Source organism: Molothrus aeneus, chromosome 12, assembly GCF_037042795.1.
Source record: "Molothrus aeneus isolate 106 chromosome 12, BPBGC_Maene_1.0, whole genome shotgun sequence".
Taxonomy (NCBI): Eukaryota; Metazoa; Chordata; class Aves; order Passeriformes; family Icteridae; genus Molothrus; species Molothrus aeneus.
This window is the reverse complement of record NC_089657.1, coordinates 4,551,210-4,623,298: the sequence shown is the minus strand read 5'-3', so window position 1 is coordinate 4,623,298 and position 72,089 is coordinate 4,551,210. Positions and strand designations below refer to the sequence as shown.

The following is a 72,089-nucleotide window of genomic DNA, read 5'->3' as shown; positions in this document are numbered from 1 at the left end:
CTTTTAATAAGATGAAGAATTTAACAGTATGCTGTTATCTGGAGATGATATATTTTATATACAGGAGACATATTTAATTAGCTCTCAAATAGGCAAAGGGGCTCGTGCAGAGCCATGGATCTACCTCCACTGCTTCCCTTCTGTAATTAGAGACAGCAAATGCAAAGCACACATTAACTTTTCTGGTGGCTGAGCTGCCTTGTGTGGACCTTCATACACACTGCTGCTCAAATATAAATTAGCTCCTGCAAAGTATGCTCAGTGGATAAATAAAAAGGAGAGAAAGGACTCCTTGAAGCTTCTCTGTTAGGTACCCACAGCAGGGGAGGAGCCAGGAGCTCCATGACCTGCAAGCTGATCAGGTCCTGCAGGGAGGAGGACAACCCAAAGAGGTGAGTGAGATGCTTCTGCTCCAAGGCCCTGCCTGCACTCAGAGCCATCTCTATAGCCAAACCCTTTCTCACAATCCTCTGGTGGGAATGCAGGGAGCTGGGCTGTCCCATCCTTGTGAAACCCCTCATTTCCTCCTGTTCAGCCTGTTCCAGAGGAATGATGTTCAGACACCCATCAGAAGTGAGGCGGTGATCTCCCTCCTGCCTGGGGGATGCTCTGGAGCCAACAATGTGGGTGAAGGCAGTGACACTGTGAGCTGGAGCTCCCACTGATGGTCCTGTGCAGCTCATTCCAAACACCACTCCAGCTGATCCCATTTCTCCCCCAGCCCTCCTCTCTTCCTCTCCATGTACTGCACAACCAGGACATTTCAGACATGCTGAGCAGTAGCCAAGGGCATCTTTGAAACCCAGTGAGCTTTTCTGCTCATCACATACAGCCCACGCCAAGGCTTTGCTCCAGACCATGGCCCACCTGTGCACCAAAATGAAATCCACATGAGTCAGAAGATTGCAGGGGTGAGTGTGGTGCTAAATGACCCCACACTGCTTCTCCTCCCTTATCTTTTCTGCCCAGGAGATGGTAGATACCCTTCCCAGACAAGGTGATGTTTCTTTGAGCCCGCTCAGCCCCGTGCACAGCCCAGAGCTTGAGGTGCTCTGTTCCACCATGGGTGGGGTCACATCTGGCAGCTGATGGCTGAGGGACTGCTTCACTTGAACCCCATAGTGTGTCAGCCAAGGTAAGCACTGCTTTGCTGTGATTTTTGTCTCTGGCTGTGACCTTGGTCTCTGAGGACAGCTTAAATAGTCTGTGAGGGACTTTTTTAATGCCAAAACACTTTGTATGGATTGGTGATAGCCAGCAAGTCTGTTTCAGAGGAGACACATTTATTAATGCACCACCATGTTATATCTGTATAGAGAAAAGTCAGAAAAAATACTTTAGTCCTCTCATAATGATGATATATATGAGGCTAAATAGACAAATATGTTTTATAAATATAGTCTTCCAGGCTATTAAGACTTTTCTCCTGGCTGAAAAGATACAAGAAATCACCATAAACTAACTAAATTTAAATGGCTTCTGTTAAAAAAAAAGCTCACTATTAATAAATTGTTGAATAACAGGCATTTAAAGAAAGGCATAACTCTGATATTAAATAGATAAATGTAAAATAATCTGTGTGCATTTAAATGTGAAGATCACATTAGGAGTAGAAAATTACAAAAATTTAAATACTGTAGGAGGTTGTTATGTAGGTAGTCTATAAAAAACAGGCAATTTGGAATTCCTCTAAAGAACATAAACCCTAGATAGAGCTGCTAGTTCCTTTGATAAAGACAGGTCTCAAGCTGAAGGTTTGATGTATAAAACCCCCAAAAGGTGTCTGAGCTATCTTTTTCTAAGGGATTATATAAGATAAAAGCTTGCACTGTAAGTCCCTATTTTAAGAAAGAGAGTTGCTAGGAAGTTGCTAATACGAAAAGGCTAATTGTGCATGCAATCAAAGTACTGCTCCATTCACAAAATAAAGTGCTAACGTTTTAATAAGGGCTGAAAATTGTCTGCTCAGGAGCTGCTGCAGGGCTGATGTCACTCGGGGGCTGCTCCTCATCCCCCTGGCACCGGGGCTGTTCCTGTCCAGTTCCAGCACCAGGATGTGCCATGGACACCATGGAAGTGCTGCTGTCACAGCAGTACTGGAAGAATAAGAGGTAAATCCAGCTTTTGTACAGTTCAGTCTTCCCAATCTGTTCACATCTCAATTATCTACTATTTTATTCAGTTCATCATGTTTTCTTCCCCTTCCAGCTTCCAGAGTTCCAATCTTCCTGCATCAATTAGCTTGTTTGCCCTGAGATATTTTCTTTTTTGGATGTTGGGACATGGCTGTCCAAGACACAACATAGTTGCTCAGCACTTTTCTTTCTGTCAGAGAACTGAGGTTTTTATCCCTCAATTAATGTTTCATATCTTAAAATGGGCTGCACTCCCATCTGGTTGTGCCTCCCTCATTCTGTGGATTAGGAGTGCAGATCTGGATTGCTAATTTAACTGGTGCCATTAGTTGAATTTCTACAGCTTGTTGAACTTTGTGTAGGCCTCAGAGGCTGAACCCAAAGCTGGTGTGAAATGTCTTTCCTCCATTGGATTTGCTGATTCATGTAAGTTAGATCCAGGAGTGTTTTGTGGTGAGGCCCTGGCAGAGTTTGCCCAGAGAAGCTGTGGCCGCCCCGTCCCTGAGAGTGTCCCAGGCCAGGCTGGACTGGACTTGGAGCAACCTGGGATAGTGAAAGCTGTCCCTGCCCATCATAGGGGAGTGGAATGAGATGATCATTAGGGTCTCTTCCGACCCAAAACATTCTGTGATTCTATAGTTTTAATACAGGATGTAGTTAAAAAAGAGCTGAGCCCAATTGGGACAGCAGGAACCCTACACCCAGCACCACCACATTGGCCTCATGGTGGGCAGACCACTCTCCTTTCATCTCCTCTTCCTGGACTGATGAACACATCTGGGTCAGACCATGAGTTCTAACTCAGAGCATTTTAAGGGCTCATTTTGATTATTGAGGTCTTTTATTCCTGGCAATGCAACAGGTTATGGCTGTGTATAAGAACTTGTATTAGAACTAGGGAACAGATTCTCAGCTGCTGTAAATTGTGTCACTTCATTAATGTGGCTACTCTGGTGCTATCAGTGTAGCTGGGTTGATGTACAACAGCTGAAAATCAGGCCCCAGAGCTTCCTTTTATTAAAACATTCTTGATCTGTTAAATAAAGTTGTGAATAAGATGCTGGTGACAGAAGGGGATAGCCTGCTTTGTAGTACCTTGTTCACTAACATTATAAGTGATATGGAAATTCAGTTGATGTTTTGCCTTTAAAATATTAGCTAAATCATTCTGTCAACACATATTTTTTAATACATATCCTCCCTGTCAGATTTTACACTTAATCTTGGATTCTGTAGACAGCTCAACAGCATCGCTTTCTTCAGCGACTCCTGCACCAAGGTCTCCTTTCCTGTTATATTCAGCTTGCATCTGTTTAAACACAAGATACGAGATAAATGATAGTGCCAGGCTTAAACATACATCATCAGGACTCTGATGTGAGGCTCTGGAAGTGGCAGGCCAGATGGTGTAACACAAAACTCAGACATCACAGTTTGTCATGCCGTGCTCCAGTCCACTGCACTAAAAATGGACTTTGCTGTGCACTTAGTCAATCATCTCTCTGGTGACCAGAAAGCAGGGGTCAAAACAAGAGGTGGCATCAAACAAAGGTTGTGGTCATGCTCTGCAGCTGTTCAGCCCTCCAAATCTGGCCATCGTCCTTGCTAGCTGCAGAGATGGAATTAATAGTGGGAGGAAATATTCCAGATAATATCAGTCGATCTGAACAACCACTCTAACTTTTTTATTGTTGACATAAAAGAAAACATGTTTATTAATTCTGCAGAACAGAGTCAAGAATATTAGAACACGTTTGGAATAATGCTGCATTAGGGAACTGTTTTTTTGGAGAACACAAGAGATCAACACATAAATAAGTTCCTCTGATGTTTGCTGTAAGGGAACCATGTAAATGCCATTCAAAGAAAAAAAAAAGCTACTAACTTGCTAAATTTATGTGAAAAGCATTAATCAGAGAATAAGAGAGGAGAGGCAGAGCCAAAAGACACTAATTTGAATGAAAGTTGTTGGCATTAATTTTGATTTATGATATACAACCACATTTGAAATGTGGCCACACATTACAGTTTTTACATGCTGACCTCAAGACTATATTTAGAAGCCAATCTTGCTGCTGAGCAGGACTCAAGGTGGTATACAAGGAATTTCTAGGAACAAGTGTATTTCATGATCATTAATAACCGAACCACTTGTATTTGGAGGTTAATTCATCACTATGTTACTTCAGTTTTTCGTGTGTGCAATTTCAGTGACATTTGAGAGTTCAATACTTTTCAGATAACTTGAAAACCTCCAGTACAGGTGCTTTGCCCCGGTTGTGAATCAGTGCAAATCCTGGAATAATATGGCAGTGAACTGAGCTTGTGGTGCTAAAGGGGAGGACACAGCAAAGGAGCCACAACTTGCATCAACAGAGCAAACACCTTCCAACCCCACTGAATTTGAAATGCTGCTCCTAGTTATTAGAAGAAAATTTGTTATATTACACAGGGAAGATTTGTTTGGTAAACTCTCTTAGCTGGGGAAAAACACTGCATGGGAATTTGCTTTAATTTAGCAAGGTAAGTTACTCCTTGCACTGCTACACTTTGCAGCAGAAGAGGAAGTTTCCTTGCTCATAAAATGCTCATCTCTGTAAGATTTTGCTTTATGAAGCAACAACCTCAATATGTGTTTGAGGAGTGGAAAAGATTCAAATAAAACAAAGCCACATTTTAAAATATTTGCTTCAATCTACTATTCTTTCTAAATTTTCAAACTGCCCTGAGCACAGATAGGGCTGAGCAAGAGGTCAATGTACCTTTACAGCTTGTTTAGCAACATTTATCTATGCACTGTGAAATCCAGTTTAACCTGAAATAGGACTACATTTATAAAACTTAAATGCTTTTCCGGGTTCCTGCTATCCCCACAGAGGTTATACTTGCTTATCTGTGGATGTCCTTTGAGGCAGGTAAAGGTGGCACTGGAAGAGCAAAGATCTGTCCCATTTGGAAAAAAGGAAACCCAGATACAGAGTTATCCTTAAATATGAGTAGAATTGGTTTTAATTCTTCACTTTACAAGGAACAGACCATTATTTGTTGCCTAGAAAGAAATTTTGGAAGTGCCTGTTGCTGATGCAGTTAACGTTTTGGAAGAGGCCAGAAAAAGTAGAATCAGCCTGTTTTGAAAGTGTAGAGTTAAGCTGAATTGTATTTATGGGAGCAAACCACCAAGAGCCCATTGGTATTTTATAGAGATTTGATTTGATAGGTTATTGATTTTGGCTTCGGGGGATATAGCCCCCATTGAGAAAGTATCAAACTCACACTGAGTAAAATTGTCAAAAGCCTTAAAACCAGTAGTGAGGGACTGGCTGGCTCTCACTGCAGCACTTCAAATGGAGTGGGGAAGATATGCCTTATTGCCTCCAGACCTCTGGAAGCAGTTATGTGTATTAAATACTGGAATAACTCGATATTTTAAAAGCTTATACGCTCATCCAAGTAAAATGGGTTTAGAAGACTGCTGGGAGTTTCATTATTTTATGGCTAAATCGATACCCAGATTTATGCCTTTTGGACATAGAAACTTGAATTTAATTGAGAAAATGGATCTAATGAGGATAGACATTTTTCATGCAGGTGCCCTTGTTTAAAAACACACATGCACACAGCTCTGTACCACATGAAAAAAAAAAACAACTTAGTTTTAAGAGCTGAATAGACCCACCAGAGAGAGTGACACACCCTGAAAACTAGGGAAACAGGCAAAGAAACAGTAATACTTCTGAACTCCTGAGAATCCAAAGAATTTGTTGTTGTTCCTGAATAAAAAATTCATTAGTTAACACAGAAAAGAAAATTATTTTCCAACATACCAGAAAAATTAATGGCCAAATGGCAGTAACCTGGCCATCAAAATCTGCACTACTACTGATTCAAAAGCAGCATCACTATTTCCTATTTGCCCACTCTCTGGCAAAAGTGTGATATTTATGGCACACTTTTCCTAATACAAGCTATTATCTATAGAGATGAAAATCAGAAGGAAGCTATATTCAATATATTTAGCTAAATTCTGCTCCCTGTATGGAATCAATTTTTAAAAAAAGCCCCAGACAAGAATGTATGCGTGTGCTTAATTTTATTCCCGTCTCCAAGACCAACTTTAGACCACATGCTTTGCCAAATCGAAATCAAAATGCAGAGTAACCCCACTGACTTCAGTGAAATAACTTGTGATTCAGTCCCATATATTTGTCTCAGTATGTGTTTCATTGGCTATAATAAGCAGAAACTATTTATGACACAAATTTCCTGGACTTAAACAGGCACAATTAGCACTCTGAAGGGCAGAAGAAAATGCATAGGAAAAGCTAAAAAGTAAAGAAATGGAGATGGAGAAATCATTAACATTTCATTTCCTCTATACATGTGCTCACACACACACATACACACAAATGACTCTCCTCTGGGAATGTACACATCCTGAAAATCTAAATTACACACTGAGAATAGGTTTGTGTTGCAATGTACTGCAAGAAATTTTCAAGTTTGTAGTTGGCAAGAAATTAGCATTTACTATATAGAGAGACAACATGATGGAGTATATTTTGCTCTTTATGCTAAACTTCCATTGATTGCCATGGGAATATTCTATGTGTGGAAAGGCAGTAGGAGCTGTGCCTTTAACAGTAAACAACAGTGATAGTCAGAGATGTTTCTGTCTGCACTGAAATGAAGTGCTAATAAAAAAAATCTGTGTTCTTATTGTTTAAAACCCACAGTCGATAGATTTTTATTTTCCCTACTGACTTTAAGAGTAAACTTCTATAAACAAAATGTGACGTGCCTATCTTATTAAATGTAATTTAAATGAGCACTTGGTAAAAAACCCAAAGAAGCCTTCAGTGGAAAGACTCGAGAATGGGGCTTGGGAAGTATCAGGTGACACTACTTTTCCTATGTAATTTCAGGTATGCTCCTTGAGTTTTCTTTTCCTTGCAGAAATATTGGGGAGCCAGGTTCACGTGAGGTGCTTGGGACAGTGAGGGGACAAAGCTTAGAGGTGGGGCTCGGCACAGTGCCCACTGAGCTCTGTAGCTGTGGGTCCCCATGCTTTGGTGACCCATACCCAAAGCAGATTTGACCTGCAGAAACATGGGAGTGGTGCCTCCTCCCTTCCCTTAACTCCCCTGCATGCAACCAATGTCTGTTTTCCTTCCAACCAGCTGGGAATTTTAATGGCCATTAAGGGGATGGATGCTTAGGCTTCAAGGGTGATGCAGTCCATGGTGTACCCTCCACCCAGCTGAGTGGACTTTCCTTGGCAGCCAGACTTATCCCTGTGGTTACTGGCAGATTTGGGTACAAGTATGAGCCCACACAGAGCACAAGACCACAGCCTGCAGCAGCAAACCCCAGGGAGAGGTGCCAATGTGACTTGGTGGCCATCGGGACCACACTCCACAGTCCAGGCTGGCCTGAGCACCCACAAATGTGCAGCTGCAGCTACCTCTGTAAATAGCTCCCAATAAAAAAAATAAATTTCCAGAGTGAATAACTGCAGGCTGTGTGCTTTGTACCTATTACTGCTTGCTGCCCTGAGAGAAATTCCCCAGCAAGTCTTTCCTGTTTTATTCAGGTGAGCAGGTTTCTATTGGAGTTAATGGCACGGCTGTCGTGTACACTGAGCTGGATTTGCACAGGGTTTTGCCCCAAGTAATTTTACAGGTAAGTGCATCCCATGATGGGCTGATCAGATGTCTTGCACAACTGTACAGCTTTGTCCCATGACTTCTGTGTGAAGCCTGGCTGTTGCTAACTAATTCTGCAAGTGCAGTGTGCTCAGGAGGAATTAGCTGGTTTTAAAAATAGATTACTTCCTGTCACATCCCAGTATTTTTACTGAGTGTTTTTCGCACTAATTTTCTGTGTCTCACTGATACTGACATTTCTGAAGTTTTTGGTTTTTTTTTTTTTATAAACAGCATACTATTAGAGGAAAAAAAAAAACAACTCTGGAAAAAAAAATCTGTAAGGATAGTGCCAAGGAGCTGTGAAGTACTGGAAGAATGAATGATTTTCTGCATCGATGCAGGTTCAAAATGGATCTAATTTTTCTGAAGTTTGTGTGAATCTGGAACACTTGGTGAAAGAAATCTTTGTTATGGTTATTAAAATCTTCCAGATTGGTAGCGCAAGGTCCAGTTCAGCATCTCTATACCAGGGACAATTCTGGGGCAGAACAGCATTGCCCAGTGAAGGCTGACCTCTACACAAGGGATACAGAACCAGCCCAAATTCTAAACTTCTGCCATAACCTCACCCTAATGAACCCACTCACAGCAGTATTGGGGTGTAAACTAAACACTGGAAGACAAAGGATAAATTTTAGCCTGTTAGTGTCAGATTGTAATGGGATATTTGGAATGACTGTGACAGTCCCATCCCCTCTCCCCTACAAAGAACACCCAGGCAAGGGCTATTCGTCTGGCCTCTCCTTAGAGAAGGAGGAGACTTTCAGCTTCATGATTAAATCTATCTAAACTGCTTAAAAAAGAGTCTGCACTTTCATGCTAGATCAATTTGCATTAGGTTTTTGCCAAGCAATTTTTTTTCAGGCATGTTTTTTTGCTTTATTCTGTACATGAATAGCGTCCAGGTAAAATATTTTTAATTCATTTCAGGCTGGATTATTGGAAAAAAAGTGATTTTTTTCCTTGTTGTTACTTGATTTAATTAGTGCTCTGTTTTTAAAGTAGCAAGCCAAGCTTTGCCAAGTCTGGATCTCTGACTCATGCTAACAGGGTTTTATAGCCCCACCTGCATCTAAAGCAGCAAAAAAGCCCCAAAGCTTTATTTTTAACTCCATATACATACCTTGTCCATTCCATTAAAACACACAAATGTCAGCACCCTCTGCCTGCCCAGCGCTGGTCTGAGGGAGGAGTTGGAGCCCACCAAAACCCACATTCCAGGGGATCTGTGGGATATCACTGCTGCAGGCAGGGATGGGGCAGGCAGGGAGCATCACTGATGTGCTGTGTTTGCTATGGACACTGTGTGAGTGAGCCTGAGGAGAGAGCTTCTGTTTTTTTTCTGATTAGTTCTGTATTTTCTTCTTCTCTTACAGGAACTTGCACCCCTCCAGAAGCAGAGGACCATGTGGGTGGAGCTGGGGCTGCCTGCAGTGGTGATCCAAAATCTCATTTACTTGCCCAACATCCATGTGAGAGCTGTGAATGAGAGAAGGTGCACCTGCAATTCCTTTTCCCTCCCTCTTCTTTTCCCTTTCCCAACCCAAATGCTCCTTTTCACTCCTGAACCGTGTCCAGATGCTGACTGAGGCTGTTGGGGTGTGGATGAAGTCCTTTTCCCACCTCACTGCCCCTAAGGCAGGTCTCCCTCCTTCACCAGGAATCTGGGTGACTAAACCTTGAATCCCATTGGAAAAATCTTGTATTTAACATTGCTGAGGCTTTTTGCAGGATGGGGCCTATTTTGATGATTTTCTTCAGCTTGAGAAGGTTTGTGGTAAAAAAAGCTTTTTAAAAATATGGAACCTGTCCATGTTTTGACTGGTAAATTTTTCATTTTGCTTTGAAATGGTCTTTACTTTTTTCTTAGGGTTAAAACCAGTAAAAATGCTTAAGGTAAGAAAAAAAGAAGAAAATGTTTCAAAATGACCAAAATTAGTGATTTGTTTAACTCTGCTTTTTTTTCCCCAGTGATCAGCTCAGAAATAATTTTTTTTAACAATCCCTTCTTTCTTCATCCTGAACAGGGAGAGAAAAAAAAAACCACTGTGAGGTCAAACCTCTGACAAGGTGGCAGACCCCCAACTTCCCTGGCTGTGCCCAGAGCCACCCCCCTGTGAAGGTGCTGGGGTCTGCTCCTCCAGAGGGCCCCAGACCCCTGTGCTGGAGGGCAGGGGATGGGGAAGGATGCTCCAGGAGGTGGCTGATTCCTTTCTCTTGCCTCTCTCAGGGCCGGGATACCCTGACACAAGGTTTGTCTGCTCACCCTGTGCTCTGCCTCATCCCTTTGGCCTGCAAGGGCCCCAATCCTGCTCTTCCCAACGCCGCTGGCAACCTCCCCACTGGCTTTGGCAGAAACAGGCCTTTTGCTGTTGATTTTTTTTCCCTGTCAATCAGTTACTTTGACATCTAAATGTCAAATGACACCACATGGCATTTTTTTCTTTTTTTTTTTCTTTTTTCTTTTTTTTTCCTTTTTTTTTTTTTTTTCTTTTTGTGCTTGTAATTTAATTGCAAGTGCAAAATGGTGGGATCAGTGCGAAGGGTTTCGAGAGAATGTATCATTAGCAAATTCAATTAGCTGGCACTTGTGCCTGCTGGCATGGAGGGCTCTGAGAGTGCCAGGGAGGCTGGTGCTGCACAGAGGGGACCACGGCAGCTCTCCCAGCCTTCCTGGCTCACCTTTTCTCCCTACCCCCCAGGGACAGGAGAGCATCCCCTCCTAAACAGCTCAGGAGAAGAGGCTGCACAGTCAAAGTCTCCCTCTGCAATGATAATAGCACAAGAGCCTGTCCTGCTTCCAGGAATTGTCTTACTGCACCAGCATTTCTTCAGTTGCAGCATCTTTCCTGGAAATAGTGTTACATGACATGCCCTCGCTGCCTGTCTCTGTGTGAATGAGAATACAGCAAAGCTCATGTTTTCCATTGTTGAGATATGAGCATAAATCTTTCACTAATGCACTGCTGTCTTTTATTGTAACAGTCACTGCAGCAGAGAAAGGTATGTCAAATTTCTCCTTGTTGGTACAGTCAGTTGTTGGCATTGCCCTGACATGTTGTTTCTTTCCTTAAAATGGCTTTGTAAAGGGACTAAAATGAGTTGCTCAGCCTCTGGCAGCACCTTTGCGTGTTTTGACAAATCTGAGCCTTCAATGTTGTAGGTATGAAGGTTCAAAACAGTGGGGAAACAGAGTTGGAATTATAGGTTTTGACAAAAGTCAGGCCCAAGTCAGAAGTGATTGTTCCTGGATCTCTTTATCAGGGCAAATCCTGTGCTGATACCTGCACGAGGTGAGGGATGAGGGCAGGACCTGGGAAGGGACAACCCTGTGGTTGTGGGATGGCTGAGACCATCCATCCCATGCCTTCAGGATGCTTGTCCATCCTCCATCCCCTGCTGATGTGGAGAACCACATCCTCCCTGGCAGTCACCAGCAGGAACCCTCCCTGCAGCCTGAGGATGCCAGTTTGCAGGAGCTGAGGGTAATAGCTAGCTCAAAATCAGCTGTTCTCTGCAAAGGACAGATCTGGGCTCACCCAAGAGGGTCTGAGGACCCCCCCAAAAGGCTGCAAAGCATTTGGCACATATGTGAGGGAGCAGAAAGTGTTTGGCAAAGCTCCTTGGCATTTTGTAGTTTTTTTCCTCCACGCTGCACAAGATATTTTACAGCCTTTGTGAGTCTGTAGAGAGGCTGGTTTCTGGCATGGGGTGTGCTGGAGGCTGCAGGCTGTGCTGGAGCCTCAAGAGTGCAGCTGGTCTTTAAAATCAGCTTTATAGGAAGGAAATTTTCTGGTCCCGCTGGACGGAGGTACGGTCTTGTGACACTTAGGGGAAATAGAGCAGGTTTAGTTTGGTCAAATGGGGAGTATTTCCAGGGAAACATAAGTTTTTTTACAGTGTCCCAAAGCTGAGGCAAGTCCAAAGTTTTCAGTCCAATTGTCTTGTTTCCCAGGCTAATTTTATAAGGAGGCCCTAAAATGTGAATGAGGAGTGATCTTGTTCGGCCTGAAAAATAAAATTAGCGCCAGTATGAAAAGGGCTGAATCCCAGACAACCTCAAATGTCTTTTTTTTTTTTTAACAGAAGGATGCAAAGGCTCAGCTCAAAATGTAACTGTACTCCTTTTGGAATAAAGTATTTCAGACTTGCCTATGGTTGCAAACCCTTTTTTATTGCAATAACAGAGAATACTCATGCTCTTTCTCTTCTTTCTCTTGTAGGACTTTCTATTCTATCCTGGGACATTTTCCCTCAAACCTGGTATTTGTCTCAGGTAGGAAACTTCATCCCTCCCAAGTCAGCCTGTCCTTCCTTTTCTTTCCATTTTGTGCTTGGCACCATTAGAGTTCTCAGGCAAATTTCAACAAAAATCTGTATCCCACTAGCTAGGAGCAAGCCTGGACTGTACCACCTCCCTCCTCATGACTGCTGGTCATGTTTCTTCTCTTCCTTGCCAGCAACTTTGGAGTTCATCTTGAATCTCTGCTCTTCTTGTTTGTGCCTTAAATGTATTTTGATCCCCCCTCTCTCTTTCCCACTCCAGCCCCACATGCCAGCTCTCCCTCTGGCTGCAGCCATTCCAGATACGTCACCCCTGGGGTTCCAGAGGGGTTGTTAAAGAGCAGTGATGACAAAACCTGGCTAACCTGGGTCATGATGGCTGGTGGCAGTGGCTGCCAGCAGCAGCTGCTGTAGGTAAACCAGAACCCTGATATTTATACCATTTAAGTTGCCTCACTCCCCCGAGTGAATCTCCACAGAGTTGCTCTCCTAGGTGTGACTGTTTAGGGTGCAGTCCTCCCTGTAAGTTAGACATACTCCCATAAAACAAATTTCAGCAACTTCATTCAACTTCTATATATAAAGTTTCCCTCAAACCTTTTTCAAACTAAGTCCTGTCTCCTCCCTAGGAAGCATCTGCTCCCCATTGCCAAATTCTTCCACGTTCCTGTCCCTTTGGTCGTGTTTTCTTTAAATCCTTTTAAAAAATGTGCATTTTGGCTGTGCGGTCATGCCAAGGAGTGTGAGAGTTTGCACATTTCAAGCAGGGATTGGCCCATCTCGAATTGGTGCATCCAGAGAACCTGTCACAAGTTCCTTGAAGTACTTCTGCCTTCTGTTGCGCTGGCACGGAGCTGACGGGCGCTCATTTTGCATGTCTCGGCTCCGCGCTTGGCTGGGGAGGATATTTGCAAGGCTGGATATTTCTGGTTCTACTCCACGGAAGCCTTAAATGGAGTATTTGCTGTGCCCTGCCTCACGAAAAGGAGCCTCATGGAAAAAAAAAAACTTTGAAGGCTCCTCTTCAAAACCCTGATGTCAGACCCGCCTGGGTGGTGGTTTGTCTCTCTCCTGGTTGCTGAAGGAGTTTCGGAATTTTTTGGCTGTCGCCACGCTCCTTTAGCTCCCCTGCAGCTCTGCTGGCTTTGCCTTACCTATGGCTTTTGTAGGGCTTTTAATGCCATTTCCTCTTATCCCGCTCAAGCCACTTTCTCCATATGGGTTCAAAGATCTGGAAGTAGCTCACAAGGTGGTTTGGGCTATTTTCCACTGTGCAGGGCTGCGCTGGTGCTGTTCCCTATGCTTTGAACCACCCCATAGGACTGACTGCTGAAAGTGCTTATGGTCTGAAATCCCAGACAGGTCCTTTTCCATGAAACAATGTCTTTGGAACCTTAAGAGGTACATTTCTGCTCGTCCCCTTGGGACTTTTCCATCAGGCAGTGGCAGCAGGAGCCTGTGCTGAGCAATCAGCAAACACCAGCAGCTGTAGATCCTCATCGTGCAGCAGGAGCCACATCCCTTGAGGTTACCAAACTAGCAGTGATAGCATAGGGGTGCAGGTCTATCACCTGTCTCATCTGTCAGTGGTAACTTAATAACCTGGCACCTGGAATCCTCTCACTTACATGAGTAAGAGGCAGGAATGATTGATTTAAAACCTCCTTTCTCCAAGTAGATGCCGATTTTGTGCTGCCAGATAATATTACTGGTGCCTTCTGACCTTAAGAGAGAGTAATCTAAGTTAAATATCAGGCATTTGGATCTTGGCAAAGTTCAGATTGCCAAAATGAAGAAATACAAATAGCTAGGAAGGCGACGCTGCGCCTTCCCTGGATGGCTGAACAAGTGCCATTAGCGCTTGAGTGTATTCCCAACTAGATATAAAAGGAATCGGGAGTGTTAAGGAAAAACAGAGTAAAGTGAATGCCTCTTACAGCTGTCGCAATGGGAAAGTTGCAACATTTGCTTGTAGGAAAAGATGCAGAAGCACACAGAGTACCTGTTAGCGCGAGCGGAGCCAGACTTGGGCAGCATTTCAAGTGTTACAGACACAATCCTGAAGGCTATATGCAGAGCAGCATGACTTTTCCATGATGCTGGTTAAGAAGACGTGCCATTGCAAATTTTTTTTTTTTTTTTTTTTTTTTTTAAGGCTGCCTAAGTTTTCTTGGGCCTTTATAGAGCAGATGTAGCTTAGGAGTGTTGAGTGCTCTGGGGGACTGAGCTGAGGGAATGGCATCCTTGGCTGTGTTATACACACGGCTTGTCCCTTGGCTCCCCTCACTGCAGATCAGGTTTCTAGCTGAGAAATAAAGTTCTCTGAGGGGAAAAAAAATCCGTCCTTGGTCCCTTTGTTCTGCTTTCCCATGGCAGACTGTGCTGACTTGTATTGTTCCCTCTTTTGTCTGTAAAGTTATGAGCTCTCTGGCTCAGATGTAGTTACTCCTATAAACAGGGGTTGTGACAGAGCTATTATGGGCAAAACCAGAGCAGTTTATTCCACCAGAGATTCTGAAGGTTGGGGAAAAATATTTGTTCAGATAGATTTTAGAAAATTAAAGATCTCATGCAGGAGGATTGTCAAAGAGAGCTTTTTCTGGAACAAAAAAGGAAGGTTTTTCTTCTAGTTATTATTTAATATTTTCATGAAATTGAACAGAAGGTTGACCTGAGTCTTCAGGACTTTCCAGGCTGCCAGGAAAGGGCCTGGGTTATTCCTCTTTCTGTGGGGTGGCAAAGCCCTGTGGAACTCTCCAGGGAAATGAGCATTTCCCAACACCCATGGTGCTGCTTTAGTAAATGATCCCTCTGTCATGAACAACCCTTTCACTGGAAAATTTATCCTCAGGCTCAGCCGGGATGATTATACAGCTTCTGAGGGTATTAACAAATAGTGTTGGTTCTGGCTTTGTCTTAAGAAGGTTTCTATCACAATTAATCTTTGCCTACTCTCCATCCTTTCTTGTTTCTTGGAACATAGAGACCTTGCTATAAATATCTGTGATTTTAAATATGGATTTCTATGTGCACATATAGACCCAAGTGCACAAATGGATATTTTATCATATCATACCATGCTGTGTCATATCATTTAATACAATATTGTGTGTCTGCAGTGAGAAGACACATTTTTCTGTCCTGGTTAGTCAAAGTGAAGCATCAAAGGTTAATTTCTTTCTGTCTGAAATTTGCACGAAGCAAGTTAGACACGACTTTACTGTGCCACAATAAACTTTGCATAGTATACCTTGTATAAAGGTAAAATACATTTTCCATGACTTAAACCTTTGTGGATCCGTGCTATGCTAAGGGCAATTAGATTTAACATCCCTGGAAGCTCCAAAGGCATTTTAAAGGACTCGCTCTTTTGTTCCAACTCTAGCACTCAAAAAGACTGAGACATTTTTGGAATAGGTTTTGATGGACTTATATGAAAATTTATATGACTAAGAATTGGATTTGTTCCTCTGGAATATTATGGATTATTTTTATGTGGGAATTACATAAGTGTGCAGAGCTGCATGCAGTTGGCTTAATGTAGCTAAAAATATATATTCTGATTTCCATTTGGAAAGGTAGCTGGATTTTTCCACCTTCCCCTCTCAGTGATGACTTTATGGTGTATACGGGTTATAGATTACAGGAAAAATTGAAATGCATAGTAAAATCAAGGGGTTTAAAATGGATTAATATTTGATTATATCTTTGAGAAGATGAATACTGATGTGTGTCCTTCTCCACTCCTGATTTTGAACTGTGGTGAAATCCCTTGCAAATAAAACTTATATCAGAGAGACCACCTGGATGTAAACAAGGACAGGAGTGGGCAGCACATGAGGAATCAGAAATCTTTGAGGCCTGGGGCAAAGGCTCATCCTGCTTTCATCCCATGGCTCATTTGCCTCTGGTGCAGCAGAAATCACAAGGATTAGCCTGACAAGAAAAAACTTCACAGAGCAATCAGAGAGCACAAGTGAGGAACAACTGCTCTCAGTTACATTACTCAAAGATACTCCATCTCTTCCTGCCTCTTCATCCTTTACCTCTCTCTTTCTCTCTCTCCATATACATATATAGGAGAATTTATTTTGACACAGTAGCATCCAAAAAATGCTTCTTGGAGAAAGATTTTTTCCATCTGTATTTTTGATGAAAAGCCTCAAGAAGTGGAGGCTGAACTCTCCTGTTACAAAAGAGAACACATTAGAAAACCTGATCCTTTTATTTTAAACTCCTGGTTGTCCCACTTAACATCAAAATTTGGTACATTTTGCTTCACCTTCCACGTGGAGCAACACCAGGTTACAATACCCCAAAAGATTTTAGGAAGTGGAATTGTGGTTCTGTGGGCAGCTTTGCTGTTCCATTGGAAGGGTTTGTGTGATGACTGTACCAGGTGATACTCTCTGAAGGGAAGAATGATGCAAATACACTGCAAGAGAGATGAACAAAGGGTGTTCTTCTAAATTATCTGTACATTTGTGACTCACCTAGAACAAATACAGTATAAAATTGCCTAGCTGACAGGATGCTTCCATCAGGTTTTTAAATGTTGTGTGAGCTGGAACATGTTTTATGGCATAAAACCCAAATTCTGCTTTTGTTTTGCTTCTTCTGTATGTTTTCTAAAATGGACATGTCACTTTGGCTGTATAATCTTATCACATTTAGATTTGATTTAAATCCTGTCTTTTCTCAGCTGTGCTTGCTAATGGAATCATTCATGCTTTTTATACAGTTGATCTAATAATATTTTCCTCACTGCTCTCTGGCATTATTTTTTACTTTGTAGGAAGCATGGCAAAACTGGCAATATAAATCGAGTCTGCATTTCAATGACACTGATGGTGATTTTTTCATGCATTTGGATAAGGTGGGGATTTTTTTCTCTCTTTGTACCATGGTCATTCCAATATACTGTGGTGTGGGCATGTGAATGACTGATTGATTTGCAGGATTCTCTAATAAGGAAGAAGACTTTTCCAATATTACTTTGCTGCTTAAGCTGCTCTGTTCATGCAGGCCATCAATAGAATGTCCATGAGATATCTTCATTCTTCTCTCTTTATTTTATAAGCAATGTACTCCAGTGACCTATGAACTTCTCTGTTGGAAGTCCCTGATCCCTCTTCAATACCACTAAAATGGTGTCTCCTACTGGAAAGCACTAGGAGATGGTAAGTCAATGACTTTCAGCATTTCCTATAAGAAGATTGTTCAGATTTCAAATGAGGATTGGTGAACAAACACTTCTCATTTAGCGACAATATTTTTTTTTTCTGGATACACTTAGAGAACAAATTATGGACTGTAGCAATGACTGTCTCCTCTACATTTTATACCTGCACAACCCCCACGGTGACTTTAGTGATGGTGGGGGAAGAAGCACAAGTGTGGCCCTTCAGAGTGAGTTTTCTTCTTATTTCACAGAGGGTCCAAGATGCCAAGTGCTGCCTCAGGAGAGCAAAGGCCTTTACAGAGGCAGCAGATGCAGTTCAGCATTGCTCATTCTGTTGTGCTTCAACTCTGACCACGGAAGTGCGAGCTCTTGGGACAGAAAGTGCTCTGTTTACACTCAGACCTTGGCATTTTTCCTAAGGGTACCAATTATAATGGTGTTTTCTGTGATATGGGCACACATCCATTATGAATTGGCTTGCACCCACCAACTCATTTTGTACAGGCCATGGAACATCCATCAGATGGCAACGAATCCCATTCGTGTGCAATGTTAAGGAAATCTAGATCATTACCAGCAGAATAATGAATTCCCTAGAATTGTTCCATTGTGCAATTATATGAAGTATGCTAAGAGAAAGGGCACTTTCTCAATAAAGTACTTCTTTTTATTTTCCTAAACCACAGAAATGATAGATTATTAATCATGATTAATGCTCAGTTACAGTGAATTATAGCGGAGCAGTGCCTGGAAATCCCAGTCTGCTTGGTAAACTCATTTTCTTGCATAATAGGAAACTTACCTTGCATTTAAGAGAACCCAAACAGATTAAATGGAACCACCCATTTCATATAATTAAAAGAAAAATTTAATAGATACATACATTCTTAGTCTGAGACTCTTGAACTTTCTTTGGTACTGTACAAGCAAAATTGGAGAAATACAATTGCAAACATCTTAATTGTTCCCATATTTTGCTTTCTTCCTGAGAACCAAAGTCTTCTAGAGCTCAGCTGTAGCACTCAGCCTGAATCCCTAAGCAGCACTGGAATTAAGGCAGAGTTGTGAATTTTCTGGACATTTGGAAGATGTTTGTTGTTCTAGTTGATGATTTTTTGAGAGAATATGAATGATCAAAGTACTTCAGGAAGCTGAGGAAAGTCAAATGAGATAATGGAATATATTTCATCCCTATATTTGGGGATGTACATGGGATAATTTTTGCCAGCCCTTCATATAGGGGACTCATTGTACATGGAGAGTAAGGCACCAGAACGACGTTATGAAAGTGCTCATGGTCAGTCAGAGAACTTAATATCCTTTGAGATAACTGAACTTTAGATTTTTGGACGCCCCCAGAGGCTTTTCCAATATTATCAAACATCAATTCCCCTACAGTTTACATCCTAATCTGTACTGTGTTCTGACAACAGAGTGAAAGGAGGTGAAAAGACATTTTTGTCTCAAGGATGAGACTGCTGGGTCATTTCCAAGAGGAGATCCTTAGAGAGCATCCCATGGTCCTTTCCTGTGGAAGGTAGCAGTGCAGCTCTCCGTTATTCTCTCTGTCTCTCTCTTCCCCCAGGCAATCTGTCAGTGCATTTCTGGTGCTGGGGAGAGGCGTCGTGTCGGAGCGCTGTTCCCGATTGCAAAATGGGAACTTCTATTTGTTGTTCTCAGGAGCTGGTTCCACGCGCTGACATCTCCCCGGGAGCACAGCTGAGTCCAACATGTTCCCAGCAGCCATCCACCCAAACGCCTCCTACTCCAGCACCCAGACCTTCCTTCCCAGTAAATAAAAAACACAGAGCCAGCCTCGAATTGTTCCAAGTGCTTCGGCTTCACTGGAATGTCTGCCCATGTTCAGATCTGATAAATGGGTGTTTTTCTGCACCAGAAGTCAGTTTAGTGTGGGAATAGGATGGCTTTTCAAAGAGTTTCTGGAATAGTTAATGGGAAAGTCTGACTGACTTTCTCTGGTGTCAATATGTTTAAGTGTTCCTACGTGTCATGAAAGTAAAATATTGCAATTACCAGCTTTAAGACAGAAAACAAAGTTATCATAAGCTGCTGATTCTATTGTGTTGTATGAAAAAACATGTTTTTTCAAGGTTTCATTGCTCAAAAAGGTCTCAAGAAATCTTCTTCCTTAAAGCAGGAAACTGAGCAGTGTGCCCATGTACACTTCAGGCAAGGAGATATTGCTGCATTATTTAAAACACCACCAACAGCAGCTCTCAATATATCCCAGTGTGATTCCCATCATATTGCTGGGACATCCTGTCTAATCATGGCTATTGTAATTCTGTCTTTAACCTTATCTATGCCCTGTAGTAGCCATGACCTCAGTATGCCAACCTATGGATTACAAAACAAAAAAACCCCAAAAATGTTTGAATAACGATTTCTAGGAAAAAAGTTGGAAAAAATTCCACATTTGTCCCAAAAGCCCCCAGTCCAGTTCCACAGCTGAATGAGACTTCACTTGCCATGAGTTATACTGGCGAGGTCAATGTGTTTTTTCTTGCAGACTTAGAACTGGAACAAGACATCCTGGCTTGAAAGGGAAAGTCCTCATCTCTGATTCCCTCAGTGACAACATTTTGCCGTATGCCATCCTCTGGTTTCCCCTCTTGGGCTCCGTCCAGCCATTGCACATGAAATCCCCCATTTTGGAGACTGACATCAAGAGCAAGGACTGCCAAGGTACATCTTTATTGGTGCTTCTCTAGGAAATGGTATGTGGAACAAACTTCCCTCTTTTCTGACTCCTAAATGCCTTGGGTCAGAGTTTTTATTCGTAAATACCCACATGCTGCTTTGTCAAGGACAGCCTGTGGTACAAAGGATAGAATGATCCAAGCCTCTGTGGCCTGGTATGTAGAAGTGAGAGTTTAGCTTAACTTTGGAAGATTTAAGATGAAAATTCTGTGTGAGAATGCAAATTGAAGCATTAAAACTCAGCATTGCCCATCCTGGGGTGGGTCACCCAAACCAGTGCCTCCTGGATGGCAGTGGGTTGTGCTGTGGGGTCTGGGTCCAGACCCAGCCAGCAGGCTGGGACTGATGTGGTGATGAAGGACTAATTCGCTCCTTTAGGTGACTCCAGCTCACAATGGGGCAATGTAAGATAAGGAAATCTCTTCTATTCCCCACCAATGTCCTGGAAGGAGCAGAGAAATGAGATGTTCTGGGCTGCTCGCTGCATTGCTGAGGTTTGTTGTCTTCTGGTCACCAGGCTTTGTAAGATGCCTGGAAAAGGGTTGTTAGTGGTTCTGCTTCTGGCTTTCTGGTTTTTTTTTTGAAAGCATGAGTTTTCCAGAAGGGGGGTAAGGAAAGGATGTACACATGATTTTTTTCCCCCATTGAATGTTTGTGCACCAGGGCTACTCTGATTAATAAACAAGCAGCTTCAATGGTTTAAGAAAGGCTTAATATTCCAGCATCTTACCCAGGATCCTTGTTTGGGATTCCACAGGCACTTCTGCACTGAGATCAGTGGGGTTTTTGGGAGAAATTTTAGTGCTTATACATAGCAAACACTGACTTTGGTGTTAGTCTATAAATGTCTAGTGTGAGCAAGCAATTCTGTATTTTCCTCTGTGCTCAATACCTGTGTTCTGCACCCTCAGGCAGCTGAATTTACATGCTTTTGTTGTCATATGTGTAATGTGCAACATGCATTTCCTTTTTATTAATCAAACCTGCCATCAGAAAAGAGATAGAAGGAATTTGAAAGCACAACCAGGATGGATACTGTCATTCTGTAATCTTTTGTGCACAGGTGGAGATGCCTGTTTGCACTGGAATAGGTGGGAATATTCTGTTTCTTGCAAAAGTCTTACAAATGAAAATCAAGCAAAGGAGTTACTGGCTATCTATGGGGTAATTCTCCTCTGGAAGTGTGCAGTCAATTCCCATTTAGGCTAATTACACTTAAGAAGCCCTTTCCTATAACTAATGAACAATAGGCATAACATGTTGTTACATAACCATGGGCCAGCACATTAATACACTGTCGAATTGCAGTACCCTGTGAAAATGCTTCCTCAACGAAATTCACTGGAGATTTTCAGTGACATTTGCTGTAATTACCAGTAGTATGGTTTCTAATTCATTTAATTTTTTTTCTACCTATACTGGGCATATAAGAGTGTTTTAAGAGATTGAATAAATAAATTTTTAATTATAAAATGATGCTGTATCATAAATTATTAATAATAACCAACAATGTGTAATACATGTTTAGGTATGAATCCATTAGAAGATGAACTAATATATATATCAGTCCTAAAATAATGTCCTAATTTGTTCTGTGTTTATGAATGGTGAAATCAGTGTTTAAAGCAGTTAAAGGTTTATAAAAGCTTGGATTGACAGTGGGTAAAGCAGCGAGCACACTTGGCACTTAGGAATTCTGTTGTCATCTATGGCAGAGAAGACCCCTTTTTGTCCTTTATTGGTTTCAGCAGTTTGTGATATCATGCCAACACAGAGACCTCCAGGGAGGGAGCAACAAGATGCACATAGTCCTCATTGACAAAACCTCTGGTTATGATTAATATTCAGGAAAAAAAAAATCTCCTTTGTAATCTGTCAGGTAGTTTTGAGGAACTTTGTCAATTTTTTTCCTATCAGCGATAGCAGACTTCTGAGATCTCCATGGCCAGCTCCAGGCACTCCCCGGTCTCGTGGCAGGACTCAAAGAGGCTGCAATCAATGTCACAGTCACAGTTGCAGTCGTTGCTGCCGTGGTCTTCGTCGGAGGTCTGGTAATATCTATTGGATGGACAACAGGTATCTGTCAGCCAATGTTCACAGGTATCAGGCAGCATTATAAGAAAGTCCCAAAACTGGCAGAACAAGCAGGCCAGGATAAGTGTGGCGCATTCATCTAAGAGAAAGGAAAAGCAGGGAGATGTAAGAACAAGAGCGAGATGGGATTGCCCGGGTTTAGGCCAGAAGTGAGGGGGTGGGCTAAAAATACATTGATGATAACTACTTCCATAGAGACAAGTTAAAAGTTTATTTTCTATTTTAATTGCTCTGGAAAAACAACAGCTGTATGAAAAGAATTTGAATGGAAATATTCTGTGGCAGTGAAATGCAGAAGAAGAAGCCCTTTAAACCAAATTTTATCTTCTCATGCCCAGACAGCAAGGAGGCTGAAGAGGCACAAGAAGCTGGGAGGGGACACAGCCAGGACAGCTGACCCCAGCTGGCTAGAAGGATAGTCCAGACCATATAGCATCAATATAAATTAGGCAGAAAACAAGCAGGGGTTTCTGCTCAGATAACTGACTAGGCATCAGTTGGTGAGTGGTGAGCAATTGCAATGTAAATACCTTGTTTTGTATATTCTAATTTTTTATTTATATATAATATATATATTGTTTTTCTTCCTCCCGTGTAAAACCACTACATTGTCCCATTACACTGTATTTATGTAATCTCATGAGTTTTCTTCCTTTTACCCTTCTGTTACCCCCATTCTGTAGTGGGGCAGTGAGTGAGGTGTTCTGTGGGGCTGAGGAAACCATGACACCAGCACAGGTGACACTGGAGTTTATTTTCATTTTCACAAGAGTTTGCACTAAAAATGTTTAAAGACTACCAAGGGCAGGGAGGGAGAGCAGGCCTGGAGAAGAGCATTCAGAGAGGGCAGTGTGTCTCAGCTCAGGGTCCTCCCAACTCCCCACCAAACAGGGTTCTCACCTTTTTGTTCACAAATGTCAGTTTTTCAAAGGAGACAAAAGTTTGGAAAATAGATTATGTAGGATGCATGTCTGGAGCCAGTGAATATTCTTGAAAACTTGGTCACCATGACTAAAGCTCTGTGCTATGTTTGTGCCCTCCCAAAATCAACTAATTAACTCCAGCCTCCAGCATCTGGGGAGGCTGCTTGGGTGCAGCAGGTGTGAGATTCCAACTGTGTGAATCCACTTGGAGCACAGACCCAGACCTTTCCTTTTTTGTTTTTTTTTTTTGTTCCTTCTTGTTTTTGGAAAGGAAAAATGCCTTCAACAATATGAATGTCTTTTCATTGCTTCTTTCAGGATAGCATATGGTTATAACCACATTTCTTGCCCTAGGATGACTAACTGTGAACTCATTCAACTGCATTGGTTCTGTTGTGGCATTTTCTAGCTCACGTAACATGAAGTTCACTGCCAGGAAGTTTCCAGAATTATGCTATTTTTTTTAGAAAGCTTTCTTGATGAAAAAACAAAATTAAAAAAAAAAAATCATTCCAGCTTCTTTGTTAAAAAGACAAGGTAGCAAGAACAAATAGCATATGACTGAACTTCTTTCTAAATGGCATATCATCACCAATGTTATCAATTTTAATACTTATTTAAATATGTCAAGATCTATTTATGTTCAGACAAGCACAACTAACTTCTAAGTCACTTCTGTCAAATAAGAATGACTAGATTTTGGTAATACTCAGTAAGTTCATGCTTATATTTTTTCCTAGCTAAATGAACTGAAATAATTATAAAATTGAAACAGTTAATAAGGTGACACCACTGTATTTAATTGTATGAAATTTACACTGTAGAAAATGTAATCATTTTATCCAGTAGTTCTTGGTGTAATTAAGACTATTCTTTTTAGATCTCTTATGTTTATGAAATTTCTTTCCTATACATAGATGTGAGAGACAGAATTCAAAGTTATGTCTCAATTAAGGATTTGGTGATTTTTTTCTCCCTCTCCAAAGATCCATTTTTTAATAACAGTTTTTTTTTCCCTGAATATGTTAACCATAATGGTGCTTATGTAATCTGGAGAGAATAGATATGATTCTTAGGGCTTCATCCAGGAAAGAGAGCACACAAAAAGCACAAGATTTTAATAATAAAGTAATGTTTCAGCACAGACTCTGTGATGTGCAGTAAAGATGCTTTTAAATTCCCATCAGAGCACACACCATGAACTGTGATAATGGATGTAACACATTTCAAAAAATCTGCATGTGTGAGGCTTTTTGGTCCTGTTTTAAGTGGGGTAATGTATATAAATAATAGATATTAGCAATTAGACATCCATTCCTATGCATTCATTTATATATTTGAAAATAAATTAGCCACAAACTGCATAAAAGAAGATGCAATCTCTTGTTTTCCCCTCTGTTTTCCCTGCTGTTTGCCAAACGGCTTTACTGCGTTTATCTCAGTGAGAACAGTGACCTCAGCTCTCCTTCTCTACATTACTAGATTAATTAGCACAAAAGAAGAATTTATAATAATTTTTCTAGCATGCCTCATCTCTAAGTTTTCCTGCTCTTGTTTGGTGGCATCTGCTCACACAGATGATGCTCTGAACAACCCTGGTCCAAAGATTGCTGAAGCCTTTCTGGTCATCCTTGGTGAGACCTATGAGTGTTGTATTTGCTCTTGTCTGAGCCCTGGGAACAAAATAATCACCAATTTCCTCATCTATTGCTCTGCCTTCAGAGGTTCTCTGAGCAAACAGGATTTGGCCTTGTGTATGTGGAATAAGCAGTAAGTTGTCAGAGTGGAGTGAGCTGAGTATGCAATGACAACCACAAATCTGTCTTCCTTTGGTTTTCTTGGCTTCTATCCAGCCCTTAACATTATTAATTAAGCACAGATTGGGTTTTTTGTTGTTGTTGTTAATTTCCTTCACATTTAGCTTTTTTCTGGAGAATGAAATCTGTTATTTGCATCATATGGTACACACCTGTGTGCCAGTAGTGGTTGTGAGAGACCTCAAACTTAAAAATAGGAAGTGTCAGGACAAGAGGACAAGTTCCCTAAATAAAATAAATACTTCATATCCTTCTCTGAAATTAAGCATATTCCAATAGATGTATCATAGACATCCCTTTTTAAGGATCTGTGACACAATAGAGATGTTAATGATTCTTGGAGAACAGGGCACTTTATTGTGTTGATCTCTATTTAGATATGCTTAATTTAGGAATTGTCAAATGATATGCATGACAGATCCCAGCTCCATTGGATATAACACACTAATCCATTATTGCAAAAGGCACTCGAAAGAAACTTCTGAAATAGTTCACAGAGCCTTTTTTTAACATCCACTGGAATTACCAGGAATAGATTTATCTGATACTGACACTGGTGCCTCTGTGCAAACTCTCATTGCTAAAGTACAAATGCTCTGTGGCACAATAAGCTCTAAGCTCCTCTTCTATGACTTTAGTATCACTGACAATTTAAGATCATCTTCTAGAAATTCTCATCTATCACACAAATGTCTGCAGGGCAACTTAACATTGCTTTTGGCGATGTTCTTGAACCTCCTGTTCAACATTTAATTTCAAGTTGGTTATACATAGTTCTTTTGCAGTGGGCATTATTTAGAAATCAGCTCAAATGTGATCTGTTTTATAAAACATACCGTCACTGTCTCTCTGATGTACTGATGCATCATCTTCAATGTAAGAGAATTCTCTGCATTTCTCCAGGGAAGCAATGGATGATCTGCTTGCATCTGACAATTTCTTCTCATTTTTGGTACCCTTTGATGAAGTGTCTGTGATGCTGAATTCTGCGACAGAACTCATAACAATACCTTTCATAGGCTTTTCATCTGTGTGTTTTTCATTTGTAAGCTGGTTATCTGGTGGGATTAGGAAAAAAAAGACTGTGATACCAAGGCAGAGATCTGAGAGAATAACATATGCAGAATTTTCAAACCTACAGTTGTTTACTTCCAAGGCCTAACCCTTCTCACCTAATGATTTCAGTCTCTTTACAGAGGTTTATTCATAGTAAAGGTATTTGTGAACTTGCCTTCTAAGGTTTTCTCTTAAACCCAGAGGACTTGGAGGCTAAGTAATAATTCACTTCCAGTGGGTGGGATCAGGTTTGGAAAGAAAACAGAACTATTGCCTCAGTTGACATCTATTTAGACTTTGATATCCTAACTTCAGTTTGTGACATAAAAGAAGGCAAAACAATTATCTTGTTATTTTTCAGCTGCATCTTTGTTTCCCTAAATTAACAGCCAACAATGTGCACGTGGGCGGTACCTGGATGCAGATGTGCCAGCTCACTGTGGTTTATAATCCTGTAGCAAAGACAGCCAGATGGTCTCTGTTTAGCATCCAGATTCCTTATTTCATAACTTCATCCCCACTTGCGTTGTTGGCCTGGAAGTCAACTAGGAGATGGGATACTTCACATGCTGTCAGCGTGCCAGAGAGGCAGCTCAAAAACCAGAGGGAGAGCTTAATTTTAAGCCCCAACTAGGGGAAAGGTTAAGAAGAGTTCTGAGTTCAATTTATTCTTGAAGAACTCCTCAGGCACAGATAAACATGGGTTGATATATAGTTTCACTCGATCTCTGAAGTGATCAAGTGGCCAAGAAACACAGTCATTCTCTCCATGGCAGGGATGATAATACCTCATCAGTTCTTATCTACAGCTGATTAACTCCTGCACCTCACATCAAGCACAGCCTCACTTTTTATCTCACTTAAATCTTGTGATATGCTTGCTCTTGAGCTATATACAGAAAATCAATCTTTACAAACACCTCAGTTGTGCAAATGCTACTTTCTAAGAAGAACAGTAAGTGGTCTGAAGTGGTTCAACTGCACTTGCCTGCAAGGAGTCTGAAGAGAGGCCCTGCATATCTCTTGGTTTTTATGTACCTTTGACTTCTGACCCATGTTAAGGAAAAGCCAAGGAAAGGCTGACAGAGAGTGAAACCTTGATGAGACTGCAGCTGTTCCCCCAGTATCCTTGCAGAGAGAGGAGGAAATGTGGATGGGATGGATGGATTGCAGGGTAAGTGAAAAACCAGTGCAACCATAAGGCTTGAAGCGGGGGGGGAAGCAAGGATTTGAGAGATAAGTAGAATTGTTTTGTGAGTCCAAAAGACACAAGCCCTACCAATATAGGTAGTTAGCCAATATCACAAATGGGTCCTGTTTGTTCATACTGAGAGCTACACCCAGGCTGAGCCTTTGGATACACACAGAGCAGATCAAAAGGCTTAGGCAAGAATAACTATTATTTTCCACTTTCAAAATCTGCCCAAAAATGTAAACTAGGTATGTTTTAATTCATGGTGTATTTGTTGAGTTCCCCAATTCTGCAACAATACAATGGCCCACAGAATGCATTTAAGCATTCAAGAAGCGAGACTGAAAAAAAAGTCTGACAGAAGTAATCAGTAAATGCCAGACTGACATTTACTGTATCCACCGACTTCTACTATTCATACTTGGAGTCAATTTTTATTCTTGAAGTGCTGTTGAAGAGAAATCAAAACCAGAAATAGAAAGGCATAGACATAACCTGAATTTTTCAATACAGCACCATCAAACAAAAGGGTAACAAAAGCTGTCACTCAGGGACTCTTCTGTTTGTTAAAGCATACTACATCTTGGAAAATACAGTACATTTTAGTGTCAGACTCTTAGTTTGAAAAGCTCCCTTTCAGTAATGTTATACTTGTCTTGTACAGCTAGATCAAGTCTTCACGCAATCACTGTAACAAGCAACTTGCTATGACAAGCGAGATCCTTGCTTCCAGAAAACACTGCAGGAGAGGCTAAAGCAGTGTACAATTATAGGTCTCCATTTCATTTTTATGCAATTACCTTCAGTTCAGCTGTGGGTCCATCTATGTTATGTCTTTTATCAATTTAATGTTTGCACAGTGTCTGAAGAAATAAAGATTGTGCTAGACCAGCAGAAAAAAAAAGGTGGTTAGCACTTTTTTTTTTCCCTATTATAGTTTTTGGTGGATGGAACAGTAGTAGGTTGAGAGTTTGGAACAAATAGATGTAGCCAAATAGGCTTTAAAAATACATTATATACCACTCATAGTATTTATGATTACTGTTAAATGAGAATATAAAAAATCCCAAATTACAATTAGAAATGGGATGAGGGTCAAACTTTGCAACTCTCTTTTAAGAGCCTGTGTTCAGCTTCAAATGTCCACATATGTCTGTGTTTTTAACAGATAGAAATCAACCACTGAAGTGAACTTATAGGGAAAAATAAGTGTATCATGATGAAGAAATCTCAGATTATTCAGTGTTAGACTGTTAGGCAGAGGCTGCTAAAGGTACACCCCCACAATGTGCCATTTTTAAATAGTATGAAGTGGCAACTTTCTTCCTCACATGGGGAAGCTGGGACTCGCCTTGGCTGTTGCAGTAGAAGACTGGGATTGTTCACCCATGTTTGTATTAAAGATAGTCTCAATACTCACATGGAATTTCTTTTTTTTCTTTTTGGAGTTGGGCAATTCACATGGCTGACTACAAGTGTCTAAATTCATGAAAGCACAAAGTAAATCACTTACTTTCCACTGATGCCAGCCCCAGATCCCTCTGGTTAATGGGGAGGAGCAGTGATACCAAGACTGGCATTTGCAGTATGTCCCCTGACCTCTATTTCTCTTCACTGGCTTTAGGCACAAACCAGCATCTTGCAGCCCTGGAGAAGAGGAGTCTGCAGTTTCCCTGCATGCTTCTGAAATTAGATTTAGTATAGAGGTGTACAAGGGCTGTAAGTCTATTTTTGATAAGGGACAGAGGGTTTAAGAGGTGCTCTGTTCTGCTGAACAGGGACTGCAGCAATGCAGGTAATCCAAAGCAGCTCTTGGAGCAGCTGTTTAGGAGGAGACTCCGCTGAAGGAGAAGGAGAATTGATCTCTGACTCTCCTAGGGCTCATCCACATCTTACAAGCAAAGGATAAGGGAGCCTGTGGCTCTACTCAATGCTGGCATTTATTCCAGATCCATCCTGGCAGTGGCCCTTTGTCTCACACCCCTGTATCAAGGAGTCCAAAGGTTTAATGCTAAACTGCATGGAAAACTGTAGCAGTTTAGGACCTGTAACTTTTTAATTTTCCCCTGAGGCATGTTGGTGTATGAGTGCAGCATTCATTATCCCGTGCCCTGCTGTCGCTACCTGTCTGTTTAATGTAGCACATGCTCATCACTGGAAGAGCTGTGTGCCATGTCCATTCTGCCCCCAGATGACACAGGAGAGCTGCATCTGACCTGATGGATGAAAACTTGTACGTATGAAGGCTTGATCTGAACACACTTGGTTCTCATAGAACCATGAAACCCAAACCTCAGGGTTTGACAGCAGTCCTTCAAAAAGGCAAAAGCCAAAGAAAAGCAAAACACTTTTACTGGATCATTTAAGGGATATAATGGTCTGCCAGGGAGGGAGTATCTCTGCATGCATGGGGACAGCAGCTTACCTGGATGGTCCTCACTGCTCGATGTCACTCCAGGGAGGGCCAGTAGAGGAAGGGAGCTGGTGCGACGGTCTTGGTGGAGAGAAGAAAACAAAATTGAAGAGGGATAAGTGTCAAATGAATGTGGTTTGTCACAGCTATCACCCTCAGCCACTTAGTGACAGTCATTGACTTCTGGAGTTGTTGGTCGGAGGTCAAACAGAAGCAAATCTGCTTCACTGCTGAGGGAGGTTACATGGCATGGGGCGCTGTTTGTGTTACCCTCTGTCTCTTTTCAGGAAAGGAAGCAAAAAATAAACTGCCAAGACAGAAAGTTTCAAGAAGAGGTGAAGAGGATCACAGCAAAAACAGCAATTCAGGTAGGTACAGAAAATTTGAGAGCTAGGAGGTCTGAGATGAAATGTGGGGCATCATCAATGCCCAAACACCTCAGAAACCTTAAATGAGGATCCCAAATCATGAGTAAAGGAGGAGGGAGGAAATTCAAGCCCAAACTCCAAGCTTCATGGATTGTGAGTCTTGGTGGACAAGATGCCCAAGGTCCCTGCAGTGGCAAGCCCAGATCCCCACATGGAGCAATGCTGAGCTGCTCCACCTCAGATGCGCCTGCCAGGCTGTTCACTCCATGCCTAAGGCCTGGAGGCTTAAATCTCCTTTCCTTCTCTCTCCAAGTGTCAGGGAGGCAAAGTAGGAGGGGGTGTGGGACTATCCCAGCAGTGAGTGCAGCAGATGGAGCAAACTGCATGGCAACTGCTGTTGCCCACATGGAGAGGCCGGAGGGAGCGCGGGCGCCGTGGCCCATCAGAAGGGAGCTCTTCCAGACCCATATATCACAGGGCCTTTCAGAGATTCGTGCCCATTACATTTTGCTGAGCTCAGGCAGAAGGATGCAGGGGATTTGGAGACTGTTTATTTTTGTCATGAGGAAACAGGAAATAGTACACAAGGCTATAAATATATCCCGGGCTTCAGATGACATCATGAACTCGTGCAAGTGCTTCACTACTGATTTACGATGATGGACTGGTAATTCACAGGAGCTTTGGGTTTACTTTATTTTGCTGTTGCAGTAACAAAGCTAATGGTGCAATCCCGGGAGGGGGTATTTTATCAATAGTGAATTTTTGACCTCATTGCATACATTGTAACTTCATGAATTAGTGACCCAGCTAACTGTAAAGCCTTCTATAGGCTTATTGTAAATCTATCACAGGACTGGCAAAAACTTTTGGCCCAGATCCTAAGCACTGACAGGCATGTGTTGATGGACTGCATAGCAAGCACTTCCACTAATATTTCTCACTAATTATGCCATATATTAAGAAAAAATGAATGAAGCCAATGTTTATATGCCGCTTTAACTGCTTTTCATATAAGAAAGCAACACAATCCCTAATAAATTTTCACCTTCAACATTTCTATTCATTATAATTTTTACCATGATGAATGAAGTTAGAACTGGAGAGGGAGGGGGTTCATCTTGAAATCTGTTCAGTGAATGACTGAATTTACTTCCCTTCCCCAACTTGTGTCGAGGAAGGAGGGAACAGATGGACACAGGAAGAAGAGGGAGGCGAGTGCGGAACGAAGGAGATGGGTGAGGAACAGATGGAGTCAGGAGAAAGTGAAGAGGAGAGTCAGCAAGGATGGTAGAAAAGTTTTCCACTTGACCTTGAGTTGAAATGAAGATCTGCATGCAGCATGGGCCAGCTAGCTTTTTGGGTTGCATCCTTTATTCTCTCCATGGCACTTAGCTATAAGGTCTTTTGGGCCATCTCAGCAGCTCAGTGCATCCCAGGGCACCTGCAGAGCCAGGAGCTGGACTTTCCCTTCTGCTGCAGAAGGGCACCTGCACTGTGCTCAAGTCCTGTAATGGTAATGGCAGGGGAGAACTGTGTGCCAGCACAGGAACAAAAATGGGTTGGGATGTTGTAATTCTCCCAGGCATCCTAGCCAAGCCAGAAATTGGAGTTTATAATTTTGAAGAAGTGTACTACACCCAGTTTGTTAGGATCCAATAGCCAAAATATTCAGAGTAATTTATGATTTTACCTGCTTGAAGCAAGACATTTGAGATGGCCTGATTTTCAGAATATGCTGAGCATCTGTGTTTTGATGTGTATTGAATTATATATCCCAAATCACTAGTAAGTCCTGGAAAATCTTGATTGTATTCTTAATTCGGTTAAATTGCCTGCATATACTCCACTGGTTCTGGCTTTGCTTGCTAAAGAATGGAAGAGGTGAAAGCTAAATATTGGCCATGTGTGTCATTCCCTTTGAAGAAAATGGGAGCCATGTGCACTCACCTAACAGCAATGTTTGGCCCCAACTATGATTTCACAGCTGGGCCCTAACTTCAGGAATGCCAAAGCACTAAATGACTCAATTGGAGTAATCTGATCAATGCTGTATTTTCGCTGTGGATTTAAATTGCACACACAGCAAGAGCAGAGTTGGTTTTCTTCTCTCTCAAAATCACTTTTCTCTGTAGACTTGATAGCATAAATATGAAGTATTGCTCTCATCACAGAAATAAGTGAAATGGCAGAAAACGTATGTCAAATAAAATGCACAACATTACGTCCTTTTTACTTTTTGGAGGCTGTTTAAGAAAACGGCTTCATTAATTTTGACTGAATAAAAGGTTCCTTTAAGGGATTTCAATAGGTGACATGAAAAATGTTAATACGAATGATCAAGACAATGGAGGTTAAAACTGTTTTGAAAATATGTTTCTTTTATAGATCTTGGCTGTTGGAAGAGTTACAGAATAAATATACGGTAGTGCTGACATTCAGTGCTGTTTCATCTTAGCAAAGAGTTTTTAATAAAGAAAATTCTTTTCAAGGAATGCTTTCTGCAGCCAGTCTTCAAAAAGAGGTTTTCCCCCCCTCCCAGTTTAATAAAATTAAAGTAATTTATGTCATATTGATATGTCGATATGTTTTTCAATAAACTTTTTCACAAAGATTTTTTTAAAATTCTCTTCACTTTAAGAATTATAATTATATGTCTTCCTCCCACTTTGAAAATGGCACAAGGTGCTCATTTGCAGAGCTCTACTGTTCAAATCTTCACTGAGAATAGAAATGTCATGACTCAGTTAACAATGCTTTATTATTCACATTGATCTTTTTTTATAGTGTTCTTTATCTCAAAAACATTGTAAATCAGATATCTTCCTCCCACTCTTTTGTTCATTTGCAAATTTTTATTATTCTAGTTTAAAAAAGCAATGGAGTGTCAAGAGTCAGTGTATATTGTTTATGTTCTTTTTTTGCTTTAAAATTACATTTAACTATAAAAAGTAAGATGTATAGCAAGAAAAAAAATCTGCATTTAAAGATGCTTAAAAAAGAATTGAAGGAATCAGTGTGAATTTTATGCTGTTCTCTTACACCTTGGAGGTGTAACGACTTTGCAAGAAGGGGGACTGAGCAATTTATGAACAGGTTTTTATGTGCTGAGTCCAAAGTCCTTGTTGCATCAGACACCATCGTCTGTGTTAAAGGCTGGACATAATTCATGCCCTAAGTGACCACAGCAGCAAAATTCCCAGTGTGTTCACTGGCTGGTCCGCAGGGCCTGCCCAGAGCCCTTCCTGTCCATCGCTCCCTGTCACAGCCTGGTGCGAGGTCCTCAGGAGCCCTCAGGTGATGAGCACCAAGATAAATCACTGACTTGTCACAGGAACCTCACAGCTTTGGAATCAGTGCTAACTGCAGCAGAAACACAACATTAATTGATCAACAGGCAAGGCAACCCCTGAAACCCATGGGGCTGGATGTGGGATACAGCTGAGCACCTTTCAGGAGAGCCTTATCGGAGCCCTCAGGACTTGTTTGTAGATCAGCTCTCCCAAATTCCCCTTCAGCCACTGTTTTCTTTCCCTGTCATGTTTTTCTTTAGGTCCATATTTCTGTCCTGGCAGTTGTGACTTTTTGAATGGCTTCCATGAGATAAATCTATTAGAGGAATTGGGGATAGTCCAGGGAGCAGCAGGATCTCATGGTATTTCACATGCTTCTTGCTGTTAGGTAATTTTTTTATCATCTTTTCCGTGTTTTGAATTTTATGATCAGAGCATCCTGGCACCCTGTTGTTATTCCAGCAGATCTTGAAAGAGATCATCCTCTCTGGGAGTCACTGAGATGGAGTGGCTATACCTGAAGTTGTATTTAAGCCCCAGACTGGATTTTTTTTGGGGGTCTTATTGAATTATAGAGTGGTTTGGGTTGGAAGGGACTGAAAGACCATCTAGTTCCAAGCACCCACCATGAGCAGGGACACTTTCCACTAGACCAGGTTGCTCCAAGCCCTGTGAAAAGTGGCCTTGAACACTCCAGGGATGGAGAGGACCTTGTAGGTATGTGGTGGCCCTATTGCATGAAACAGCCCTAAAAATTGTTGTAAATGAAGGTAAAGTCTGGTTTTCAAATTCTTTTATTTATTTCCTTTTGTTTGAAACTGCACTCTGCTGACATTTGCTAAAAGGGATAATTAAAACAACTCAGAACAAGTAAGTCACAAACTGAACCTGAACTGAAAACACACAGCCCTGTCCTCCCCCCTCCAAGTGGAGGGCTTAGCAATGATTGTTTTTATTAATGCCAGTAGGTCACCCCAGTCACCATATGTCTGTGCCAGTCCCTGTCCTCTTTCCCAGGCTGGGATTTGGGATGCACAGCATCACACAGAGCCCCTGAGGCCACCCTCTGATGGGGCTGCCTGCACACCCCCAATGGACATCTTGTTGTTTTGCAGAGCTAACTCAAACCTCTCAAATTCTCTTTATTCCTCACTGCACAGAGTGAAACTGGAAGGTTTGATGTATTGTCTCATTTGAATTGACCTTACTGTTTTCAAAGCAGAGAAAAAACAAATTTTACAATTGTTATTGTTGTTGCCTTGATGTCACTGCTGCATTAATTCACTCTTCCTTCCTCTCATGGTTAATGACTCACCCCACAATGAGGTTAAGGTTGTCTGCAAATATGACCAAATTTCAGAAACAAAATCCTAACCTGAGCTGAGTAGCCAGAAGTGGATGGGGCTTTATTTAGTACACTGGCACAGCAACTAAAGGTAGGTGTCACCCGTGGACATCCTTGTGTAATTACTCACTTTTTAGCGGAGGAAATTTATAGGTAATATAAAACAGAAAATGCTGACTTTATTACAAAAGATTTTTTTTCCATGTAAAAATCGGTGTCATTAAATTTGGAAAGCACTTAAAATTCTCAGTTTTATTTTTGGTAATCACTGTGTATTGAAAAGTGAAAATATCAGAGGGATCTCTAGGCAGAATTTGTGAACTTTCCAATGAAAAGACAGCACAGTGTCTTCCTTTCGTGTCCCAAGGTCCTTGACAACTGTGCTGCTTTCTGAATGACACAGAAGTTGTGTGCCAAGAGTTTATTCCCAAAGCAGGCATTACACACAGTTATGGTCACAAAGATATCCTTGCACAGCATTAATGCCAGAGCTGCTCTGAGACTGTCAGCATTTTCATTTGGTGGAGGGAAACACCAACAAACCCACATATATTAACACCACCAAACCCATATATATTCTTAAAATAAATCCAAACATTTTAAATGCTGTGAAATAGAGCTGCAAATCACAGAAGATGCAGCATTTTTCAGAGATAGTCCTGAGAGCTCTACTGGTGGTAAATTGACACATGATAATATATGACTACAACCCTCCACATCTTCTAATAAGGTATAAAAGTTTTCTTTGATTTGATCCCATTGGTGAGCGGCAATCTGTGGGAGTCTTATGTCTTCTATGAGACTTTTCCAGCAAACACTTCCATTTGTTTCCCTCTTGCTTGCATGCCGTGCTGGAACACAACTGGGAGCTGGACTTGCACACTGTAATAAACATTATTAATCTTATTGCCATCTGAGCACCTCCCCAGGTGTTGCAGAACAGGCTGTGCTGGACCATGCTGGAAAACTACTTATTTATCTTTGCAAGGGCTTGATCCTGTACCACCAGATGTCAAAGAAAACAGTTCCAGGCAGCTCAGATCAGGCTCCAAACCAGCCTCCAGTATGGTGGCCTTCTCTGGGTTTCCTTGCTCTTTTCCTCAGAAAAAGGCACAGACAAGGCAATTAGCAATATCTGAAGCAGAAGATGCATCATGCTGTGCATCTTTTCACAAATCCTTTTTTCCCCCTGCACCAAAGATGCAGAACATCTATTCTGGGGGCAGACAGATGACATCCACTGTTACTTATGTATGTAATAAGTACTCTTAAAACGGTGTCGTCTTGCCGGCTCTGGCAAAGGCAAACATGGTAAGTGTTCTGCTCACAGCACTAAACACACTTCTCTCACTGTGCAGTGGAAGAATATGTTTAAACTCGCAGTCTATCACTATTCCTGGATAGTGTAGGAGAGTCAGGAACACTCAAGATGTCTTTTCCTGTGTATATTAACTTGTTCTGAAGAAAATAGTGTTCTTAGAAAACACGACTCTTATGGCAGAAGAAAGTTTCCTTCGTGATTGTGCTACAAAGGTTTCCGAACAGCTGCTTGTTCCTTTGGGTGCATGAAATATGAGGTTCAGCCTGCTCAGAAGTGCAAACACGTAATTTCTTCTCACCGTGGCACCTTCGCTGCGGTCATTTCCACCTGGCTTTGTGATGCTGGCAAGTGCAGTAGTAGCACAATGTCTGCATTGTGTGAGCTCTTGGAGGAGAGCTGTAGAGCTCCACAGCCCCAGGGAAATGCCAGTCTCCCCAGATCTGTTTGTTCTGCTTCACCAAGAGCTGCATTCACAAGGAGTTTTGTTACTCTGATGTGGGCAGTGAACACCAGAGTTTCAGGTGTTGTTGGACACTAGCACAGCTCCCACCTGTCTGTGCACAAGGAGTGAAGGGTTGTTGGGCAACCTTCGGCAGGCTGGGTTTGCCAAGGCCACAGGAGTGGCACCCCTTGTCCATCCTCCTCAGGGACAGGTGAGAGCCCAATGTTCTCCCCAACACTCCCTGACATCAAAATCATCACTTTTGCACAAGTCTCAGGTGTACAACCCCTTCCAAACGAGGAGGCCACAGCCCAGGCCCTGAGAGGAAGAAGTGGGTGTCAAAGAAATGGAAAAGGTGCCACTATTTTAACACAGATTAGGCAAAATCTAACCCCCATTAATCCTTCAGAGCAGGGCCACTGGTTTGTTCTTTTTCAATCTGTTCTGTATTCAAAGCAAGCACAGTTTTTTCTGTCGCTATACTGCTATTGTTAACAACTATAAATGTATTAAAAACACAGGGGCATTTTAGTATGTGTATTGTGCATAAGAAATATTGTTACATGACAAGCTCCAATTGGCAAGTGAAAAGAGGTTTTATTGAAGGAAATAGCAGTAGCAAACAGTGAACTATGCAGAATAATGGTAATTGTTCCTTTAACATTGGCAGCGCGCGTTCACTTAATATGACTGCTCCTCTGTCTCTGCCTCATCCAGACCCAGAGGACCTGTTAGACAAGCAGGCAGCCACCTCTCTCTGGGATCAAGCTGTCAATGCAAACTTGCTTTCTTTCTATTTCTCGGAGCTAAGCTATACCCCCAGAGCTCCCGAAGCTTTTCCTGAGTGAAAGCTTTAAAAAAGCTCCATTCTAAATTACATCACACGAGCTGTTCTCTTCAGACTGACAGAACAAAAGCAGGAGGGGGGGGGGGAATGCCAAAAGTACCATCTGAACGACTTGAGTTGCACAGGATGATTTACCTCCTCATGGTTTATCAGAGCAGGACACATCTTGACCTTGCCCACCAAAGCCTCTGAGTAGCAGAGAAAGTTTGCATCATGTGTGTTTCCAGTACAAATAGAATCACAGAATGGTTTGGGTTGGAGGGGACCTTAAGGATCATACTATTCCAAGCCCCCTGCCATGGCCAGGGACACCTTCCAATGGATGAGGTTTCTCAGAGCTCCATCCAGCCTGGTCTTCAACATTTCCAGGGATGGGGCATCCACAACTTCTTGCTGTCATCACAGTAAAACATCTCTTCCTAATACCAAGTCTAAACCTACTCTTTTTCAGATCTAAGCCTTTCCCCCTTATCTACCACTTCGTGCCTTTGTCAAAAGCCCCCTCCCAGCTCTCTTGTAGGTTCTCATGAGGTATTGAATCCATTGGGTGTAGGTTTTTGATTGCAACAATGGGGTCTTGAGTGTTCCTTCCTAATGGGACTGAGGTGGTCTCTAAAATTTTTGGATGATGTGGTTTCTAACACAGCCAGCTCATTGCTACTGGAAGAGCCCAGCCTGTGGGTGCTGCCCAGCTTGGTGTACTCATCCTTTAATCAGCAACACCCCAATTAATGGTCATGGTGAGCACTGCTGAGGGCCACTGCCAAAATCTGAAAGGTCTCTTGAGTTGGCTCCATCTGGGATGCTCCAAATGACATTTTCAGAAGTAATTGGAGCAGATAAGCATTACCCACTTCTGGAGTGGCTGGGTAGAAAGCAGATAAATTGGCATATCTCCCCATTCTAAAGGCTTTCAGATGGTGTTAATTGGTATGAGAAGCCTCAGTTAGGAAAACATCCTCAGCTGGGAGGGGAGGGGGCCACAGGCCTTGCTTCTCCTTTAGCAGATAAACAGAGGAAAGAGGGCAAACAACATCATGGCACTTCTCCAGGTAATGTGCAAAATTAGTAGCCCTGCAGAGGAGGCAGCTTAAGGGTCGCCTGATACCAAAGTAATCAAGTGAGATCCTGCAAGTGGAATAAGCAGCATTTTTGTGGCTCCTAAGCTGACCCTTTTGGGGTTCTTACTCAATTTTCATAAGATAATGGTGGTGAGGTTATGAGCTCACTCTCATGCTCTACAGCTTTTAGGCTTAGCCCTCTGCACAGCATTTTTGTGTTTGTACTGCTGTTTTGAGTAAACTTAAAAGTGTTTCTTTAGCATTATTAACATGAAAAATAATCTCAATTCAAAGATGGGCTGAAACCATGAAAAATATTAAGGAGAAAGTGTTGCTTCCAGACCCAATGGAATTAGACTAATTGAGCTAATTTTTTTCATGGAAGGTGCTACTTCAGTACCTGAAATGATGCCCTGCTCTAAGAGCTGAGAAAGTGAGGGGTTTACCTGAGTGTCTAAGGGGCTGCCCAGTTTGAGAAAATAATGGGAAAAGAAAGTTTCACTAAGCAGGAGAAGCTCCTCAGTTGGTGATGTGCCTTTGTTATCTCACATGGGTGTTTCGTGAACACCTCAAAGCTGTATTGTCATCAGAGGAGAGAAAAGTCAAGTGATGTCCCCTAAGTGACTTCATGAATATGTTAAAAAATAATTCCTAATAGAAGTTGGGAGATACCCCTTCCCTTTAGTTAATGTCCTGTGGCCTCTCACTGAGATGATCTTGGATGTGTTTTCCAACCAAAGTGATTCTATAATTCTCTGTTTTCCCCAGGGAATACAGCAATTTTCAGGCAGTTGACACAATTTATCTTACCCAAAAGGGTGGAAACTCCTTGGGGATCCTGATTCACTGATGCAGCATTGAACCCTGAGTTTCTGAGTGAGTAAAGTTTGTCTTTTGCTGTCTTTTTTTTGGTAGCCTAAGTCTGAGTTTTCTCTATGCACCTGACCAGTGAAATGAGTCTGCCTCAATCCATGAGAGACCATCCTAATGCCCATTAAAGGTGATGGAAATGTTTGGCTGCAGGGCAAACCATAGCAAGTGTTGTATCTGATACCTACACCAAAATGAACATCTTAATTATTCAAAACCTTCATTTAAATGATCACAACTGAGGTAACCAGTGGTACTGAACTGTATGCTTTGTCTCATCTCTGCTGCTACCAATGGTACAGATAAAGATGCTGCACTTTTGATGGTTGTGGAATAAGTTATTAAACATAACCCTAGTCTAGTTTTCCGAACCATGGGTTTAGGATATTTTGAAAGTTCAAGTTTAGCTCACCCATCTTTATTTCTCTGTTTCAGCATAGCAATGCTTCCTATCTTTTTAGTTATTCTAGGCTTTTGCATTGCCTTTCACCACCATGACCTCTGAGAATCTCAAAATCTTTAACTGGCAAAGTTGAAAACTTGGTGATGTCTGTAGCACTTTTCCTTTCTCCTCTGTTTGGAGGGGAAGATGTAGTTCTCATCTAAATGACTGAATGCTTGGGAGGCACTGGGATCCTGATGGGTGTGGGATTTTTGGGCCACACAGAGGTCACAAAAATAATGTTTTGCAGTTTCTTTGGTAAATCTTGATCTGAATACAAATTGTGTCTCAATTTGTGCTTCTAATAGTGGTTATCAGTAGCTTGCCTTGCTATAAAATGAGGAAAATGTTATCTGGAAATAACTTTCAGATAGCAGGCAGGGTGCCACATTCCTAGACTCAATTCCAGCAGAGCTGGACAGCAGGGAGGCTTCTTGTGGCCTGGGGACGAGTGTGCTTGTAGGCAAGGGCTTGAGAGTCTCTGACACTTTGCCTCAAGCAAGACACGGAGTCCCTGGGGAGCTGTGTGTCTGAGGAGGGATTAATTTGCTTATGCCACCGTGCAGACCACACTGCCCTCTGCTCCCTGCTTGATTCACAGCCTGGGCTGCTCTGTCTGGCTTCAGCCTTTGGGGGTGGACTGATGGAATGACTTATTCCCATCTGGATTGAGGTCCAGAAAATGTACTCGGAAATCTGTAGATATCATTTCTCTCTTTTATTCTCCAAGAATGTGTAAGACAAGCTTTATGTTGTCTTTGAGCTTGCTAAAAAGGGAACAGAAATTCATGCCTTTTTCCATGTGTTTATTTTGAGTCACGACTCTTCTGGGAAGGGTGATTTGTTTGTCTTTCCATGACAAATGACAATGGTTTAAGTTGCATCTCTGCCAACCTCTTTCTAAGTGGTTTCAAGTAGTTTACTTACAGGGATTATTTCATCTGCCACAGAACATGAGGCAGCTCTGAGGTAGTGTCTAACTTGCACTGAACAAAACCATGGAAAGTTAGCTTAAGGCAGGAAATTTAAGGTGTTCGGGAGACAGCAGGCTCACAGGAGCATGAAGTGATGGTTTGCAAGCGTTTTGCACTTGGAGAAAAAAGAAATTTTTTGACTTTTCCTCTCCTGATAGCACCAGGAAGACCAGGGAAGTCTTGTAACATTGGATATGCTGACTGCTTAAATTCTGACTGTCCTTCAATAAGAGCTTGTGCTATTTAACCCCCTGTAAAGTGGGAACATGCAGTACCTAAGCATACATGATTTGGTGCTGGAGTAATTGCTGTTAGCTAATATAGGCTTCGTAAATGTCATTGTCAATGTCCTGTGGTTGCCTTGCTGAGCTTCTGAAAGAGTCTGAAATTTCTATGCAGCAAATTTCTCCAGCTCTCACATCTTATGGTCACTCGTTATCTGCAGCAGGAGGGTCAGACTTAGGAGACTGCAGCTTCTTTCCAGCCTGCAGGTTTCCTCCCCCTTCAAGTCTGTTTTTTACTCTTGCCAGTACCCTGCCTTCTGTTTAAAAGCATTAGTAATACCAAATAAAGCTGAAGACGCTTGCTATAACAACTAAGTTGTTTCCTTTTTAATCAGAGCACATGCTTATGCCAGGTTTGGCATGAAGAATCTGTGGAAGTGTTTGGTTCAGGGCACAGTAAGCTGATCATTTGTTAGAAGTAGTGCATTACATATAATTTTGCTTTTAGTGGTACAATTTACTGGGAGGTTGGTACAAGCATTGGTAATATAATTTTTGCTTGGTTGGAGGTGGTTAAAACATAAAGACTAGGAAATAATTCTATTGCCATGTGTGTTGAATTGTGGTTTGGTCGCAGCAGTTGTCTGCAGCTAAGTGGCCATCAAAACCTTTCTTGGGGTGGCAATAAATTATAAAAAAATCTTCTGAAAATATCAGTTTTCAAAGAGTAAAAGATGCAGCAATTATTGTGACACAGGTTTGCAGTCTGTTTCTGATTATCTTTTTGGCTGGAGAGTTGGGGTTTCTAATTGTAAGGTTAAGGAATCCTTTTTATCTATCTCTTGCCTCCTAATCCTATGCTAGACAGTATTGATTTCTGTGCCTTTTGTCTTCTGGGGAAGGAGACAATCTCTGGCTCATGCGAACATCTTGTTAGAGTCTGCTGAGGATTAGGGGGTGTGACAGTTTTCTTGCTGAGCCTTTTTATTGGGGATTTTTATGCCTGCTTTTCTGGGAGGTCTTTGAAATGTCTTTTATGTAGCAATCATTTCACTCTTGCTTTGTTGTCTCAAATGTTGAGGCTGTATTCTTCTCATCTGTTCCTGTTTAGATTCCATACTAGCTGGTCATAACAGTTTAGCTTGAAACTATCATCACACCGTGTGCTTCTGAATCACAGGAGTGTTGCTAACAGCTCTAGGACGACTGCAAATTTGAGGGTTTTTTTAGGGCATCTGAAGATTTAGCATGGTAGTTTAGTATGAAATACTGATAAAGAGGTTCCAGATGAAAAACAGTCTAGGAATTGGATTTTTCAAGCATCCTCAGCCAGGTATAGGCCTTTAAAAATGCTCCTGCTCTAATGAGAAAGGTCCCCCTTAGGGTGGTGTTCATCATTCCAGCTCTACCTGATAGGTAGGATTGTTGTTCAGTCTTGCCTAAACCCCTACAGAAATCAATGGAAGACAAGCCCATCCTGCTGCAAGTCATCTCACCTTGACTGAAGAGAATAAGCCAGGAAAAAATTGCTTTTTTGAAAGTCTGGTTTTGTGCCTACTCTCATCCCTTCTCCCTGCAGTTGGTTATAGATAATTATTCAGACCAGAACCCAAACTTCTCTGAAGTCAGATGATTGACTAATCCTGGCCAAAGAAATGAAAGAAACTTAGTTTTTCATAAGGTTCTTCATCTCAGTTTCAGGAAGTAACGGGTTCAGTCAATGTACTGCAATACAGGTAAAGCAGTAGATTATGCTTCCTAAAATTTTTATTAAATCAATGCTTCTATATCTTGAGTAGCTATCTTAAAACATATGGACTTCTCATATCTTTTAAAATGAGATGATATTTCTGACACTATGTAAGTTCAGGTACCAGCTGGGCAGATCCCAGATTTAAGGTTGGGCAAGGAGCCAGGGTTATGTAACCTTGCTGATAATGAAGATATGAGAGACAGGTTTCTGAGACATTCGTAAGGGAAAACTGGTTGCATCACCTTCCCCTTAGATAAGATTGCAGTAAAAATTTTGGTATTGTGACTTCCCTACCCAAACTGAGGGACTGATGTGCGCAAGATGCTGTCTCCAAATATTAATCTAGCTAAACTCTTCTTTATTTTACTAAACTGTATCACACCTTTGTGGAGGAAGAAGCTACCTCTACACATGCTTACTTTTTGCTGCAATAAATACTTTCCTGAAAGCTGGTGTCCTTTTTTCTCTCCCTACCAAAAATTTGCCCCATATAACAGCACTTCCACCTCCCTTTGTGTACTGCCTCTCTAGCCTAATTTTTAGTGTCAAAAGCCATATTTAATGCAGTTCAATTTCACACATAACCACAAACCCCATTCTTCCAGATATGGCCTCAGTTTATTTTATATCACACATCTTTTTGTTAAGGTATTTTATGCATAGCATAATATGCAATGATACGGCACTGATGTTTATCAAAATTGTTTTACACTGTACTTATTTCTATTCCTGTCTTTTGGATCAAGTACAATACAGCTGCAGATTAATACCACCTTTTAAAAATGGCTTAATGTGTTTATTTTCTTACCACATTCACTTCATCCACTAACTTGTTATATGGATTATATTTAATGGGAATCTTGTGGGACTATCAAAGGGCATTTATTTTCTATTGAAATAACAATTAAGATAACACTCAACTAATATAGTAATCAAATAAACCTGACAAATAACAAAAACTTTTTTAAAGCTGCAGAGGCATGCTAACAAATCTATTTGATCAATATATGGGATGTGAAAAAAGAGGAGACAAGATTGACTGATGAATAAAATGGAACTGACACAAATAGGCTGACAGCCAGTCGCAAGTCTCTTTAGGGCAAATGCAATTAACTTAGAATAATAGACTCAAATTTGATGGTTAGAAATGCATTTTTATTAACAATCACAGCCTGAATCATTATGCACTCTTATGAATAAAATTGTAGTTATACTGAAAGTCTGTGTATACATGTACGTACAAAAAAGCCTTGTTGAAGGAGAGCTTTATTTTTGTGACAGAATGGTTGTGTGGGATTTAAAATATAAAGCATACACAAGTATAAATCTAAATATTCAAACCAGTGATATAAAAATTACATATTTAGTGTGCTAGTATTAACGATAAAGGCAATAAGTGTTGGTCCCAGGACTGCTTGTTCTTTTGGGATGTGAAATTGCAATCAGGGATTTACAGATTTCATTCTGAGGCAAAGAAGTCATTACTAGAAACATAAGCTCATTCTCTTTACTTTAATAGCTATTTTAAATCATTCATTTAGAAAATACATTAACTATTTATTGTATAGGCAGTACGTTTCCACTGGCATTTCATTTTCATGCTTTTTTATAATCCTTTTTAGCAAATTATTTTATTAAAAGAAGATTAGAATTAGCAAAAGGATCCTACCAATTTTTGAAAATGCTACTCTTGAAGAAGAATATTTCCCATTATTAACAGGTATGCAGCATTAAAACTTTAAAGGAAGGAAAGAGATTCAATTGCTAATGTGTCCTTTTTCTTTTGACCTTCATTGCAGTGGCTGATTGCTATTTGTAAATTGCTTTCAAAATTATTAATCTCATTTAATTTCCGAATAAATACATAATCTTCTTTTTTTCCCTCCCAAAAATCCTCAGGCTTTAGATATGAATAGAGCTGCCCAAAGGTTATGTTGTAGTGCAGACATCTCTTATTTGTGGGAAAAGAGAAAAAACACCACTTAATGCAGACAAACACTACAAGGTGCTAGTAAAATATAACGTGACTATGAAACCACAATACTTGCAATGCTTGGTGCTCAAATATCTTCAGAAAAAGGTAGAATAGTAGGAATTAAAACTGCACTGGGAGTTGTTTTAATCCAGTGTTCTCCAGGTTCATGTTTGTGGTGGACTTCTGGCTGGGCAGGGACAGGAGAGCTGCAAGACACAATGCCCTGGTTGCCCACAGCATGAAAAACCTCACCCTGGTTCTCAGCCAGCTCCTGGGGCTGCTGAGATGGATCCAAGCAACATCCACGCTTGGTTTTCTCCACCTTGAAGGTGATTTTAAGCCTTCCCAATTCTCCAAAGTGAGAAGTGCACAGACACACCGAGGAGGCAGAACACCTCCTGTCTGGTAGGGGAGAGGCTCATGGAGACCATTGAGAACAGGGATGGTGTCTGGCTGGGAAAGAGATTTTTCTGGTAAACACCTGGTGTCTGGGGAATTTGTCTTTGATTTTCTGCCTCTAATTAGCCCTAAAGTCATTACTGTGAGGAAAAAACTTCTTGGGAACTCCAACAGTCACTGCAGATATTCCAGCCGTTTCTTTCTCTCATAATCTATTCTAGATAGTCACCACAGCACTTTGTGAGCTGGCTTCTTGAATAGCTGGCATTGCTTGTTCTTAGAGATGAGATGGATGGATTACATGTTGTTCTAGCACCACCAAAGCTGGTGTGTGCCTAAAATGGCAAAAATCCAGTTGGTTCTGGCATAGTTGTTTTAGTTTTACCCAGAAATCATTGCAAAATATTCCAAGACTTGGCTCGCTGAAGGTGTCTCACAGATCTGCATTTAGTGTAAAAAGGAGTCTGAGTAGCTCAACTCGTGTTATCTAATTAATGTCTCCTTTGTAGGCATGTTGCTGGAGACTGAGGGAGAAAAAAAGCTACCTTTTTGAATGTGTTGCTAGAAAAAGAATGTTCTTTGATCACGCTTACTTCACACTTTAAATGAGAAACAGGTCTTACTAAACTTTGCTAAGTTACTTTAGGTAAACAGACTAAAGATGAAAGACCAGATGCTCTCCTGATTTAGGTGGGGCAGCTTCTTTAGAGTCAGTGCACAACTGCTGTGTGGAACCGGAGCTGTGGGCTCAGTTCTGCCAACTTGCTGGTTTTAGGCTACTGAAATACTGACCAGCTTCACACAGTGTTCCCTGATGTATGGTGATGTAAGAGAATGGAGGCTCAGGCCCTGCATGATGATAGAATAATTCTCCACTGATGCAATCATCCAACCAGAACAGGAATGACTCATTCCACCCATAAATATCTTGAGGCCTTTGTGTGATCATTTAAACTCGTTCACACCAACCTCATCTCATTTGCTTGAATGGCCTTTCTCCTGAGTTAGGATGATACATGAAAGAGAAAATCCAGGCCCTTAAAAATAAAATCATAATTAGTTTCTCTTAATAGATGCTCTATTAAAAGAAGTCAGATCTTCAAAAAGTATATTAGCAAAAGATAATGTATCTAAGTACATTGGGGTTATTTTTCCTAACTCAGCAGCCACAGGCTTGTTGCTGATGTTTCATACTTGCAATAGGTTTCTATTGGCATTTGTATTCCATATTTTTATATTGCCTTCTTAGAAGTTATTTTGTTCAAAGAAGATTAGATCTACCAAAATGTAACTACCATATCTTGAAAACACTTAACCTGAAAAAGATATTTCTCCCCAGCACCTGCCACTTTTGCTCCACTGTATCTTAAACCTGCTCTAGTTCTGAACTCTGATTTCAATGTTTCATGATCCCAAAATATTAAAAGATTGCATTCCCCATCGGTTTACACTTTCCTCAGTTTTTACCTCCTACAAATAAGGCTTGGCCAAAATGTTCTTGATGAAATAAAAATACTTTTGCTTTGCTTTCTGTTCACCTCATCCTCGAGCAGGTGCCTGGCAATCTGCGGCAGCTCTTCTGCTACCTGAGAAATATTCAGATATAGAAACACCAGGCCAGCCTCTGTTGTCACAGCATGGAAAGCCAAAAATAGATGACATGGGAACATATTTCTTCCAATGAAAATTCTTGCAGCTACGTGAGTTCTTCAGATAAGCAGGTTTTAGTGTTGGAAGAGAAGAGTGTTGGAATGAAGAATCTAGAATGTACATTTATGATATAAAAATAGTCTGTGTAATATAGGCTTAATTAGATAGGGATGGGCATATTTGAATATTCCTTCTTCCTGTGGTGAAGAATTGTGGCAACAGCTGCTCTTCCATGTCAGGTATATGTTTCCTCCTATTAATATGGTTGGAAAGCCACAAAATAAGTTAGTTTGTTCCTAAAGCCATATTTGTAACATATTTAGTTTGCCCTTCCCTGGCTTGCTGCGTGATTCAGGACTATTCTGAAGGTTGGGTTGCAGAGACATCATCTTGTGTTAGGGCCACTGGCATGGGGGAGTAATGGAATATTTTAAAGCTGAGGAATAGTGCCAAAAAGGATTACAGATCATGCAGATTCAAAGAATCTCAGTTCAGCTAGACCCAGTCTTCATGGCACGAAAATCCCTGTGGGCTAAACCCTTACGGTGTTTTCCCTCTTATTTCTCCTTAAACATCATTAAGTGACAGTGCCTGAAACACTTCCTAGGGCAGAGCATTGCCTAATCATCCTTGCTTGGAAAATATTTCCCTAACATTCAAGCTGTGTTTCATTCTTTTCCCAAAATGAGCTCAAGGGCAGGTGTCCCACTGTCAAAGTGGAAAGTTATATAATGGGTCAGTAATTCCAAGTGGAGTAAAGAAGTCAGCACTGCCGATTCTTCAAAACTTGGTATTTCTGGAATAATTTGTTTCCTCCTGGTCTTGGTGGTGCTGCTTACTTCACAGTAAAGGTCACATTTTGTTCCCTCATGTGGTTTTCTTTTAAATCAAATTACCCTTAAAGACACCCAAGGCAATTGCCATTTCAGTTAGGATCTAAGTATGTTTGATGGATATCTTATTTCTAATAGGCAGTGTCAGTGGTGCTGGGACAAGGGGTTGATTCTGCTTTAGCTTTTATGACAATGCTAATAAAGTTCCCTGGTTCCCAGATAACATGTAACAGCCCTGTTACTGCAGTGCAAAATTATGGTTAAGACTCAGCTGGTGGTTATTGTCCTGTAAATGTTCAGCATATTTCAGTGGTGCATTAGCACAAAGTTGCTGTGAGGAGTGACTGGTGATTTCTGCCATGGCCAGAAATCTGTCACACTAAATGCTCAGTGCAGATACAGGTGAAACATTTCTGTCCCTGAAAACTTGAGGTCTACGTAGGCAGCTGAACTGTGGTGATTTTACAGGTGATAAGCTGCAATGTGGACACAGATTTATTTTTCTGAAGAACACAAAAGTAGCTCAGGTAAAGTCAGGTACAAAACTGTGTTCATTTGAGTGCTAAATGGATAATGAAAAGTCTATTTTTTCTCCAGTTTTAAATAGTGTCAGCTATAGCCTTTATCCTCTCTATTGCTTAAAAATCCTTGCTTCATTTTCTGCTGTCATCAGGGAAAGAACTACGTTGATTCACCTTCTAGGTGGCTTTCCAGCTGTGTATGGTGTATATTTTTAATTCCTTTAGGTTCAGTTTGAATTGTTCATAGAACACTTACGTAATTTCAGTGAAGGTTCTATATGTTCTCCCAAGAGAAGGTGAATTTGTGAGGGCTGTCATTATGCTTCTTTTCAAACAGCTTTTCCCAAAATTTCAAGGAAGGAAAACCACAAAATTGCACTAAAATGGCAAAAAACACCTATATAAAATGTTGCTTTCTTGTGAAAATAAGCAAAAACACTGTGAGTACCTTGGAACTCAGAGTAGTCTATGGAGCTCTGTGATTTTTGGGAACGGGGTAGCCCAGCACAATTATCCTCTCTGTCTGGAGCTCACAGAACCCCTGTCAGTAATTTTCCTTCCAGAGGGATTTATTCTTTGCTGCATTAGTGAATGCAGTCAAACCCCAACACATCAGCAGAGAGCCCTGTCTCTAAATCTAGGTGCTTGCTGCTCCCTGAAAGCCAAAGGGAGTTTTGCCATCCACTTTGATGAAAGTAGGAACAAGCCCTTTATTTGCAACTTAAAGCAAGTAGGTTAGAATTATGAAGAATGATTATTTAAAATAGCAATGATGTAATATCAGTGTCAATTCCATTATTTTAACAGATGTAAATTTGCTCTGCTCTTGAACTCTGGTGAATTTTAATGGCAATATTAAAGAGATACTATTAAGACTACTTAAAAGAACTATTTGTAAAAAGTGTCTCCAGTTAGGGGGGGAAAAAGTTTAAATTGCTTTTTTATTCAGTCTGCACAATTATTTATTGAAGGGTTTTGTATATTACAAATTAATATGCATTAGAAGCTGAAAAGATCACACAATAATTCCAGTAGTCATTGAATATGGGAGAGCTTGCACTGTTTAGACAAAGCAAATAGAATCTTTATCCAGCTGGAGTTCAGGCAGTCTTCACCATAGTGAAAATAAGGATTTTATAATGTACATTATGGGCAATGTAGATGAAGAAAGCAGTTTAAAATCAGCTGCTTAAATAACAGTAATGTAAATTTACATACATTCCAAGGCAAGAGCCATGCCAACAACTCCAGTGTTGTACCTGGCTAATGATGGCTGCTGTCTCTGCCCTGGCAGTCCAAGGGAATCCAGGATTTGGAAGTAATTACAGAATTCAGATTTAATTTTTAATAAAACCTGCATTCCAGTGGGGACACTGATGGAAGAAGGAGGTCAGAGTGACCAGTCCTGGAGTGAGACTCTTAAAATTTATGTACAAAGCTGTGAACATCTGCCTCAAAAATGTTTATTTTCGGGAGTGAAAGTTTAGTTTTACAACCAATTCTAGGGCTTCAGTTCAGAGCTGAAAAAATGAAATGTAATATTAATATATTAATAACCAGACTTGTATTGCACAAACAAGGTTATCACAGGCCAGAAATGTAGGTGTTGCCAATTTTTTTTTTTTAAGAGTGATAAACTAACAGAAGATGAGACTGAGAATCAGGGAAAGCCAGATTCTAACAATTCAGTACCAGCATTTTTATTAAGGGCCCATTTCTCTCATTAAAGTCAATGTCAGTCCTTTGTGATTTTTACTTCATCTACAGCTATTAATTTTGGGTGCTAAAATTATTTCTGTTTATTTCTTGGCTATATGCAGAGTTCATTAAGAGGTGCTGGGCACTGGAAACTGCAGTCAAGGGTCTCAGCTACTCATAAAGCTGGATATTTAGAATATCTAAGTATTACATATACCTAAAGCAATCACACGTCGAAGTAATTGCTTCACCTCCTCTCCTATTAATCACCTTCATGGAGCAAATAGGCTGCTTTAGTGGTTAAGTGCTGAAAAGGATTTGAGAACCTCAAGTGAAAAGTAAAAATTTGTCAGGCTTTTTTACCTCATAAGGGAAAACAAGGTGCCTGAGCAAAGCTGGACTTTGTGAATCATTTGACCTCACAACTGCTTCTTCTGAGTAAAGTCTGGGAATGCATTCTTGGAAGAATTCAGCTTTGATCCTAGAGGAAATATCTCTTTCCATTAGTTTTTATTTCCTTTTCTTGCTGCACACAAACTTGAATATTACAGAGGGCAAAACCATAAAACTTTCTCTGATTTTCCTTTGGGAGGTGAATCAGACTTCATCTTCAAGTGCCAGTCTTTCAGTTGTGCAAAAAAATGTCTTTAATTCTGTAAAAGCCACCTAGCTGAGAACTCCAGGCTGACCTACTGGGGCAGGAGAGAAGGGTGGAGGGGGTATTTGACTGCAGCATCTGGTGTAAACTCACACACAGGCAGATTTAGACATCACTGCATGTAAACACAATCTCCAAGGGTGGAAAGAGCTGTTTTCTGTCAATGGAGGCACACCACGAGTAACTTTTTTTTTTTTTTTAATTGCTCTGCATATAACAAGATTTTCTATATTATGCAACAAACCATGTTGATCAGCTGCTCAAGGTGCATCTCCTTGGCCAGGTCACCCTGGCTGTGACAGGACTGACCCAGGGCAGAGGGGTCAGTGCAGCCTGTTTGCATCACAGTTCACCCAAGCAGCTCCAGCTCAGCACCAAGTTTTAAAGCACAGCCCAACAAGCAAGGCTTGGAAGAGTTTCCCTGCCAGAACTCAAACCCTGTGCTGCCAGTTTGCTTGTAACTTATTGGTATGGTGTACACAGTGCTCTTGAGATTAATAAATATATAATCCCATATCCCATTACCACGCAGTGTTTGAAACATTTCCCATTAACAAAACACAGCACAAGCAGGTAAAAATATCAATGCATCTCATTAGTGGGGGGAGAATGGAAAATATGTATTATATAAATGCCAAGTTTTGGGCTCCTGGGAGAAGTTTAGGGGGGTGGGGTGGGGAATGTATTTCTCCAGGTGGTCTCAAGTGGAAGGATAGAGTTTCTTGAGTACACCAACAATTAGAAACAGTGCAACACTATAGCCAAGATGTGGCCTCTAATCAAAACCAAGGCATTCTTCATCTTCTATCAGAAGCAGATTCAGCAACAGGCTTAACACAAGCCTAACTTCAGGCATATGAATAATTCTGGTGACTCTGCTCTTGAAATCTTGGCCTAAAGAATCATATCTGATGTTTTCATTTTGTCAGCATGTGCATGGGTTGTTTTGGGTTGCACAGCAACCTGCAGTGTCCTGTGCTCTGATTTTCTTCAGCAGTAATAGAGAACTTAAGTGTGACAGGAATGAAGGTGGGGCTGAAGTATGGGGGGATTGAAACCTTGGGAAAAATAATACAGGAAAGAAAAACTGTGTGTGATGAATCCATGCACTGCAGACCCACGGCCTGAAAACCAAACAGACCAAACCACTCAAATCTTTGAGTGGCAACATCTTTTCTCCCATTTTATAGGAATGCTGGGGACTGAAATCAGCACTGCAAAATACTGGGAGAGGAACACTGACATTATTAATTTCAGTGAGCAGCTTCTGTTCTCTAGGTCTTCACGGCTGATCCTCTGTTGAAACACCTAAGCCTGGGCATAGGAAGGCAGATGTTTGATTTGTGTTTTGGGTCTGGGAGGGACCTTGGTAGTTGCTGCACTCTGCCTGAAAGATGGGGTTCCTTGTAAGGTTAAGCCCATGGCAGGAGGGTGGGAACAAGATGGTCTTTTTTAAGTTGCTTCCATCCCAAAAGATTCTGTGTCTCTAAGTAGATCAGCAGCTCTTACCTGCTTTTTTTACTTTTTAGGCTGAAACAATCAAACCCATAATTCAATGGGTGTTTTTTTTCAGGGAAGCAGCTCTACTTGGTGTAGATTGAAAGGATCTAATACACCTCTTCTTGGATAAACACAAGCAGGTAGTAAATCCTAACAGGTTTCCTACCATGGTTTAGGATACCTTAGGCAAAACCTGGAGTACCAGTTTTTACCTGGGATCTTTCTAACTCACTCTTAATGCAGTGTTTCTGGAAAGTTCTTCATGGGGGAAAAAAAGAAAAACAGCCAAAGAAATTAGAAGCTTGGAATGGGAGGTCTGTTGGTTTTGTGCTCTCATAAATTGCCTGCAAAGCACACGTGGCTGTTGAAGGGCCGTGCTGGGGGAAGAATTCCCCTGGCAGAGCAGCACCACATGTTCCTGCTTGTCCATGTGCAGCTGGACAGTGGATCACATAACGCTGTCAGTGCCAGCTGGCCATCCCTGGGGGCCCCCAGAACTGTAAATAGAGTGGGCAAAAAAACCTCCCAGAGGCACAGCACTACCTGTGGGAGCAGGAATGCTTGAGCCAGCTGCCCAAGGCCTCAAGACAGGTGGCCATGCCTGGCCTAGGGCTCTTAGTTTGTCCCAGGCTCATGGGCTCATGCCTGGAGCCTGGATGTCTAGCAGGGTGGTTAAAAGGGTCACTGAGGGTGGTTTGGGGAGTGAGGGGAAGCTGAGGAAGTGCTGTGCCCTGCAGACCTAAGGGCAACCTCTTTGCTGGCATTGCATTGAAAAATCATTCTGTGAGCAGAAGGGGAACATGGTGTGTGCACAGCTAAGACTCTACTGCTTTTTTTGATCAACACTAGTTATTAGTTTATGTATTAACAGTTTTTCTTTAACTGAGAAAAGTCTGGACTGTATAATTAAGCTCTTGAACAATCCATGCCCAGTTTTCCAATACCTACCCTCTTACGTGGTGTTGTGCTCACCCTCCCCATGTGTGGTGTCCCATCCCACAGGGTGTCCTGAAGCTCCTGCCGTGTTTCCACCTTGTCCATCCTCCTCCCTGTCCCTAGGTACTCCAGGCAATGCCTACCCAAGAGGATCCAATAAGAAATTATAGAGCCAGCGAGCAGGGATGTCTGGCTGTGAGAGATGTGACCTTGAGAGACCACCCCTGTAAGGTTCAGCAACAGGAGAACACGAGGAAGGAATTTTTGGCAGGCAGGATGAAAGTCAAGGGAAGATTAGGTTAGATGTGGCCCAAATGACACTGCCCAGACACATGCGCCATTTGTTTTCCCAGAGCTGATGAAGATGCATATTTGCAGTCCAATCATCCATTGCTCGGTGTTCTGACAAGTTCTTGTTTTATGAAAATGTACAGAGATAAAAAAACCCCAACTTGGGAAAACTATGGCATTGCACATATAAATCTGTTTTATTCTGTGTGAAATTTAACTGTAATGATCTTAATGATTTATGTAAAGTGAAATATTGGGTTTTCCTTTTTCTTTCTCTTTTAGCCCTGGTCTCACACAGGCATATTAATGATTATTTGTCAAAGTCACACTGTTTGCTTACAAGGTACGAAGGCTTTTTAGACACTATAATGACAGCTTTTGATTCACTTGATAATATTTAGAATAAGCCATAAAAGCCAATCTCTGAACGAACAGACCGCTTTTATTGGCTTTTAGTGCTATTACTGCTATCATAAGTGGTAAATTGGCCTAATGCAAGTAATACTGCTGTGTCATACTGTAAAAACCACTGCTGAGATTTTATATTTTATTTATTTTTCATGAAAAAATTTCAAGGCATGGGGGCTGTACTATCCTTCTACAAGTATTGGTGATTCCCTCCAGGCCAGAGCTGGGGAAGCTTCCACTGCTGTTTGGGATTTCTTTGCTCAGTGATTCCCATTTCTGATGGAACAGGGCTGATCATAAAGATGGGGACCAAGACTGTGAAGTGAATATCTTTCTAAAGCTCACGGGCTATTTATTTATTTATTTAAATAATAAATAAATTAGGAAAAGAAAAAATGGTTGCTTAGCTGGAAGCTGAATTGGATATAGTTCAAATACTTTATGCTAGATTTTATGTGCCTTGTTTTATAATAGCAATAGTATTTTTTTTAATAGTAAGCACTTAAAATATCTGCTGACAATAAATTTGGTCACCACGTCATCTAGCCAGAATGACTACCAGGTGCCATAATTGCTTTTTCCTATGATTCTCTTGGCTTTCTTCCCCTAATCTCATCATCTCTTATATTGTTTTACCCACTCCTGGAGTAAGCATGGACTTCAGAGCTTCAAAATTAACCTACAACTTCTTTTTCTTTTAATAAGGAAATTTGGGGGTTTTTTTAGTATTTATAGATGAGGAAAACTGTTGAGAAAGAGAAACTGACGAGACTTGAATTGACTTTTGAGTTTTCATTCTTTTATCTTCCCTCTTCTTCCTCTTTGCTCATGAACTTTCATAGTAGATATTTTTCAGTGGTTCTTGTTTGAGGGGGAAAAGTGTAGTGGGTTTTAAATTTAGTTAGAACTTGAATATTCTGAAGGCAAATAAAACTTCATCATGGTATACTGTGTGGTTATTAAAAAACTAGTCTAGTGACAGGGAAGTCTGAGTAATAATCAACAACTTAACTTGGATGCATGTTTGAAATAATTATTCATATTCAATATGCTGTAGGAACAGGAAGAATCATATTCCAATTTAAAGTCTGGCATCCAAGCATTTGTGGATACATGAAAGCATTTTGGCACAAGTTTTAGTTGCCATGGGCATGTAGCTAAACACAATTTTTGGTGCTGGAAGGGTTTAACTTCTGTTTAAGGCAACTATATTTACAAAGATCACAAAGCAGAAAGTTCTCTAAATCTGATGTCTGAGTTTTCTTCGGTTGGAAGATACTGATTTGACCTGTACCTTACTCTGAAGAGCTCAAGTGGTTTTATTTACCCAAAATCTACACTTCCTTTGAATTGCAGGTGCAGTGACAAAAAGCAGAGAGTGTTCCTAGTTGCATCTCTGCTGCAGTAGCATCTCCTTTCATTTGAAGCTGTTTGTAGACATATTTCAGCAAGACGAACATAATCTGTCAGTAATCAGTTCTTTCATGTCTCAACAATATCATGGCAATGTTTGTTTTTCTGTAGAGCACAGCAGTGAATGGTGCATCTACTTCTCTGTATCTGGAGCCCACTGATGTATTCAGGGAGAAATTTTTCTTCCTGGGCATATTTCTGTGCTGTGTGTATTCATTTATATGTGAGAGAAGGCAACATTATCATGTTTAACTGCTGCAATCATAAGCACATTAACTAGACAGATAATAAACAATCCATCTGAATTTATGATTAAGTTAATTGTGTCTGTGTTTTTCTAATGTGTTTATTCAGATTAAAGACTGAAATTAGAATGAGACTATATAATCAAGAGACCCTAAGAGACTGTTTGACTTCTATAAAATAAAAATTAATTTAGTTTAGGAGGGTAACAAAGATCTCTGCAACACTGAAATATCACTCAGGGGGTTAAGAGGCCTTGTGCAATTCTCTTCTAAGAGATGAATCTCAGGAACAGTAGGAGTTATTAAGGAACTCAGCTGAAACTGGGGGCTTCAGCACCTCATTTTTGTGTGTGCCCTTCTGTCCAGCAGGCAGCAGACTCCCAGGTTCAACCTTCTGCACAGTGCATGCAGAGGGTCAGGCGACTGGGATTCAAAAGGTGAGGGGATAGGTGAGGAAACGAGGAATTAAAGTTGGATTGGATGTTGAATCTCAAAGATTTTCCACTTTTTACTGATAGCTGAATATTTTCCCTGACAGGATTAGAGCCCATCCCTTCACTCAGGTGCCCTTCCCTCTGTCTCTGGAGCAATGAGCTTTAAGTGGTCAGAGCAGACAGAGACACTTGGGAATCTTCAAACCATGATATTGCACAGAGTGTCTGATATCTGGGGATGAGAGCCTTCTTCTGGAAGGAGTGAATCTGAGTACTCTCCTATGTTCACGTGCCCTGAGCCCAGACCTGAAGTCCCAGATCCAATCACCAAGCTGTTCTGAGGAAGGGTTTGTGTCCAGCATTTTATTACTGATCATTTAGAGCAGTCACTTTTAATGTCTCTTTCTATTTGCACATAGTTCTAAATACTCATTTAAAAATTAGATGGAAAATAATTCTGTTGAATCTCAGCTAACAAGAAACATTTAAACTAATTTCACTTCTGATCTTGTTCTCTGTAATATCTTTCAAACACAGTAGACCACCAGCCTGCCTAATATTCAGCCCATCCACACAGCACTTTGTCTTGAGTACTTAGAAGCAGTTGTATTTTAGAGAATGATTGAAAATCTTCAGTCAGATGGGGAGGCCTATTTTTTTTTCATAATCTAATTATATTTAATGTGAATATTTCATTGAACTGTGCCAATAATAAGGATTTTGCTACACCTCTGTATGACTGTGACTGTCAGTTTGGCTCCACATACCAGTGTGTAATCTCCCAGGCCTATAAAGCACTTCCTGAAAACTGGCTGTAAATAATCCATGATTATTCTGCCTTCTAACTCAAATCAGGCATGCATAGTTTTTGTTGTGATGGGCTTGCACTGCCTCAGATCTAGTGGTCCAGTTTGGCATTTGACCCTTCCCTCTATGAACTGGGGTGGTAAAATGAGCCCTGGCTTTGTTCCTCCTGCTGCAGTGATGCCCTGAGATGATTAGTGCTATCTATTCTTAAGCATATTGGGACAAATCAGATTTTTTTGCAAGCCAGTGCAGCTCTGTTGCTTTAATGGAATTATTCATCTCTTTGACACTTAACCCTTAGGCTAAGATTTTCCATGCACCAGTTTGCCATCTTAAGTAGGAAGTGCTTTGGAGTCCCTTGGACATGTGGGTTCTGCTTCAAGGTTTATGATGCTGAGATATTCAACAACTAAAGAGTGTCTTTAGTGTTACTTCATGTTTTGTTCTACTGACACAATGATGGGCAAAATTCTGAATATTTTGCCCAAGTATATCAAAGAATAGAGTTGGTCTGGAAAACTTCCAGAGGTGAATTAAACAATACATTCAGGTCTTCCCCAGCACTGGCAGTTGAATGAAAGAAACTTTTCCTTTGTAGAACAAATTTACTTCAGGCAATCAAACCTAGATAAACATTCTTATATATTTTTATAATAGATATCCAGGATATCCACACAGAGGAGTATGACTTTAAACCTTTAAAACTTTAACACTATCACCCAGAGAAATACCCTTGTCTTTACTGTACATCCAAAGTCTTACATCTTCAGGGATCTTGCAGCTCAAAGGTCAAGGACCCCTCAGTTTATAACATTGTAATTAGGAGTGGTGAGCTGGGACCATTGCAGATTTCATATACTCCCTCTCCACTGGAAGAGTCTTTAAATCTGCTGTTTTACAACTTAAAGGAAGGGTTGTCTTCATTAATTCATTTGGTCATAGTCCTGAAGCTGACAAGGCATCTTCCAGGAATTTGAGCCCCCTGGGATCCTTGTCATCAGTTTTTAAATGTGCTCTTTTTTTGTGTATGTGGTGTTCTTCTCTGGAACCCGTCTGCTTGGATTAGAACATTCATCTGAGAAGCATTTGGCATTTTCTGTTACATGAAACTGAGAAGTCTTTCTTTGCTATCAGTCTTCTATAAAGCTTTTCAATGCAATGACTTAATTCAGGCTGAAAGAAGAGAGTGAAAAAAACTTCTGGACCCAAGTCAGCAAAATTCAGGAAACAAGTGTCCAAGCTTGTATGTAAAATTGCATTCAGTGACTTGTGAAATTTTAGGAAGAAATTCTAAAAATGTCATTTAACTCCCTAAATGAAGGGATGCAAGTCAGATCAAAACACTCCGCTGAGAATGGTCTCAGCAAAAGTAAAAGCCTTGTACTTTTACTCCAGTCTGCCCAAACCAGGGATAAAGCTGGAAGGTTGTAAAAACTGGGAAATTCCCTGAGTGTCTCCAGGACAATTCTCCTGCAATACCAGTCTTGTGGCATTGTGTCCTTCCCACTTTATTAATGCTTATAAAAGTCTCTTCAAGCCCCTCGGTAAATGGGAGAGAAGTATTCTTGGAAAAAGCCATTTTTGAGTGCTGCCATATAGAAAGGTTTTCCCCTTATCCCAGGACCAGGCTGTGGGAAGTTTTGGTGAAGTCAGGAATAGTCTGCTCCTGTGTTGGGATGTACCACAAAGAAATGTGGCCCAGTCTCACCCAATGGGACTAATATTGGAATAAGGTTTTATTTGAATAATGCCACTACAGCCAGGTCTATGATAGAAGTAAATCTCTCTTTTCATATGAAATGTAGTCCTTTTAAGGGGTGAAATATAATCCTGAACAGAGGCTCTATTTACCACTTAAGCCCTATTTTATGGTTTAAGTGCTGACCTTGCACTGACCCTCAGTACTGGGCTGAATTTCACCCTACAGCAAAAAATCTGCTGGCTGGAGCAGTGGATTAAAGAAATTGGGGCTAGACTTTTTACTATTTGCAAGACAATGAAAACAGGCTTATTTTAGACAAAAATGTTTCTGATTTATGAGAATTTTAGTGCAAAAAGGGGCTATTTTGGAGAAAGTCTTGAGATTAGACTTTCAGTTATATTTTTGGCAAGAGAGCAAGGAAGCCATTTCATTAACTTTTCACTGGAAGTTATATATGGAGGGCATTTGTGTACACAGCTGGGCAGCATAAAACAGGAGGGCTTTGTGTGAAAATATCCTGAAATGAAATTTCATTTCTGTGTGACTTGGATCTGCGTTCCTGAGCTGCCATGGCCAGTTTGGGATGAAACCATGGGAGGGCAGTGTGAGGCCCTCAAACATTTTTTTTTTTCCCCCCCCCTTGTGTTTGCAGTGAATGCAGAAATAGTGAACAGACCACTGTGGTCCCTGTGCAAAATCAGTGTCACCTTTTATAGCTTTGTGTCCGCCAGATAAGCTCCCGCCTGCTCCCACGTTTCCATATGGCTGCAATCACCAAGTGATACCAAGAGATTCGTTTGCAAGGAGCTCCAAAAGCCACATGCTGAGGCTGGTGTGAATTTAGCTCTGCTTTGACCTCCCTCCTTTCCCAGCAGATGGCTGCTAATCTGGCCCTAAATCACTGCCATGGTGCAAGGAGCCACTGGCCTGTGTGAAAAGGCAGGGCTGTGGCTGTGTTGGGCAAGGTGGGACCATCCCAGAGTCATTCCTGGGAGTGCTGCTCATCCTTGAGTGCTGCCTTTCTAAAGGCATGTCTGGTGTAGCTTCCAGATTTTACAGGACCCTCTAAAGGCCATGTTGGGTTAGGGGCCCAGAGATTTTTGTTGTTTGGGGTGTGAAGATCTGCTTGTTGCTCATCGAATCGCAGAATTATAGAATGGTTTGGGTTGGAAGGGACCTCTAAGGTCCAGTTCCATCCCCTGCCATGGGCAGGGACGCATTTCACTATCCCAGATTGCTCCAAGCTCCATAAAACCCAGCCTTGGACACTTCCAGGGAAGGGGCTACCATAGCTGCTCTGGGCACCCTGTGCCAGGCCCTCACCACCCTCACAGGGAAGAATTTCTTCCTAACAGCTGATTTAAATATCTCCTTTTTGTTTTATTTTATTTTTAAGTTTTAAAATACTTCCCACTTTTTCTGTCACTCTCTCTCCATGGAATCTTGTGAGTGCATGAAGCAGGTGGGGATGCAAGACCTTGCAGAGGACATTTCTCAAATATTATCTTCAAGTTTTATTGGATGTTCTTTATTTATACGTGTCATATTCTAGGCACTGTCATTTATGTTATTTTGTGCATGTCAGGGCAAAATGTGCATAAGTGGGGAGAGCACACGCACTGAGGATTCCTGCTCCAGTTTTTCATGGCAGATAGATAACTTTCAAAGAACTTCTTTGCTAATGGACCCATGTTTCACTCTGCCCTGATGTTTTGTAGGCACTGACATGGGGATCTCTGTATCTCCATCCAAAACCAACTCCCATCTCCAGCAAGTCCCCTTTTCTTCTCATGGAAGGGAAAAAAGCTCCAATAATAAGTCTCCTCTCCTACACAAAACAGGAGTCATTGTCTGGTTTTGCTGCTATATCCCAGGCTTTCCTGGGGTTGGTTCACACCAGAGTTGAGGTCAGACAAGCAGAGCTGCCTTTTCTCTGTGCGCACTCGTACAGATTCTGCTTGATTTGCATGTGATGGTCTGATGCATACTCTCCAATGCAGGGTTTCTCCGTGGTTGTGTGTTCTTTAGAAATAAATAGTCCTGAAGAATATTCCATACTATCAGAAAACATTTCTGGTGCATATATTCCTTACCCTGAGACGTCTTGGACTAGGACTGTAAACATTTCACCATCCTTGTTCTCACTTTCATCTCTGGGAGTCTTTCATGTTATCCACATCTAGAGTTCAATGCTAAATGCCTCAAGAGATAGAGATGTTGTGGGACTTTTAAAGTCTAAGCTAACCTAGAAAACACATTTAACACTCTTCTCCCCTGTTAAAATTTTGATTACTATTTAATTATGGTTCTACATTCTGCAGGTACTGTAGAGGATCCTTCACCAGTAAAAGGCTCGTAGTACAAGAAAAAAAAGAAAAGGAAAGGATAAATTTGTCATTGTCCTTAAAAAAAATACAGACCAAGGCCATAATTATGATTTCCCAGACTGTGCTGACTTGTGCAACATTTTTGTCCCTGTGCCATCTTTAACTGCCATCAGTTTCCTGGTGCACCCCTGACAGGGGTGTGAGGGCACATCAATGGGTAAAAATTACTTATTTAGAGGCAGAGCCATGAGCTGAACTGTTTGTACTCATCCTGCTGATAAGATAGAAGCCTAGATGCCCAGCCTACTGTTTTTCTCTAATACTTCTGACGATGCTGGTTTGGTTTCTGTTTTGCTTTGGGAAAGTTCTCCCTCAGAACAAGGCTTTGATTTCTGCTCTTAGAGGGTTCATGGCAGAAATAAATTATCTTGTTCCAAGAAAAAGTAGAAGATAAATAACTGGCAGCCAGATCAAAATCCCTCTGCCCTGATTAAACAGTTTCTAATGCTGAAAGACAACAAAAATGTATAGATACCTTATTTTGCTGTTGACCCACTGTACAACCAGTCCATGAGCTTTTACTTTGCAAAGCATTAGGAAAAACTGAAGTCTAGGAAAGACACTAAAACCACAGCCTAGTTGTTTATTTCTGATACTATGTGGTTCATGATTGTTTCTTTTAGAAGGAACAAATAATCAATACAAAACCATGAATAAAAATAACTTTTCTTTAACACTGGATGCTAAAAGAACATATAGTCTTCTTACTGTGCCTGATGGAAACAGTACAAGTCTGTTCTCCACAATTCTTTGTTTATTGGAATGCCTGAAATCTATACATGAGGTATTTTTAAAACATTTAAACATAGAAGTTAAGCTTCTGCTCCAGACAATTTGTTTCACCATATTCTAAAATCCCAGTGCATACCACAGAAGTGCTTAAAGCAAAGAAACAACAACAAATTTTTTTAAAAACAAACTTCAATTTAAGATAAAATAATTTCCATATTCTTATTTCAAGGAAAACTTGCTTTCCTCATGAGACACATTCAGTTATTGACTCAGCTGCTGTAGGAGATGTTCAAGGCCCAATTCTGCTCGGTGGCACTTTGGAAAGGAGAAGTGCCAATAGTCAACACTTGGCTCTTTCTGTGAGATTGCAGTTCCTCCAAGCACAGAACAATCAAAATGTTGCTAATGATCCTGAAAATCTGCATAGGGTCTCTCCATAGGAACTGGAGGAATCAAACCTTGTGAAGTAGCCTAGCTAAGTGAAATGAGCTCAGGTAGCATGCAGCTGTGAGGGATGCACCTGGCTCCTGGAGGAGGTCTGGACCAGAGCATAAATCACAACATGGGACTCTGAGGGCCCTGCCATCACTCTTACCCTGTTCAGAGACATGGTAAAATCCTTTGGACTTTTATATCCCTTTGTAGAGTCGCAGATCTCTTGTGTTTTACTCCATAGGGATGGAATAAATACTCAGTTCAGTTATATGTCTGCTGTTTGCTCACTCAACTCTCTCTCTCCCTGGGACACTCAAACTGAAAAGTTTCTGCTTGCTGGGTTGTTGTTGTAGTTAACTGACCCCTTGCAAGCAGAGGACTTTGGGTGTCCAGTCAAGCCAAGTCTGCAGGTTGGTCAGTGAGCCCTGCTCCAGTGGGAGCTTTTCATTCTGTGCAAATGCTGCAAAAACATGGAAGGCTACAAGGCAGGGACATTAATTCGAGCCCACTTTGCTCCAAACTCCTTTGCAATTAAAAGATCTAACGTACATCTAATGACAGGAGCTGAAAATAGTGATGCACATCTTTCAGATGATATAACAGTGGCTATAAATGTGCCTGTTGCCCAATACCCCCGTAGCTGGCCTTTTCAAAATATGAGGTCACTTGTTGAGTCTCCCCAAAATGATTTTTTTTAGGATTAGAATACAACTGTTCTCATTAAAAAGCACAATTTCCACTCAGCCATGGACATTTAATTTCTATCTTGTGCATCTTGAAAGCTTACGCTTGGAACATCTATTTAATTCAAATCCCACTTGTCTGTAATAAATGCAATAAAGGGATTCTGCTATGACCAACAACTTTGCATAAAGATGTAATAAGCTATGTTCTAACTTAGGAAATCAAATTTTTTTCAGCAAGAAATATATCCTAAGAAGATTCCTTCTTTATGGGTAGAAACAATAAGGAAATCTTTGCAATTTTTTCGTTTTTAAGAAAAAAGCAGCTTAAAAAATAGAATGTAGTATTTGAAATACTGGTATTTGTTGCAAATTAGTTACTTAACACCATTTCTTTTTCATCCTTTTAAACCTGAAAGGTCCCCATGCCTTGTCTACATTTGAGGGTCAAAATTGCTGTACATCCAAAGCGCTGACAACTGATGTTATTTTATTCTAAGATAAGACACTCCCAAATCTGAAGATTCAGGCTTGATCTTTACTCATGTTTAAGAAAATAATTATTAATAATATTAATCCAATTCAGTAGCTGTTTTAGTTGCTAAAAACTTTTCATCAAAAGTAAGATGATCATCCATACTTATTGCTCAGGTCAAATGAAACTTTCCCAGGAATGCAAGGACATTAGAAAAATGAGCTTTCAGGTTACTTTAAAATTTGATAATTTAGGCCTTTCTGTACCAAAAGAAATTGTATGTGCATATTGAGCAGAAGTCAAGCTATGGAATTTTTATGGTAGAAATTTCAGGCCCTATTCAAGCCTATAGGCTATTTTCTGCCTATTTTTTTTTTTAAGAAAAAGAGAAATATCTGAACACAAACTAGTAACTAATAACTCAAAGTAACTTACCTTTTTTCAGCCAAGAAATATTTTGCTTTTCATGTTCAAAACTTTCAGCTGCTTTGATTTTTACCTTGTCTGTCTTGTCCTCTGACATCTGTGGGAGAGAAAAGAATTTGAGGATGTCAAGTTCTCGTAAAGAAAGTTTGACAGAGAAAGATGTTCTCTGTTTAGGCTCCTGCCATAATAAATTGTGCATACTTACACAGACACTTTTTCCCCCTGCAGATTATTGATACTACATAATATCTGAGCCGTTGAATTTATGTTCTGTCCCTAAATGCTTTATCAATATTACATGGTTGCTGTTTGCAGAGGGATGCTTTTGTAATGTAACTATAAATTACATTATGAAATAAATTATAAGCTCAAAGCGTGGTGGTAATAGATAAACACATAACACATAGAATAGGTACAGTCAGGCTGGGGAGGAGGCACCCAGGCTGCCTGTTTATTGTGGCTCAAAGTTGCTGTAAAGCCTGCTGTCAGAGAGCTATTATTAAATAAACAGTAATAAATATTTATAAAGGCAACTTGAACAAAGTGTACCCCCCCAAAAAAAAATCTTTACTGCCACTTGCACCAATTTATTTGCTGTAGAATCCCGAACAAGTCCCGGTACCTGAGGGCATTATGTGCACAGCCCCTGCACTGTGGCTTGTGCTAGGAATAAGATTAGGCAGCCTGGGCTTCTCCTAACTGCAGTCAGTGGAAATAGAAGGCAGTAATCTCAAGCATTTCTGGTTTTACCTGTATCTCCCACCCGGGCACAGAGCAGCAGGGTTCAGGCGCCGAGCAGAGGAGCCTTTGGCCGGATCCCTGGCTGGGTGTTGGTGTCCAGCATCCCCACACACAGCAAAACGAAAGGATGAGCAGTGCACTCCCTGCCTGCCTGCTGTGTGGTGCCAGATTTGTCTTGCTGCCAGCATCAGCCAACTTACTGCTGAGGGTTTGGGGCTTTTTCTCCACCACACTCCCCCCCCTCGTTGTTGTTTGCATTCACTTCTAGAGCTGGGGAGGGAAGGAGGAGGGTAATGAGTATCCCAGCAGTATTGGAGTGATTTAAAGAAAAATATCAGAAGCTTCTCAAATAGAAAAAATTGGTTTGGAAATGTTATTACTGCAGTTCATAACCCAGTGAATCTGTGAGAGGAGGAAGAAAATAGAAAGGGAACCAGGAAATTAATAGCAACAAATCAGATAAATGTGCGATGGTTTGGGCTAAATATAAGTTAAGATACCGAAGGATATAGAAATTAGACACTAAATACCTATTTACAGCTGTCACTTTGGCAAAGGAATAGTCTCAGCCCGCGGGGGGATGAGTGTTGTGACCCTCCCCAGCTCAGCCCTTCCCTCCTGTGCCACGGGGCTCAGTGGTCCCTGCTGGGGACAGCACAAGGCTGAGTGGGCTTGGCAGCAGCACAAGGGACCACCTGGTTGGGCTGTGCCACACCTTGAAGTCACTACAAAGTTCAGTTTGTTAGTTGGTTTTAAAAATTCTCTTGCCACAGTTACCAGCAATATTTCTCTACTGGCAGTAGGAGTAAGATGAAGCCTAAAGAGAAGATTATTTTAGGGTGCTCAGGCATTTAATCTTTTCATATAGGACAAAAAAATTCACTCTACTTCCCAGAGCTGAATTTTGAAAGGGTTGGTTGTGGAGTACACGCAGAATTACTCATTTATCATAGTTTTTAAGTGATATTTACAAAATTTCAAGCAACATTTGTCACCAGATACTATAATCCAGGATTCCAGTGCTTAAGTGTGGCCAATAAATAATAACATATTCCCTTTGTTATGACAATTATCTTCCTCTATTCTCCCATCACATGTCATTCTTGCTAGAAAAAAAATGTTTTCTTTCTTTTTTTTAAAATCTCCTGTGCCAGCCTGACTGAGATTCTTCTACCATCTTTAGCTAATTGTGACCTGCATGCTAAATGCCTACTTACCTCTCCAAATTGCAATGATTAGTCTTGCATGGTTTGAAAACCTATTTTAGCAGGGTACTTCAGAAACAATTGCAACAAGGTGGGGGGAAGCTCTAGGGGTAGTACTTTAAGATCTTTGTTCCATTCTCCTTGGATGCAGCTTTAAGAATTATGTATTTTCAATTGCAGTTCCTCATTTTCCCAGAAACACCTATTTTTCCATGTTGTTGTATCTGCAATGTTTTAAGTTTATCAGTGGTGCTGGCTCTTCAGCTGGATTTTCCAGGCTGTGGAGCTCCTGGTGGATCCTAATAAAATCACCTGGGCTCCACACAGAGCAGTCTGAACCTCTCTGATTGCAGCTTGGATCTGGTGCTACTCTGCATTTCAGAAGCCACTGTTTAAAATTAAGATATGGGTGGTTTCCAAACTAAACTAGAGTGAAAGTTCCCTAGTTCATCTGGCACATCCTCGCTGTTTTTCTAGAGGTTTTAACAAAATCCTAATGCCTTTCCCAAAGAAAGTAAAACAGATGAGGAGAAAGCCCTTGTAAAGCCACAGACCTGAAAACTGCTGTGGCTTGAGATAACAGCCCCTGCAGTCTTGTCCTTCAGGGCTTTTGTCACTTAAATTCCCTTTGAAGCCAGCAGCAGCCAGGACTGAGCCTGGGCTGAGCCTCCAGGAATGTGAGCAGCCAGTGGTGCTTGAAGACAGCTGAATGTATCCCCCAAACCTTGACAAATACCAATTTGTCAACACCAGCCAAACACAGGCCTGACTTTCCATTGGGTTTTATACCTTTGTGTTTGAGCATTAACCAAGGTAATGCAGATTTGTGCTCTGGGATGCTCTCTTCACCTGCTGTCCTGAGATGCCCTGCAGGACCCCAAGTGCTGGTAGCTTGTAAACCTACAGAAGTTACTGAACATGAAATAACCCGCCAGTCAGTTAGGAAAACATTAAATAACTTTCTTACTCTTTGTACTCTCCATTACTGATATTCAATTAATGGTCCTGATGTTTTTCAGTCCAGGAATATTAAATGTAACCTTTCATGATCTTGATCAGCTCCAGTTTTCTACTGCAACATGTTCCTGTGCGCTATTTTTTGCTTCATTTAATTAAGTTATTTTGGATAAATGCATCAATATTTCTGTTTCCTAATCAATCTTAAAGTAGTTAGAGGAAAGGCAACCTTGCCATACATCCTCAGTAATGCCAGGTTTTTCAAAGGAAGAAAAAAACATTATGAGAGAAGGTTATTAAAATATTGAGTAAACTTGTTTCTGTTAAAGCTGTAATTGAATTTTTAAAGCCCTGGCTGATTTTAAACACCGAACTTTAGTTTATGGTTTGATAATTCATTTCACTTTCATTTTTATAGGTTTTATTTTATAGCTACTAAATATCTATGGGCCATCCCATGTTCATTTTCCTTCCTGGTTGTGAAATAGGGTATTTAAATGGAGGATTAAAAATAAAAATCATAATGCCAAAATAGATGTGGTATCAGTTTCCAGATAAATGTACTGTGTCAAGTGCTTGTTGAGATTCAAGAGTATATTTTTCTGGTCTGCTCAACTGGGTCTGCAGTCAAGTCTTTGAGGAGTTGGAGAATAGGAAACTTTAGTTGGTTGTAATAACCATCAAAGCAGAGGAAAAATCTCATTGTTGATTCTAGAAAGCATCAAAACTGTTAAAGTTAAGATCGGGGTCCAGTACTGGATGCTGTCCAGTAGTGTCCTGAGTACAAGGGAGGATGTGTGGCCATAGTGAGGAAAGTTTTTGGTTACATCTATGAGTACATAATTTAAAATATTTAATTTCACTACCTGAAATTACTTTTTACTGGAGAATATGAACTGTGTGCCTAAAAGTTGAATTTTCCAGCGTGAATTTTACACAGCTCAGCATTAAATTAAGCAGTTACTTCTTTCTTGCACAATCCAGGTAAAATATAGCCACTTGTCCACTGGCAAGTGGCGCTCTGTAGCTTTGGAATACCCCACACTGCAGTAAATGTGGTTTATTAAAAAAAAAAAGGTATCATGAAACTATGTCTTTGCTCCCTTTCGCACCCTGGGGTGATCATTTCCAATAATAAAGTGAGTATAATGTGATGTGCCCTGTCAAAGTTAAGGAACCTCTTCTTGATCACGCATCTGTAGGTAGAATATTAAGTTGTGGGAACACGATATACAGCCAAATTATCCTGGTGATTTCATGTAAAATGCATGGTTTTTTAGCCGAACCATCATGTCCTGTGAGTGCTTCAAATGCAAAACAGGCTGTTTGGAGAGCCTACCTCAAACTGGCACTGACAAATTATCTATATGCTGCAGAGACCCAGAGCAGTACAAAGATAAGATTTTCCTCCTCATCACTCTGCCCTGTAGTCACTCCAAATAATTTCTCAGTGATTCTGTGTCCTGCAAGAGGAGACACAGGGCTTTATTTCACTTTTCCACTCAGTGCCACTGTAGGTCAGTGAAAGTCTGGGAATGAGTTCAGGCTGGAGGATGGAATAAAACCTTGAAAAGAGTTGCAAAGGCAGGTCTGTATAGAGGTCATTTGTAACATGGAGAAAGCCCAAACAAGTGAAATTAAGAATGGTCAATATTTCCACTGAGCAATAACGAAAAGAGAGAGAGATGCACATCTTTAATTGTCCAGGGGGGCAGGGAGGTTACTTGGTGTCTGTGTGAAAAAGTGACAAATGGGACACTGCTAGGAAAAGAGGATGAAGCTCCAGTGTGAAATAAACGTGAGGATGAGTGTGGTGCTGGGATGGGGAAGGCAGAGAGACCCAGGCTCTAGCCCTGGAGCCATGATAGCCCTGTCCCAGCTGGGAGAGGGTCTCTGAAGGCAGTACCAGCCTGGGCCATTTCCTCTCCTACCAGCCAAAATTGAAGCCCAGAGTTTATACTGAGTTTGTAGTAACACACACGCTGTGTGTGCCTCTGCACATCCTGGCCTGCAGCAGGAAATCCTCCCATGCTGTGTTGTGCTTTGCCCATCATGGGCCACGTTCTCCACGACCTCTGTGTGTACTCTCTTAACAGATCCTTCTGCTTTGCCTTGCCATTTGGGTGGAAAGTGTCTTAAACCCAAGAGGTTTCCAGAACACGGGTGTATAGTGTGCTATAGGGTGATTTGACATTTTAGAGGCTCAGTTTGGTGCATTTGGAAAGGCGGGTGAAACAGGCCCCTGGTGTCCCTTGACCTGGAGGGATCCATCCCTGCTACAGGAGACTTCTGGAAAAAAAACTGAAAGCTTCTGGGCATCATAGCAAAAATTGGGACAGACTTCTTATGACGAGATGGAAAGTAAGCAGAATAATTGCTGGTGTATCACAGTATGTACTGGTATAAGTGAGATGGGAATGTGACCATCTCAGGGAGGTGTAGCCTTTGGCAGATGGGTGCAACCAACAGTAGCAGCAGGACTTTTATGGGAGTGTACAGGTGAAAAATGAAGGTAATGTCTTCATTGAAACAATTCTTTACTGCTGTTTAGGAGCTGGATATCTTGGATTATTGCCACACCAGAAGCTGAATATTTTCACAATCACCTCCTTGTTTAGTTCAATGCAGGATTGTCCTGCCCATGCTCAGACAAGCTGTCCTTGAAGTCCTGTGAAGACACTCAGGCACATGCCCTTTCCAGGCAGTCCAGTGCTTTTCAATCCTGGTAACAAATACATAAACTTCTCATGATGTCTATCCTAACTCTTCCTTCACTGTAGATTTAACCCATGACTCTTATCCTTTCTGAAATGCTCATGCAAACTGACTTTCCTGTCCCTTTGCAGCAATCCTTACAGCAGATGAAGGAATGTCATCACACATTCCCTCAGCTTTTATCAATACTTATATTTAGATCTCCTTCTTTAACCTGTGGTCATGACTTTTGCTGGTGCCACCTTTCTGGTAATGAGGAGTCCAGAAGTGGTGATGTTCCTCCTAAGGCCTTGCCCACATGGGACAGAGCAGTGAGATTATTGGTATATTTAACAAGTTTTCTTCCTGTTTGCACATCCCAGAGTGATATTTGGAAATTGTTGACTTCTGTTTGGTTCATAATCCATGCTGTTCCCCAGATTCTGTTCTGCAGCACAGCAATGTAACCAGTTGTTTTCCTTTTTAATAATACTGTTTTCACCTACCTAAACATAGGACTGTGCAGCAGTGCTTCCAGAATTTCACCCTAATCTTCTTCACATTGTTTTTCTGGTTTTTGAAGGTCATTTTGAACTCTCATCCTGTCCTCTAACATGTTTGTTAGCCCACCTTGAAGTGGTCCCACCATCATCCGGTGGACATTTGCAGAATTTCTGTGGAAATCCCTTGCCTCTGCAATATAGGTGCTTGGAGTAGGTCAGAAATGAAGCTCTGTGCTCTCCAAACTGCACATGTGCCCCCACAGTTCGTTCCCTTTCAGGAATCCATGAATATCTTTAATTTCTGACTCTTCATGGTCTGCTAAACTGCAGAGCCATCTTCTTGAGCATCAGAATGACCCATGTGGGGACACAGAGAAAAATCCCTCTTGTCTTCAGCAAGCGCATACTGAGAGCACTGACAGACAGATCACACTGTCTTTAACATTATTTGTGAGCCAGGTAGGCACAAGAGTGATTTGTTACATCTTCCATCAAATGTAAAAAGCTGGTGGCAAGTATTTTCTAATGAAGAGGAACCTGAGCACTTACGGACTCCTTTGTTGACTGGCAAAGCTTGACAGCAGCTCCCTAAACAGCACTATCCCAGAAAAGATGTCAGTGAAATCACTGTGCTTTTTAAACAGAGAGAAAACTGACTTGAGTGTTTTCCCCTCATGCTTTTAAATAAGCTGCTTCCCAACAGTGGTTGAAATGTGGTCGCTTCTCGGAGGTGCTGAGTAGAGCTGAGAAGGAGGGGTTTTGTCTAAATTACTCTTACAAGAAAAAGACAAAATTAGATCTCTACATTATTTCAGGAAGGTGTCAAAGGAATTTGTAGTTGCCTTGAAGTCAGCACTATTATTTCTTAGCTAACCACTACTGAAATAAGATTTTTTGCATTTCTGCTGGGTTTGTTTGGCTTGTTTAAATCCTGATCAGGCCAGGAGCAGCACTAAAAACAAATCAGCAACTTGGTGAACTCTTAGGTAGGCTCTCTCTGGGGTTAAGAAACCTCAGGTGAAACTCATGCATGATTGTTTCCTTCCGGATGGAGGGAAACAGGTCTGGCAGGAGAGATTAGAGATTGTCCTAAAGGGGAGAATAGGTTGGTGGTCAAGGGGGTTACCTGGAATCTTTCTTGCTAATGCTTCTATGAGATTCTTTGTAAGATCTGTGAATTGGACCAATGAAAAGTTGGCCTGGAGGTGTTAAATTCTGGTTGGATGGGGTTCTGAGCAACCTGGTCTCCGGGAAGTTGTCCCTGGGCATGGAAGAGGGGTTGGAACCAGATGATCTTTAAGATTCCTTCTGACCCAAACCATCCTACGATTTTATGGAATGGTGAAAGTTGTGAAGTCTCAAAGTTTTGTTTAAGAGGAAATCTGTTTCCTTCCTACGCACATGCGACTGCAAGAAAACGTGAGCTCCAGGAGTTCAGAACCCTGAAAATAAGGCCTGATGTCTAAATGAAATTGAACTTCAAAAAGAAAAGCAGTTTTCTGGCCCTTTTGGAGCCAAAACAAAGACATATTTATTCTATTTGATCAGCTATTCACAAATGATCTCTTTGTATCTTTAAAATAACTACAAACCAAATTTAAAACTAGAAGCTCTCATCTTTGATGTTATCTGCAGATAAGATAGAGCTTTGAAGCACTAACAGAGGCTAATTGGAACAGAATACCAATACAACCAAAAATTAATAGAAAACACAAGAACTGTTTGGAGCACTGTCATTCTAAACTGGGACCATTTCTTTTCAAATTTTAGAGGATTTCAGGAATAAAGTGCAATCCTATGGACTGTAGTTAAAAAGGGAGAATTGTCTGATTCTATGTACCATGATACTTCAAACACAATCATTACATTAGTTATTTGTTTACTGTATTGTATTTGTGTATTGTATTTTTAACTATCAAAATCTTTCCAATATGTAGCAGGCTGAAATGAGGTGGAGGAAGGTAAGCCACAGGTGAAATAGTATCCAATCCTTGTTTGCATTTGAAACAGGCTCTTTTTTCTCCTGTGTTGTTTTGAGGATGGCATTACTTTCCATCCTGAACTTGAAAACAATTTGTTAAAGTTGTTGGAGGTTTGGTTGGCTTCTGGTGAGAGAAACCATGGAAGGGCAGAGCAGAGTGCAAATGTGTTTTATTTTGGGGAACAACTTGCCTGGCTATGAGTTCAGGCAGCCCTTGGATTGGATTTAGTGCTGCTTTGCCCTGTGGACAACTTCAGACCCTAAACTGGCATGAGGCAGTGGAAATGAGATGTGTATGTTTGCATCCTCACTCCCAGCAGTGTGGATAGGCAATGTGCTCTCTAGACTCATCCAAGAAACCCCCTTGGTAGTAAAAGGAAATTATTCCTGTTGCTTAGCCAAATACTCTGATATTAAGCAATTCCAGAGCTGAGGTTGCTCAGGCAACCTTATTTCTACTCCCTCATTCATTAACATAGGAGGTGATCATATGATTGAAGCTGCTAATTTTTATTTCATGCTGTATCTTGGGTTCAAACGAGGACTCGTGCAAGACATCTTGTCCTGCCATGCAAAGTCTGAGGACAAGATCTCAGAGTTTTTCAAATACTTCACCTCTTTTGCTGGAAGTGTGAGGAGCAAGCAGGGGGTCTGTGGCCATTCTGAAAAAAACCTGTCAAGTGTGAATAAAATCTCTGAGGAGAACTCTGCTTCTAAGAGGTCCTGGCATGAAGACCCTCTGCCTTCTTGGGGACAGCTCTTCTGCTCTCTTACCCAAGGGTAGCACAGGCTGCCCAGCCTCTGTATCCATTTCTCTTAGCTGTGGTTCTCATATTAGGCAGCATCTTTCTGTCCAGACAGGTACCCATGGCCTTCAGGGACCAGGCAGCTCTTTATCTCTTGTAAAGCACCAACCTATCCTTGCCAAAACTGCAATT

At 41.1% G+C, this 72,089-nt stretch overlaps 1 protein-coding gene across 1 annotated transcript; it reads right to left on the bottom strand.

Moving 5' to 3' along the window:
• Positions 1-21,925: 21,925 nt before the first annotated feature.
• On the bottom strand, positions 21,926-63,167 carry MDFIC2 (MyoD family inhibitor domain containing 2). Its single transcript, XM_066558405.1, has 4 exons — positions 63,080-63,167; positions 29,535-29,603; positions 25,698-25,919; positions 21,926-22,200 (listed from the first exon to the last, which is right to left on the bottom strand). Exons 1-4 carry the CDS (start codon positions 63,165-63,167, stop codon positions 21,941-21,943), a joined length of 639 nt encoding a protein of 212 aa, XP_066414502.1. The 3' UTR covers positions 21,926-21,940.
• Positions 63,168-72,089: the final 8,922 nt, after the last annotated feature.

Bases quoted from the DNA above. Each gene is read 5' to 3' on its own strand.
- MDFIC2 (XM_066558405.1), bottom strand. From the start codon at position 63,167: ATGTCAGAGGACAAGACAGACAAGGTAAAAATCAAAGCAGCTGAAAGT. The intron at 25,920-29,534 runs GTAAGCTGCTGT...TAATCCCACCAG, and splicing joins GAGCAGTGAGGACCATCCAG to ATAACCAGCTTACAAATGAA. The intron at 22,201-25,697 runs GTATGTTTTATA...CCTTTCTCTTAG, and splicing joins ACATCAGAGAGACAGTGACG to ATGAATGCGCCACACTTATC.